The sequence below is a fragment of the Oryctolagus cuniculus genome, chromosome 10 (genome assembly GCF_964237555.1).
Source record: "Oryctolagus cuniculus chromosome 10, mOryCun1.1, whole genome shotgun sequence".
NCBI classification, from domain to species: Eukaryota; Metazoa; Chordata; class Mammalia; order Lagomorpha; family Leporidae; genus Oryctolagus; species Oryctolagus cuniculus.
In genome coordinates this window covers 120530193-120601141 of record NC_091441.1, presented here as the reverse complement: position 1 = coordinate 120601141, position 70949 = coordinate 120530193, and positions in this window count along the sequence as shown.

Sequence of the window (70949 nt, the reverse complement as noted above, 5' to 3'; positions counted from 1 at the left end):
TGTTTTTCTGTGTTTCTGTCAGTTTTGCTGTTTTGCCTCCCAGCCTGTCCGAACTCTTCTGTAGGGCTGTGAGGGGCACCGCTGGGTGAGCTGTGCTGCTGGGCTGCGGAGGGGCATCGCAGGGGCCGGAGCAGGGCTGAGAGCAGAATCCAGACAGGCCGCTGGCGCAGTCGGGCCACAGGGTGCAGCCTTGGTGTCGGCAGGGTGCGGACTGAGCAGGATCCGCAGCTCCAAGAGCTTCTCCCGGAGTCCTGTGACGAGCTGAATCAGATTCAGAGAGTTCTCCTGGTCAGGGACAGAGCAGGCTTCGGATCCTAGGAGAAGCCTGAGCCTCCGGTGATGGACAAGCGGCCCCAGCGGGGGGAGGTCTGTGGAGCGAGGTGGGGTTGCAGCAGTCCTGACCGGGCTGGAAGAGGATGCTAGTGGTGGGGACCTCTCCGGTCCACACTGCAGGCTCACAGCAGCCTGTGAACTCAGGGTTTTTGGGTAAGGTCACGGTGTTGGGGGTCTCCAAGACCACCGGTTGGGGTGTTGGTCCAGTAGGACCCACAGGGCCCAGCATCAGGTTGTACTCACCACCAAGACTGACTGCAGTTGGAGGGGGGTCAGGCAGAACCAGCACAAGGAGCAGGCAGGGGGTGCGGTCTGTGCAGGACACGCCCCGCCCTTCCAGCAGGGGTGAGGGAGTCTGCAGAGCAGGCACTGGTCCCGGCGGCCTCAGCACGGGCAAGCAGGTTCTCGCTTTCAATGGCCATTAGCTTACGACTTCGCAGTTTAAACTCCTGCATGAATTCACGAGCCAAACTATGTTCAAACCATAGCATCCTGCCCCCAGCTCCCTGAAACAGCCGCTCTTGTCTCAGGCAACACAGAGTCATTCCATCTCCAGTGATTCCAGTCTTAGCACAGCTCAACATTAACCGAAAAGTCCAAAGTCCAGAATCTGAGCCCTGAGGCAAGCCTTCCAGCGGTGAGCCTGTGAGACCCCAGCTTACACAGCAAACATCTGCCATAGGGGTTGATTTGCTGCTCGGAATGCCCACATCCCTTATTGGAGTGCCCGGGTTCAAGTGCGGCTCTGCTGCTGACTCCATCTGTCCGCTCATGCTCACCCTGGGAGGCAGCAGGTGACGACTCGAGCAGTTGGGTGCCTTCCACCCATGTGGGAGACACAGACTGTGTTCCTAGATCCTGGCTTTGGCCTGGCCCAGCTGTGGCTGTTGGGACATCTGACGAATGAGTGAGATGATGGAGGCTCGTTCTCTCTCTCCCTCCCTCCCTCCCCCCCGCCCCCCACCTCTCAAAAAAAAAAAAAAAAAAAAAAAAAGAAATACATCAAGCTAAGTACTTCCAGGATGCAATAGTAGAGTAGGCACAGTGTACATTTCCATTTCAAAGGGAGTGAACAACCAAGTAGAAAGAATTAATTGGATCAAAGCAAGACTGAAACCCAGCAGGGCAAACATTAAGTCCTCAAGATGCATGCCTGCTAGCCTGGGCACATTTTGGTGGAGGAGGAGCCCCAGGGCTGGGGCTGCCTCCGTGCAAAGGCTGGTCATAGCCACACTTTGTTCTCAACAGCTGAAGTCTCTGCAGCTCCTAAAGGCACTGCCCTGGCGGGACCCTCTGTAGCAGCTCTGACCCATTTCCACTTGACATGACTCTGGTGGTGTTCTCAGCAGTGGCCCTGTGACGGGTTTCAGCCGAGGCCTCTGGGTTGTCTGAGACATGGTTTGAAACCTCAGTGGAGGCTCTGTTGGTCTCTGCCCACAGGGGTGTTCTCTGGGCTGCGCACAGTGTTGCAGCTTTCCTGGGCAGGCACGGCTTGTGGCTGGTCACTCTGCTCTCCCGGGGCCTGCACATCGGCTTCACTCACAGCTTCACTGGGCATCACTCCATCAGGAGTCCCTGCAGGGGCCCCAAGTCACAACTCTGCCTGGAATCTCAGGCTCTCCTCGAAATCTCGCTGGAAGCCACCTTGACCCCATAACCCTTGTATTCTGTGTACCTGCACAGCCGGTATCACATGGACAGTGCCCAGGTCTGCTCCACTGTGGGGGCTAGTTAAGTCTCTTCCTGGTCTGCTGGGTCTCACTAACCAACCCATGCCCAGGCAGCAGTCATGGGAGCAAGGAAACACTCTTGTGGCCGGGTGTGCTTTCAGAGATGGCAGTGTAGGTGCATTGCTTCCTACTCCACCTTTAATTTAGCACAGATAATGGAAGAACAGCCGGGAAACTCTCCCACTACCACAGCCGTGGCTGTCTACTAAGGACCCTTGCAATCAAAGACTATGAGTGTGACTTCAACTACAGCTTTAACTGTGACGGCATCTTGGTGGCTATGAGTACAGCTGCTATTGCCACTACTTACCAAGAACAGAATTAAGTGTTACTTTGGGGCTGCCCATCAAACATGTAGGCTCTAGGAGGAAAGTTTCTGCCCTGTGTTATATGTACAGTCCTGCATGCACAGTAGGTGCTGAATGATTAGAGGGGGCTCTTGGGGGTTTAATTGCTCTTCCAAATTTGCATGCGAATGTCTTAACCCCCAGTGTCTCAGAATGTGACTGTATTTAGAGACAGGCCCTTGAAGGAGGTAATCAAGGTAAGTGAAGTCACGTGTGTGGCCCTGAGGCAGTGTGGCAAGGAGACGGCCATCTGAGAGCCACCAGGAGTGCACCACAGGAAACCAACTGCTGACCTTGGCCTTGCCCCTCTGCCTTCCAGAACTGCAAGGAACCCACCTCCTGTTGTTTAAGCCACCTGGTCCGTGGTGGTTTATTTTGACAGCCCTGGAAAACTAATACAGGGAATAAGTAAAGAACGGTAGCTGGGTGTGGCATTTCTGAATTTGAAATTACACATTTGATATTCCTGTGGAAGGAAAGATGAACGTCAAAGGCGTATTTGCTCAGATGCCCTTGAGCAGTTACCGATTCAAGGTTATCTTGAATTTATTCTGTTCTGTGACACAGACTCTGATTTGTTTCTAATCTATAACCACCTCCTTCAGCCGGGTTCCCAAGCTTTTGTTGTTAAAATGCTTGGAAGTTTTTTGGGTTCCTTACTTTAATTTTTACAACGCACATGAAGATGGGAGAAACACAGGTGACAACAAAACTGTAAAAGCAGTTACCACCTCTGAGCACAGCCAGGAGGGACTGGCGGAGGTCTCTCCACGAATGTTGTGAATACGGAGGGTTTTGCTGCTGAGACTGTTTCTCTAAAGAAGCAGGTGCTTCCTTCTATACCCGTCCCTGAAATAAAGATAACACCATGTGTTCACCTTAAATTACAAAAATATGATTTATGATGGACGACACCAGCCTCTTAGCAAACCATCTGAGACGTGATGCTTGGAGACACAGACCTTGCTGCTTTCTGACAGGCATTTTGCTAGAACCAACACACCTGCTATTAGGGTTGAAAGAGGGTTTGGGGAGAAGGAGAAAGAAGGACGTGGGCCCCAGCAGTGCACACCCTGTCATAGACATAGTGCACACCCTGTCACAGACACAGTGCACACCCTGTCACAGACACAGTGCACACTCTGTCACAGACACAGTGCACACCCTGTCACAGACACAGTGCACACCCTGTCACAGACACAGTGCACACTCTGTCACAGACACAGTGCACACCCTGTCATAGACACGGTGCACACCCTGTCATAGACATGGTGCACACCCTGTCATAGACACAGCGTCTCACCTCACGCATCACCCGTTCCTTTTAATAAGCTGAGCACCCTGGAACCCTTGCAGTGTTAGGTGTGTGGCTCTGGAGTCAGGGACATCTGACCTAGGGTGGGTGCTGCAGTTTGTCCTCCAAATCTGATGCAGGAGTTTAGTCCCCAAAGTGTTAGGTTAACAGGGCTAGGAGGGTGTAGTCTTAATCCATGAGCCTTGGGCAGTGAATAGATTACAGTAGGTTGCTGGTGTGAAGCTTTATAACAAGAGAGAAAGCAATCGTAGATGTAGACAGACACACACAGGCTCCCTGTCTGTACTGCCTTGTGACTGCCAGCAAGGAGTCATCACCAGGGGCCTAATCAGTGGGTACATCCCCGTCTTGGACTGGCTCTCCAGAACTGTAAGCCAGGATAAGCCTCTTTTCTTTACAAAGTGAGTGTGCCTCATATGTTTTGTTATAGCAATGAACTAACTAATACAACACGTCACTTACGTGTTTGAAGACCCAAGTTCCTTTTCTGAAAAATAGGTATACTGATAGTCTACACTTCATAGTTCGTTTTAGGTGGGAGAGGGTCTGAAATAAATAAGATGAGCATAGCAGCAGGAAACCGAGAACTTAAGAAATGCCAGCTTCCACAGCTGTCAGGTAGCCATCAGTGCTCCAGTTTTTGCAGAGAGAGAGTGCTCAGTAGTTTGACTTCTCTTTTGGTTCAGGAAGAAATGAAAACAACCAGAAGCTAGATGACTCACTTGATGCTCAGATCCGTTATTTCCCATCTCGTCTCCTCTGACAAGTCACTTAATTTATCTGAGCCCCAGATAGTTCACTAGCAAAAAAAAATCTGGGGTTGCTGTGGGATGAGAGGAGAGAGTGTATGCAATGCATTGTCAGTGGTTACAAGCCGCGAATCTTTTGTTGCTGTTACCACCCCTGAGGCCTGTACAGAGAAGACTTTAGCTCTCTAACAGTTATTCCCAAGTTTGTTCAGATTTGGTCCTGGGAAGGCTTATAGCCTGTGAATATTAATGACCCCCAAGTGTGTTCTATGACACTGTGTTTCCTGTGCCAAGCTGGGGAAGAAGGACTTCTGGCAAACATGCTGAACTCCTTATCTCTGTAGGAGTTGACAAGGCCAGAAGCATAGCTGTCCCTCAGCCACTCCAGGACTCCTAAGACATCAAAATCCACAGATGCTCAAGTTCCTTATATAAAACAGTATGGTGTTTACATAGGACGCACACATCCTCCCATAGGCTTCTCCATTGTACGTTTTTGCAGGTTGCAGTGTGACATGGGCTTCATGATGTGTCTATAATGTGTGTGACCAAGCAGAGTGGTTGGTATTTCTGTTTCCTTAAACTTAAGGTACTTTTGATTCATGTGCAGCAATGACACTTGCCTCTGGGGGGTGCTGTGACACTTGAATATGGTCCTGATCAGTTTTGGGGCATCAACTCCACCCCCAAAGTAGCCCCATGGTGGAGCCTTTGAGCCGTTCCTTCCAGCCAATGGTAAACAACTTTACAGGTTAGTGTGAACTGGATCCCCCACTGTGCTGGAGTGTGCCAGGACTTGCTCCTTTGATCTAACTAGATGTCGAGGTACCTGTGATGCAGCTCCCTCCCAGACCCCTCCTGCTCTGCTTCCCACTAATATCAATCATGTTCTGTGTTCAGGCGGTCTTGTCTTTAGCTTCCACATACAACCGAGAACACATGGTAAGTGCCTTTCTGTGTTTGACTTCTTCTCCTAACATAATGACCTCCAATTCCATCCATCTCGCTGCAAACAATAAGATATCATTCTTTTTAATGGATAAATGATTCTTTATTCATTCACTATTTATGGTCAAATAATTTTCTTTATCCATTCATCCGTCGGTTGACATCTGAATTGATTCCCTATCCTAACTTGTGAACAGTGCAGCAGTAAACATGGGAGTACAGGTATCTCTTTGCACTGATTTCATTTCCTTTAGACATGATTCTGGAAGTGAAAGAGTAAATCTGTTCTTAGTTTTTTCAGGAAACTCCACACCCTTCCCTGTAAAGGCTGTACTATTTTGCATTCCCACCAACATTTCTCCACATCTTCACCAGCATGTGTTGTGATTTGTCTTTTTGATAATAGTCATTTTGACGGGTAAGATGAATGACATCTTGTGATTTTTGGCTTGCATTTCCCAGATGCCTAAATATTTTGAGTGTTTCTTCATAAAACATGTTGGTCACTTTAATTTCTTCTCATAAGAAGTGTCTGTTAAATCTTGTCACCATATTTAATTAGGCTGATTATTTTTTAAAATTATTGAGTTTAGATTCCTTATGTGTTCAGTATGTTAATCCCTTATCAGGTAAACAGTTTGCAAAATCTCTCTCCCATTCTCTAGGCTATTTACTCTGTTGATCCTTTCCTTTGCTGTGCAGAGGCTGCTTAGCTTGATAAAAATCCCATTTGTTTACTTTTGAATACATTGCTTATACTTTTGTGGTCTTTTAAAAAAGTCACTGCTTATAGTGATGTCTTGATGTGTTTTCCCAAGCTTTTCTTCTAGTAGTTTCAGTCTTGTATTTTGGTCTTTGGTTTTGAGCTAATTTTTGTATGGAGTAAGGGGCTGGATGGGGGTGGCAAGCCTCAGTCTTCTGCACATGGATATCCAGTTTTCCCAGAACCATCTGTTGAGGAGACCGTCCTTTCTCCAATGTATGCATTTGGTGCCTTTGTCAAGAATTAGTTGGCTGGAGATGCATGGATTCATTTCTTGGGTTTCTATGAAGGTCCACTGACCCATGTGTCTGCTTTATTCTAGTACCACGCTGTTTCAGTTAGAGAGCACTGGAGGATGTCTTGAGATCAGCTATTGTGATCTCTCCAGCTTTGTTCTTTTTGCTCCAGATTGTTTTGGACATTCAAGGCTTTTTGTGCTTCTGTGTGAACTTTTGGATTGCTTTTTCTAGTTTGGTCACTGCTGTTTTTCTAGGGGTTTCATTGAATCCATAAATCTCTTCGGGAATTTTGGACACTTTAACAATATTGTTTTTTTTTTTTCAACCCATGAACGCAGTAGGTCTTTCTATTGTGTCATTTTTCTTTCATCTGTGTTCTATAAATTTTATAGAAGAGGCCTTTCGCCTCCTTGGCTAAATTTATTCCTAGATACTTTATTTTCTTGCAGCTATTGTGAATGGATATTTTTCATGTTTTGTTTCTCAGCATGTTCATTATTGATTTATAAAAAAGCTACTGATTTTTATATGTTGCTTTTGTATCCTGCAACTTTACTGAATTAGTCTATCTGTTCTTTTCATGGAGTCTTTATGCTTTTCTCTATATAGAATAATGTCATCTGCAAACAGAAATAATCTCCTTAATAGTAAATAACCTCCAGGTAATTCAGGATGCCTAATACAAAGTCAGTGTTACATAAGTGATTATGCTGTATGATTTATAGCAAGAAAAGCTCTGTGCATTTTCAATGCAGATGCAGTTTTCTTTTCTAAGTGTTTCTGGAAGGTGTTGGTTGACTCTGTGGGTGTGGAGTGCGTGGATGGGGAGGGCTCACTATGTATTCTCAGTCCCCAGGCAGGTGTTTGGCCTAGCTGACAGCAGTTGAGGAGCCAGCATTCCACAGCAGAGCACCTGGGTTTGATCCGTGCTTCTGGATCCTGATTGCAGCTTCCTGCTAATGCAGATCCTGGGAGGTGGCAGGTGATGGCTCAAGTGGCTGTGTTCCTTTCACCTCTCTTGGGAGACCTGGATAGAGTTCCGGGCTTCTGGTCCTCAGGACCTCTGGCCATTCTGGATATTTTGGGAGTGAACCAGTGGATGGTAATTCTGTCTCTGTGCCTCTCTCTGTCTCTCAAATAAAAGAGGCTTTATCTCACCCACATTCCTCAAATGTGTGGCCTCAGAACCCTCTTCAGGGAACACCCCTCATGGTCTTACAGGGTGCCATGTTGGAAATGTGCCAACCTTTGCATACTGGAAGGGGCTGGGCGGTGTCCTGGCCACCTGTCCCCCTCGTGTAAGTGCCATTCAATTTCTTTCGCTGTGTTCCATGGCTTTGCGTCTCCAAGGCTCTTCCTAACATGTCTCTTGCTCCTCCCCTTGCCGTAGTCCGAACTGCACCTGAGCTCACAGCTGGGCGTGGCTCCACGATTAGACTAAGCAGGGACAGGCAAGCTCGGAGACGCCTGACTCTGTGGGACAAGGACTGTGGGAGCCGAGGAGGGTCACGTGGGCTATGACTGCTCGCAACGACAATCCCACGCAGCGTCATGGGCCTTGCTGTGGTGACCTCAAAAACGCGCGTATTCTGGCCAGGAAGCCACAGCGCTGTCCCCGCTGTGGATACTGACGGCCTCTAGAGGGCAGTGTGGTCCCAGGAAAGCAAGCGTGGCTCCCGGAGCTTCTGGGCGTGAAGCCCACCGGATGCTACTCAGAGGGAGCGCTGCACCCTTTCTCTTTATTTTTATTTCTTTATTTGTACCACATGCGTTCCGAAAAACTGGGAAAAAAAGAAAGTCCAACAGCCAGGACGGGCGGGGTGGGCCGGCGCACTTGCTAAGCTCCAGGTCGCGGCCTTCGGGGGGTGCACAGCCCCCGGAGAGTGTGGCACAGTGACATCCCCCGCGGTCCGCCATCGCGGTGGGAGGGCCGGGCCGAGGCTCTGCAGGGGCCTCTCACAGTCCTGCCCCTGCGGGGACTCGGCTGTCTGAGCCGCACAGGTCGGCGCTGCCTCAGCTGCCCAGGAGGCAGCCGTGCCCACCTTCAAGGAGGCCCTGAGGGCCAGCTCTCTGGACGCCCTGGCTTGCTCCTCCCAGCCCGTTAGAAATGCAGATTCCGCGGCCTCTCTCCTGCTGACTCCGCCCCTGCGTGTGCAGCCCCGGGCCGGGAGCGAGCCGACCCGGGGAGTCGGAGGCGGGTTGCCACATGCAGCCGATCAGTCACGGGTCACACATGTTCACACATGTTCACACATATTCACACATGCTCACACGTGCTCACACATGCTCACATGTGCTCCGAACCAGCGGTGCTGACCGGCAGGGCCCTGGTGCCCCCCTGCTGCTGCGAGTGAAGGCTCACAGTCTCTGCTGAAAAGACCCGGGCAGTCTTGTCGCAGGACCAAAGCGCTGAGCGTGTCATGGTTCATCAAGATGATTACTGACAGGATCAGAAGCTGAGATTCCGAGGCCAGTGGCCGCCATGGCCTCTTGGAGCTTCCGGTGGAGGTGGCTTCCGGCGGAAGTGGCTTCTGGGGCCAATAGCGGCGAAGAGGCGGGCGGAAGGGGCGGAGCATGCTGGTTGAGTGACACAGAAGCAGCTTTGGCTTTATGGGAGAATCAGGAAGTACTAGATGGCCGCCATCTTAGGCGATGTCTGAGAGTCTGTCGCAGGCCACGCGTTCGTTGCCACCAGAGATACGGACACTGCTCAGGGCAACACGTTCTTTAAGGGGCTGTGATCGGGGAACAGAATGTCCTCTGCCCCGCCCCCTCCTTCTCATCCTCACCATTCCACTCACCCTGTGCGTCCAGAGGCACAGAATTTGCAGCGCGCCAGACTCCATTCTGAGGACTTCTACAGGAACCAGCTTGCTTCATTCTGCTGCGGATCGATGTTGCAAATTATTGTCATCCCTCTCTTACACATGGAGAAGTTGGCTTACTCTCAAACTATGGTGCATAGAGGGAGTAAGTGTGCTGCCGAAAGACGTCCAAGGAGTTAGGTGGGTGGCTGGGACTCGAACCTACTTCTCTCTGATTCCAAGGGGATCTTGGTTAGGTGAGGGCTGGGTGGCTGGTGTGGCACAGCCAGGAGACTCGCCTGATGCTGTTGGTGGCATTTGCCTTTCCCAGCCCTCCCTGCAGCCAGGTGAGGCCGCACAGCTGCCTCAGGACAGGGTGATGTGAGCTGGAGAGACGCGCGTCACTGTAGACTCAGCTGCGTGAGATTCTCCAGCTGCTCTTTTGGTGCCGTGGGGACCCCTCCTGAGACCGCCAGGACTGCACAGGTCTGCGTCCCCTGGGGATTGTGTGCCCTCTCCGTGAGGACACCTCTGATGCGTATGTATGGAATCTCCAGTGGGAAGCACACTTGTGCCAAGTTTAATTGTTTCTGCACCATAGTTTGAGAGTAAGCCAACTAACAGCCTATCAAAGATAGTCAGTTATGTGGAATAGAGAGAATCCCGAATTTTTGCCTGTGCTTTTCTGAGGTTGTGTATAGGCTATGTGAGCCATTCAGTTTTTTTTTTGGGGGGGGGGCAATAAATGAAAAACTTTATGTCTGTTTAGAAACAAAGATAGATAGTGTTATATTTATAATGGGTGTTTATTTATTTTTAGCTAACCTGCTTTATTTTTTATTTGTTTGACAGAGTTATAGACAGAGAGAGAGAGACAGAGAGAAAGGTCTTCTTTCCGTTGGTTCACTCCACAAATGGCTCCTATGGCTGGCGCTACGCCGATCTGAAGCCAGGAGCCAGGTGCTTCTTCCTGGTCTCCCATGTGGGTGCAGGGGCCCAAGCACTTGGGTCATCTTCTACTTCTTTCCTGGGCCACAGCAGAGAACTGGACTGGAAGAGGGGTAACTGGGACTAGAACCTGGTGCCCATATGGGATGCTGGCGCTGCAGGTGGAGGATTAACCAAGTGAGCCACGGCGCCGGCCCCAGCTAACCCTGTTTTAAAATGTCCTTTTCAGCTACCTCCTTGAGTTGAAGCCATCCCAGGATTCTGGAAAATCCAACATTTTGAGTTTAATTCAAATTTTGCTGGCTTCTTCACATGCATAGATTTAATGTATACACACAGACATGTATATACACACACATTCCTGCACATGCACGTAGATCCATACATCCAAAACAATAGAAAAAGAAACATCCCCTTATATGCTTGTGTGTCCTAATTTTCAGACTGGGGAAGATGATTGTCTTAGACATATTCTGCTGGCTGCCCAGAGGGATGTCTTCAGATTTCAGTTCTGGGAGTGCACTTGGTCTTGAAGTCCACGTCCAGACCCCTCCCCCTGCCTAAACAGATGCAGAGTGACAGCTCCGTGCTTGGGCAGCCTGGCCACTGGCATGGATATGGTTGATCTCTTCAGGTTCCCCTCCCCAAAGAATGTGCTAGGAGCTCTTGTAGACCTTTCAGATTCCAGGCATGTGCTCGAATTGCAACTGAAGTGGGTAGGACTCCTGGACCTGCTGGGTTGTTCTTTATTTTTAATGTCAAATTATAACAAGAATCATGCAGGCCTCTAGGGAAACACAAAACACAGCACTGTGATGGCTCTTTCAGCCAGGTAAAAGTTCAAGAGCCAATTGACGTGAGAAGGAGATATTATTTAATGATCTCGATGTAGATATAAACATCTATTCATTTATATGAGAATCTTGAACCAGGAAAAATCATATTTAAGAAATGAGTATTTTCATAAAGAAATTCAAGGTGCAATTAATAAGAGTTGTTTTTACTTGTCGTGAAGAGGCAGAATGCTCAGAGGCATTTGTGTTATTAAACCACTGTGCTACGGGAAGTCTGAGGGAAGGCGGTCTCTTGTCCAGTGTGTGTAAATTCTCGGCCACACAGCAGCTGAGGCTAGGTGAGTTGGGGGCTGCATAGCAGAGGTATGACCTACAGTTATGGCAACAGATCGTACCTGTGTCACTGCACTTGAGTGGGCTTTGTTCTGTCATTGGAGAAATGAGGATTAGGTCATTTACTTAGCAAATGTCTCCATGTCTTGAGTTTTCTAAACTCAAGACTCAGTAGGGGAGTAAGGTGAGCTAGTTGTGCTCTCACACAAGCAAATAAAGAAACAAACGAGCCCATTTTTGTTAACTGGTGCTGCCATGAAGCCATGGAGAGGGGTGAAGAGGTTGGGTGTGATTGAGGGGGTAGGGAACTCATGTACATTGGACTTGAATAACAAGGGTAGGCTGCCACAACAAGTTCTTGGGGCAGAGGAAACAGCACCATGCAGTCCCCAAGTCAAAATGAACTGGGGCTGTGATGACCAGAAAGGAGCCCATGGACCCAGGATGGGCAGAGGCAGGAGATTTGGAGGCAGATGAGGCCAAATGCAGTGTAGTGAGCTCTTGGATTGCATTCAAGCATAATAGGAACCATGTTGAGGGCTTTGAGCAGGGGAGTGATGTGATCAGATCTGCATTAATTTTTTTTTTATTTATTTTTTTTTTATCTTTTATTTAATGAATATAAATTTCCAAAGTACGTCTCATGGGTTACAATGGCTTTCCCCCCCATACCGTCCCTCCCACCCACCACCCTCCCCTTTCCCACTCCCTCTCCCCTTCCATTCACATCAAGATTCATTTTCGATTATCTTAGTATACAGAAGATCAGCTTAGTATACCTTAAGTAAGGATTTCAACAGTTTGTTCCCACACAGAAACATAAAGTGAAAAATAATAGATGATTTTTTTTTAAATGATGATGAAATCAGATCAGACCTATTGTCATGTTTAATCCCAGTGAGAGTCAAGTTGGGAATTGATAGTTTCTTTTCTTTTTTTTTTTTTTTTAACAGAAGATCAGTTTAGTGTACATTAAGTAAAGATTTCAACAGTTTGCACCCCCATAGAAACACAAAGTGAAATATACTGTTTGAGTACTCGTTATAGCATTAAGCCTCAGTGTACAGCACATTAAGGACAGAGATCCTACATGAGGAGTAAGTGCACAGTGACTCCTGTTGTTGACTTTACAAATTGACACTCCTGTTTATGGCATCAGTAATCTCCCTATGCACCAGTCATGAGTTTCCAAGGCTATGGAAGCCCCTTGAGTTCTCCGACTCTTATCTTGTTTAGACAAGGTCATAGTCAAAGTGGAGGTTCTCTCCTCCCTTCAGAGAAAGGCACCTCCCTCTTTGAAGACCAACAACCCACTTAAGAGATGGGCCAAGGACTTCAATAGACATTTTTCAAAAGAGGAAATCCAAATGGCCAACAGGCACATGAAAAAATGTTCAAGGTCACTAGCAATCAGGGAAATGCAAATCAAAAGCACAATGAGGTTTCACCTCACCCCGGTTAGAATGGCTCACATACAGAAATCTACCAACAACAGATGCTGGCGAGGATGTGGGGAAAAAGGGACACTAACCCACTGTTGGTGGGAATGCAAACTGGTTAAGCCACTATGGAAATCAGTCTGGAGATTCCTCAGAAACCTGAATATAACCCTACCGTTCGACCCAGCCATCCCACTCCTTGGAATTTACCCAAAGGAGTTTAAATTGATAAAGAAAAAAGCGGTCTGCACCCTAATGTTTATTGCAGCACAATTCACAATAGCCAAGACCTGGAACCAACCTAAATGCCCATCAACGGTAGACTGGATAAAGAAATTATGGGATATGTATTCTTTAGAATACTATACCGCAGTAAGAAACAACGAAATCCAGTCATTTGCAACAAAATGGAGGAATCTGGAAAACATCATGCTGAGTGAATGAAGCCAGTCCCAAAGGGACAAATACCATATGTTCTCCCTGATCGGTGACAACTGACTGAACACCAAAAAGGAAACCTCCTGAAGTGAAATGGACACTATGAGAAATGGTGACTTGATCAGCATAGCCCTGACTGCTAATGGACAACTTAATACATTATCCCTCATAGTATTTTTTTTTTGTCTGTTCTACTTAATATGACTGGTTTAATTCTGTAATTGTCACACAGTTATTCTTAAGTGTTGAAAATTAACTGAAATGTGATCCCTGTTAAACATAAAAGTGGGAATAAGAGAGGGAAGAGATGTATAATTTGGGGCATGCTCGGGCTGACTTGCCCCAATTGGTAGAGTTGGAAACATACTAGGGGATTCCAATTCAATCCCATCAAGGTGGCATGTGCCAATGCCATCTCACTATTCCAAGTGATCAATTTCAGTTCACAATTGATCATAATGAAAGGACTAAGAGTCAAAGGAGCACATAAACAAGTCTAGTACCTGCTAACACTAACCGATAGAATAAATAAAGGGGAGAGTGATCCAACATGGGAAGTGAGATACTCAGCAGACTCATAGAATGGCAGATGTCCTAAATAGCACTCTGGCCTCAGAATCAGCCCTAAAGGCACTCGGATCTGGCTGAAAAGCCCATGAGAGTATTTCAGGCATGGAAAGCCAAGACACTCTGGCAAAAAGATCTCTGTGAGTGAGATCTGCATTAATTTTTTAAAAGATCATTTGAGAGGCAGACTTACAGATAGAGAGAGGGGTCTTCCATCCACTGGTTCACTCTCCAAATGGTTGCATTGGCTGAGGCGGAACTGACCTGAAGCCAGAAGTTCCTCCAGGAACTTCTTCCACTGCTTTCCCAGGCCATCAGCAGGGAGCTGGATCAGAATTAGTTGGGACTTGAACTGGTACCGATGGGATGCTGATGCTGCAGGTGCAGGCTTTATCTACGATTAAACAGAGTCTCATTCTGGCTGCTGTGTGGAAGACAGATTATTGAGGCTACAAAAGTGGAGAGACAATTGTGAGGCTCTTCTAGTCTCTTTCAAGAGTCAGTTTGGGTCGGGGGAGGCAAAAGGATTTTAGAATGATGCACCCTAGCATATGGTTAAAAATAAAGCCACAAACTTACCTTCTAATGTTAACCAAAAACTCACAAGGACCAAGAACATTTATTATTTGAGATGCTTTTTCCATGTTTTGAGTCAGAGACAAAATATAAGTTAAAGTCATGATTAGTAATTATGTGAACAATTATGGTGTGAAGAGTGATGATTCCTTTCCTTGGGGATTGACACTAGCCATGGTTTGGCAGGAGATAGAAATCACTTGAATGTTGAAGATAGAGGGAGTTTTATGGGGACAGTTGGATGCAAATGTGATAGGAGGACTAAGATTCCAAGCAGGAGAGAGTGAGGCAATCAGAGATCGAGGTAGTGGGGAGCCCGGGCCACTGCAAGGTTGGAGGGACAAGGGGAGGAGACTGAGCAGCCTTAGCCCAGGAGCTGGGGTCACCCGAGGAAGTGAGAGCCATGGCATTGCTTCTGACGTGAACGACAGGCCATCAGGGAATTGTAGTCAATGCCACAGATGCTTGAAAGAAACACCCTGGGTTCTCTCTCTCCCTGCTCTTTTAATCTCTTGCCAGCAAGAGCCGAACCCAGGAAAATGCAAGCAGGAGTACATACCTCAAAAGCACAGCCTGCAGGCCTCGCTGGGATGTATAGCAGAACAGGGGATGGGGAGGCGTGGACCTGGGGCAGATGGGCCCTTACCCTGCCTTCCTGCCTTCTGTCTTTGGGGACAAAAAGCAGGCAATGCCAGTGAGGGGTCAGAGAAGAATGGACAATGGAGGTGAGTTGGTGTTGGAAGAGAGTGGGACTTGTGGAGCATCGTTTCCTTTTGTGCATGCTTGCTATGGAGCCCACATGGGGTGTCTTTTGGGTTGGTGTTCCCTAGGTGGGTAGGTAGTCATGGCTCTGTAGCAGGGATTTCCAGCTGACCCTACAGTAAGGTTGATCACTACTCAGGTTTGGCATTTCTGCATGTGCTGGATGAATGTGGGGCAGCCCTTATGGAGGTGCTTTCTCAGGAATAACTTCACAGGAGAATGTTGATCTCAAAGAAAGAAGGTTGAAGCACTCTGGCCTCAGAATCAGCCCTTAAAACATTCGGATCTGGCTAAAAAGCCCATGAGAATTTCTCAGGCATGAAAGCCAAGGCACTGTGGCAAAAAATGACCTAAATGAAAGATCTCTGTGAGTGAGATCCCAGTGGAAAGAATGAGCCATCTAAGAAGGAGGTACCTTTCTCTGAAGGGAAGAGAGAACGTCCACTTTGACTATGGCCTTGTCTAAATAAGGTTGGAGTTTGTGAACTCAAAAGGCTTCCATAGTCTTGGCAGCTCATGACAAGAGCCTCAGGTGATTACTGATGTCATAAATAAGAGTGTCAATTGTTAAATCAACAACAGGAGTCACTGTGCACTTATTCCCCATGTAGGATCTCTGTCTTTAATGTGTTATACTATGTGAATTAATGGTAAAACTAGTATTCAAACAGTACTTTATATTTTGTGTGTCTGTGTGGATGCTCTCTTGAAATTTTTACTTAGTATATACTAAGTTGATCTTCCATATATAAAGATAATTAAAAATAAATCTTAAGAATGGGATGGGATCCCACTCCTTGGAATTTACCCAAAGGAATTTAAATTGGCAAACAAAAAAGCGGTCTGCACCCTAATGTTTATTGCAGCACAATTCACAATAGCCAAGACCTAGAACCAACCTAAATGCCCATCAACAGTAGACTGGATAAAGAAATGGGATATGTACTCTTTAGAATACTATACCGCAGTAAAAAACAATGAAATCCAGTCATTTGCAACAAAATGGAGGAATCTGGAACACATCATGCTGAGTGAAGTAAGCCAGTCCCAAAGGGACAAATATCATATGTTCTCCCTGATCGGTGACAACTGACTGAATACCAAAAGGAAACCTGTTGAAGTGAAATGGACACTATGAGAAATGGTGACTTGATCAGCATAGCCCTGACTGTTAATGAACAACTTAATACATTATCCCTCTTAGTATTTTTTTTGTCTGTTCTACTTAATACTACTGGTTTAATTCTGTAATTAATACACAGTTATTCTTAAGTGTTAAAATTTAACTGAAATGTGATCCCTGTTAAACATAAGAGTGGGAATAAGAGAGGGAAGAGATGTACAATTTGGGACATGCTCAAGCTGACTTGCCCCAAATGGTAGAGTTAGAAACATACCAGGGGATTCCAATTCAATCCCATCAAGGTGGCATGCACCAGTGCCATCTCACTAGTCCAAGTGATCAATTTCTGTTCACAATTGATCACAATGAAAGGACTAAGAGTCAAAGGGATCACATAAACAAGTCTAGTGCCTGCTAATACTAACTGATAAAATAAATAAAGGGGAGAGCGATCCAACATGGGAAGTGAGATACACAGCAGACTCATAGAATGGCAGATGTCCTAAACAGCACTCTGGCCTCAGAATCAGCCCTAAAGGCATGCGGATCTGGCTGAAAAGCCCATGAGAGTATTTCAGGCATGGAAAGCCAAGACACTCTGGCAAAAAACAAAAACAAAAACAAAAACAAAAAAACAAACAAACACCAAACCTAAATGAAAGATCTCTGTGAGTGAGATGCCAGTGGAAAGAACAGGTCTTCAAAGAAGGAGGTACCTTTCTCTGTTGGGAGGAGAGAACTTCCACTTTGACTATGACCTTGTCTAAATAAGATAAGAGTTGGAGAACTCAAAAGGCTTCCATAGCCTTGGAAACTCACGACTAAGAGCATAGGGAGATTACTGATGGCATAAACAGGAGTGTCAATTTGTAAAGTCAACAACAGGAGTCACTGTGCACTTACTCCTCATGTAGGACCTCTGTCCTTAATGTGCTGTACATTGAGATTTAATGCTATAACTAGTACTCAAACAGTATATTTCACTTTGTGTTTCTTTGTGGGTGCAAACTGTTGAAATCTTTACTTAATGTATACTAAACTGATCTTCTGTATATATAGAAAATTGAAAATTAATCTTGATATGAATGGAAGGGGAGAGAGAGCGGGAAAGGGGAGGGTTGCGGGTGGGAGGGAAGTCATCGGGGGCAGGGGGAAGCCAATGTAGTCCATAAGCTGTACTTTGGAAATCTATATTCATTAAATAAAAGTTAAAAAAAAAAAAGAATGGGATGGGAGAGGGAGTAGGAGATAGGATGGTTTGCAGGTGGGAGGGAGGTTACGGGGGCAAAAGCCACTATAATCCAAAAGTTGTACTTTAAAAATGTATATTTGTTAAATAAAAGTTAAAAAAAAGAAAATTAATGTTAAAAAAATGAAAGAAGGTTGATCTGGTAGAAAGAAAAACCTGGCCTTGTTTATTGGCAAGTGGGTTGAACCAAAATCCTTGGTTTTTAGGCTTGAGTCAGCTTCCTGGACCAGTGTCTCTTATTTTTTTTAAATTTTTTTTGGCTGCTGTGCTCTCTGACTTGATGGGGACTATTCCATTAACCTCTGATGTGGTCTCAGCTGTGTGCATCCCGCTTTACAACCCTGGAACAGGGCCTCCAGTGATGTAGAAAGGCAGTCTTCTGCCTGCCTGGGAAGCCACAGAGTCCTGGGCAGTGCCGGCGCTAGACATTGAAACAGTTTCTGCCTCAGGACTCCAGATAGCAGCAGCCGCCATGGTGGTGGCTTCAAGGATCCACGGAGACCAGCTGAGATGGGATTAGAGCCAGAAATCAGGAATAAGTTTTGAATGCCTTTAGGGACACTGCATACATTTCCAGATATCTTCAAATAATGTTGAAGCAAGAATCAAAAACACTAAGTTGACAAATAATCTCAGAATTTGAAGGGTCATGAAAATTTAATCCTTTCATGTGGTTCTCTATGTGTTTGATGTATTTTGATGAAAAAGTTATAAAATTTTATGTAGTCCACTTTCTGTTCACATATTATCCATCCTCCATCTATTCACCCATATATCCATCTACCTACTTATCTATCTACCTATTCACCCACCCAGTCACCTACCCATCCATCCATTCATCCTCTGCCACTCACACACCCATTCAAGCAGCTGTCCATCCGTCCCCCACCCATCCAGCTACCCATTCACTTACCCATTATCCATCCATCCATCCATCCACCCATTCTTACATCTATCATCAATTCATCCTCCTTGCTTCTATCCATCAACCCATCTGTCTACTATCCATCCCTCTATTTGTCCACCCACGTATCTGTCCAACCAACCACCCACCCATCTACCTGTCTACCCACCCATTCACACACTCATCCATCATCCATCCAACCAACTGTCCATCCAACCAACCAACCACCCATCTACCTGTCTACCCACCCATTCACACACTCATCCATCCATCATCCATCCAACCAACTGTCCATCCAACCAACCACCACCCATCTACCTGTCTACCCACCCATTCACACACTCATCCATCCATCATCCATCCAACCAACTGTCCATCCAACCAACCACCACCCATCTACCTGTCTACCCACCCATTCACACACTCATCCATCCATCATCCATCCAACCAACTGTCCATCCAACCACCACCCATCTACCTGTCTACCCACCCATTTACACACTCATCCATCCATTATCCATCCAACCAACCACCACCCATCTACCTGTCTACCCACCCATTCACACACTCATCCATCCATCATCCATCCAACCAACTGTCCATCCACCCAACCACCACCCATCTACCTGTCTACCCACCCATTTACACACTCATCCATCCATCATCCATCCAACCAACCACCACCCATCTACCTGTCTACCCACCCATTCACACACTCATCCATCCATCATCCATCCAACCAACTGTCCATCCACCCAACCACCACCCATCTACCTGTCTACCCACCCATTCACTGCTGATTCTGGGAATTCAGAAGTGAACAAGACATGATGGATGTTTCCTTGGAATTTCTGTGCTAATGTGTCCGTGTCTTTGTGTGTGTGGCAAACAATAAAAAATGCAAACCCAGGAGTGAAGACATACAGTGCTCTGAGAGACCCCAAATGGGGATTGGCCTGATGCAGATTATCAGAGGTCGGGATAATGAGGAAGAATTAACACTGTGCTGAGTGAGTGCCAGTAGCCTGTGGTGGGCCAGAGCAGCTAATGGAGGAAGGACCAAGGAAAGGCAGAGGGCTGCGTCAAGAGACAGAGGGCGTGCAACACCTGGATTCTGGAGAGGAAAGCACGTGGGGCCTTGCACGCCTGCTAAGGAGTTTTGTTTGCCCTAGCCACTAATGACCTATCATGACCTGGTCTCCAGTGTGTAGTGATTTGCGTGTAGCTGTTTGACTTTTGCTAGGAAGTGTTTCTTCCTGTTGGGCTGGAATCACTTTTCCTTCTTTGGGCTCTAGGTTGCATCCCCTGGAGCCCTACTGAGAGCACCTGCGGCTTACTCTGCTCCTTCCCCAGATCCTAGTCCCTCCCACTCCCTTGCTCTCTCCGTTTAACCATTCCTGCGGGACAGGTTCTAATATCCTTTCTCATCAGTGTTGTCTTCTTTGGGACGCACCCCAGTTTGTCAGCATCTGTGCTCGGGGGCAGTGCTGGGACCCACACACTTGAGGTTGGTCCAAGGACGAGGAACCCCCACAGTCCCCTTGTTTAGGAGGCTTTACTCCCATTGGTATGTCTCCAAGATCAAATTCCTTTTTTGAATGCCCCCTCTCTCTGCTGATTCAAAATAAACTTGCAGTCAACTAAAACCTATAAGTCTGCTTCTTGCAAGCTGCTATCAAACCAGGTGGTTCTCATCCAATATGTATGTAGGCATTTATTTTTAATTTGTACCTTGTCTGCTTCTAAAATTGACTGCAAGCTTGGAAACAACACAAGTACACATCTATCCAGTTAAGATGAAGATCTAAGCTACAGCAGCAGCATTACATTTTTACAGTAGATTTCCTGAGTGTGAGGAGGTCTGTGTCTCTACCCCTCTTTGATTCCATGTTATTGATTCATGGCTGTCAGTGCTAAGTTTTTCCAAGTCTTCGTCTTGTCTGAGTTGTCAGCCTTTCTCAGCAGTGTGTCCGCTGCCCATTTGCTGCCAATCACCATTACATAGTTTGTGATTCTCTAGGCCGGAGATCTCAGCTCCACACTGCACGAGCTGTGCAACATTTTGCAAGTTGATTCACCTGCCTGTTTGCTGTTCTCATTTCTTTAACAGTGCCTCCCTCTCAGAGGTGCGGTGTGGGCTCACTGAATGAAGTCATGCTGTAAAGTCCTTTGAATAGTGCTGGTACATGGGAAGCTATGTAGATGTTTACTTATGTATTTAACTGCTATTACTTTGTCCATGTTTATATAGTGCAGTGTGATAAGTTTGATACATGTGTTCGGTGTGTGCTGATCAAATTATTTTCTTTATCAATGTAAACATTTGCTGAGAATTTACTCACTGCACAATGTGATGGGAACTTAAACACAATGCTGTATCTTATGTTCATGTTAATAGCAGCCGAGTCGTTAATGATAGCCCTTGCCATTCCAGGGTGGGTGAGTCTGGAGTTGGCAAGCAGCCATACCTGGAGGGCACTGGAAGTGGTGGGAGTGGTGGACGCCAATGGCTGGGTGCATGGTGAGTGCCTGCTGTCCAAGACACCAGGCCAGGGAAGGAGGGGGCTGCATCGCACCTCCCTTCTGCTTCCTGGAGTCCTTACCTGTCCCCTGGCCCTGGCCCTTCTTCTTCAGAGAGATGGCCTGCTCTGCCTTGCATATTGGTTCCTGGTGGGACACACCGCAGTTGAAGGCACGCTGCCCGTTGGATGCAGCTGGTGATTACGCTTCAGTCGAGGGAAAGGGACTGTGAGTCCTTCTCCTAGGGCCACTTAGTGCTGAGAGAAAATCGTCAAGGCAGTGAGACCAGCGCTGCCTGCGGGAGTCCTCGGCTGTGCTGGCCTGGGGCGTCAGTCCTTGCTTGTGAAGGGTCTCTGGCTTAAAGCCAGGCTGCCAGCCACGCCCTGTAACCACAGCAACGCTTCCGCGGCAGCACGTGGCTGGGGCATGTGCACATGTACTGAATTTCCAGTTCAGCCCTGATGCTGATCAGTTGAGCTGGATCATCCCATAGGAAACGAACACAGAAGGCGTGGGGCTGTCCTGGAATCTGACGTTATTAAGCAAAAAATGAGTTTTGGGGAAAAGTTTTGGCCTTTCCCAGTCCCCTCGTGATTTTACATTTACAATTTTCCGCATTACCTGACGCGCACAGCACTTCCCAAGAACAAACAGTCGCCTGCATCTACAGCCTTGAAGACACAACACGTCCTGTGCGGAGATCTCCAGCATAATGCTGCTCTTTCCTGTGTCTTCCTGCCTGCCAGGGACTCGCAAGCTTCACGACGGGTGAGGGGTGGGGGGAGAGCGCGCGAGAGATCTCGAGAAGGCACTCCCATGCACTGTTGCTTTCTGCACATGCCTGCAATAGCTGGGGCTGGGCCAGGCTGGGCCAGGAGCCGGGAACGCAATCCAGGTCTCCCATGTGGATGGTAGGAGCCCAACTACTACATCACCACTGTCTCCCAGGGGTCTGCATTTGTAGGGAGCTGGAGTCAGAAGCTGGAGCCAGGAATTGAACCCAGGTCCTCTGATGTGGGATGTGTGTATCTTGTTTTTTTTTTTTTTCTTTCGTTGATTTCTTTATTTGAAAGCCGGATTTATAGAGAGGCAGAGGCAGAAGCAGAGAGAGATCTTCCATCCAATAGTTCACTCCCCAAATGGCCATAATGGCTGGAGCTGGGCCAGTCCGAAGCCAGGAGCGAGGAGCTTCCTCTAGGTCTCCCTCGTGGGTGCAGGGGCCCAAGGACTTGGGCCATCTTCCACTGCTTTGCCAGGGCATAGTAGAGAGCTGGATCAGAAGTGGAGCAGCTGGGACTTGAACCAGTGCCTATATGGGATGCCAGCACTGCAGGTGTTGGCCTTAACCCACTACGCCACAGCACTGGCCCCAGGATGTGTGCATCTTAACCTGGGTGTTAACCTGGAGGCCTGTGGGTGGGTTAACCTAGTGGTTAACACCCACCTCACAAGCTTCCATTTTAACATGCTTCAAGAATAGATTCCATGTTTACTAAGATTTCTGAATATTCCTTAAGAAAAGTTACATCAGCCGATTTTTATTGCAGTAAAATCATTTGGAATAGCTCTTATTAAAAGCGAACTCTGTTCTACCCTCTCTGTTTTGTTAGGACCAGTGGGGGGCCTTAAACTCTGGAGAAGATTATGGTAATCCTTGCTTTAATTGCTATGTATGATTCCAAGTAAGTACAGCACTGGATTTTAAAACAACAAAGTGATTTCAGGTGGCCGAGGGATGGGGAGGAGGCCTCAGGCACCTGCTGCGGTCTGAAGCCAGCCCTGCGGCCTGTGTTCATTCCTGTGGGAATTCAGTAATTTTCCACATCACTTTCCTGCCACTTTCCTTTATTTTCCATGAATATGGGAATATTTCCGTCTGTGCACTGCTCTATCCCCAGTATCCAGTGTAGAGCCAGAGCCTGGGACACATCATGCAGCCAGTCCATCAAGAATAACAGTGAAAGGATCAGTAAGAGTGGACACAAATAATGAAAACATCACCAGTAACATTTTCTGGTTGTGTCAGAGGCACATTTGGTGTTGCTGCGTGGCCTGCAGCACGCGGCTGCAAGCTCCCCTCGGGCTCAACAGTGCAGGAGTTTCACCAGCTTTGAAATGGCCTCGGGCTGCTTGGGATCCCCTCTTGCCAGGCCTCTGTCAGGAGGGTGACAGCCCTGAGGCGCTGGTGGCTGATGGGACGGTGCTAGCCCTTGCTGACATGGGCACAGACGCTGCTGGTGCCCACTGCTTGAGGAACACTGGGCCTCCAGCTTTTTTTTATTTATTTATTTTTTTTATTTTTTATTTTTTTGACAGGCAGAGTGGATAGTGGGAGAGCGAGACAGAGAGAAAGGTCTTCCTTTTTGCCGTTGGTTCACCCTCCAGTGGTCACCGTGGCTGCTGTGCTGCGGCCAGTGCACTGTGCTGATCCGAAGCCAGGAGCCAGGTGCTTCTCCTGGTCTCCCATGGGGTGCAGGGCCCAAGCACTTGGGCCATCCTCCACTGCACTCCCAGGCCACAGCAGAGAGCTGACCTGAAAGAGGGGCAACTGGGACAGAATCCGGCGCCCCGACCAGGACTAGAACCCGGTGTGCCGGCTACGCTAGGTGGAGGATTAGCCTATTGAGCTGTGGCGCCAGCCTCCAGCTTTTTTTTTTTTTTCTTCTTCAAAGTTGAAAATGTCCCAGTCATGGAGGAAAACTGTGGACTTTCCAGGCAGGCCCAGAAAAGCACAGGGAGAGACTGCTCGCAGCGGGACAGGAAGAACGGCGTGGAAGGAGCACTCCTGGAGGAGCACCAGGTTCCGTACGCAGACGTCTGAGTCTGAGACCCTGACGTGCCGCCTTTTCGCCGCAGCCACTGGCTTGTGAATTCCCATGTCCCTGGGGAGTCGGGGTCCCTAGGGGGTGAGGCCCCCCACGGCCTCATCTTCTTCTGTGTCCTCTGTTGCCGGTGTTTCTCCATTTCTCTGCTCTCAGGCAGGACTTCCTGTTGGAGTGCGCTGCGGGAACCGGCCTGCTCGGTGCTGTGCTGGGAGGCTGGTGTTGCCCCGACCTGCTTCCCATGAGGTCGGTGAGTTAGGCTCTTTCTGTGCCATGCTCTCGCGTTCGGTAGACCATGCCAGCTATAGGAAGCCAGCCCCTCATGTTACTCGTATTAGCTTTTTTCTTTTTTCCTCCTGCATTCCAGCCTGCTGCTCCCTGTCACTCAGCGGCTTTTATCCTTGGAGCGATTCGGGCCCTTCCAGCCCCGATGGCTCTGATTCTCTGTAGCCACCAAGCGGGGCAGAAAGCGTGGCCTCACCTTGGCGGTTTTGTAAGGCTTGTGTCCTCTGCAACTTCTCCCACCTTCCTCCCATGAGAAAGACCACCAGGTCGTACCTGGACACAAGCAGCCCTGGGCTGGGGGGACTCCCTCCCAGCAGCAAGTCCACAGCACAGGCAGGGCTGTGTGGGTTTTTGATTGACAGCTGTCAGTGTCTATCACTGACTTCCAGGAACCCCAACAAAGGCTCTGAAGAAAAGCAGTGAAGTCGCAGGGGCTGCGCTGGCTGCAGGTGCACCACAGGCAGTGGGGACTGAGCCCCTTCCAGAGACTCAGGGCTTCCCCTGGCACCGGGAATGGTGACAGCAGATGCCACCAAGAGCGAGACCAGCAGGAGTCCTGCAGGCTTGGTGTTCAGCTCCCTGGGGGAAGGGAGGGTGAGGACAGGGGAGGCGGGCACAGACTTCTCATCCCTCAGCTAATCTGAATAGCTGGGGCACTTGGCTCTAGGGCCCCTGGGGCGGGTGCACAGGGGCCCAGAGCAAGCATGAGAGTAGGCAGGGAGGGCGCTGGGGTGTGGACCTGACTGCTCCAGCAGAACTGACCGCCATCCCTCCTGCCTGGGGCCTCACAGCCGGGTGCCACTGTACCCAAGCACGGTCTCACGGACCCACAGGACCGCCCAGCCGCCAGCTCTGCCGTCTTCCATCTCCTGTGACTGTCCCGGTCCCCCGAGATCCTCCCCCCCTCAGAGCCCCTTCCTCTCTGTCTGTCTCCATCTCTTCCCCTCCCGCTCCCCAGTGGGCCTCCACTTCTCCCTCGGTGCTGCGACAGAAGATGCCATGGCTCCGCCACTCTGCTTGTCCCCACCTGAGTTCCTCCGAGTGGCGGTGTGGGGGCTGGGGTCTTCATGAGGCTCTCAGGCTGTGGGAGGGAGTCATGCATTTCTCACGGGACTGCGTCCTGCCATTGAGTCCACCCATGGGTGCCTGGTGCCTTCTGCATGCAGCCGGGGGCCCCTCCGTTTCTCACTGGGAGCCCAGTGGACGCCAGCACCATGCTTCCAGACCTCAGGAACAGTGAGGCGGAAAACCCTCTCCATGCGATCCCCAGCCTTGGTGTCTTGTTGTAGCAACAGAAAATGCTGGTGCATTCTGGCGAGCTCATTTCTTCGTGGTTCGCAAGTTAGCTCAGTTCTGGCTTCCTGTGGGTCTCTACCACACCTTACAGACACAGGCATTCATTTTGTTCAGATTCGGCATCTGCCTGGGGGCCTGCGGGTGGGTTACCTCGCTCCTCATGGCAAAAGCTTTGAGGGCCCAGCTGGTGTGAGAGACCGGGTGGCACACTCGCACGATGGCTGGGCAGGTCGGTTCTGCACCTGCCGGCTTTGGCCTCTGCACAGCGCGGTGACCATGTTCTGCCAAGGAACACAGAAGAGAAGCGGGGGTGGGGCGGGCAGCTGCGCTGACCTCAGATCTAGCGTTGGAAGTCCTGTGTGCCTGGGTGGAGAAGGAGGGAAGGCAGGCCTCATCTGCCCTTGGGGAAGGTGCTGAAGCCACTGCCAGGTGAGCAGGTGGGATGGGAGTTCTGCGGCAGCCAATTTTAGAACTTGAAGTCTGGCTCAGTCCTCGCCGCCCCCGGCCTGCTGAGGAACTAAAGCGGGGCGCTGGGGATGAGGCCTGCTGGGCGGACGCTGGGTTTCCTGCTGAGAATCCACCTCCGTGTCCGGCAGAGCTGCGGTGGGCGCTGCGGAGAAGACACTGTGTGTTGCGGGCCTGGTACCTACGTCATCACGTGTCAGGAAGGGGGCTCCGGCCTGGGGAATGGACCATGCTGGATCTCACGCACCTGCCACCTCCTGATCTCTGTCGGCTTGTGGGTCTGGGAGTGGCCATGCGATTTCCTTCTCCTCCGGGAGACAGAAGAGAAAGGGTTGGGAGGAATCATGGAAAAGACTGCGTGGGCAAATCCCAGCTCCCCTGGAGTGAAGGTGTTGTAGCTGGAGGGTGGCAGCCATCTTGAAATCATGGTGGTCCCTCCGTGGCGGTCTCAAGGATGATGACCGATCTTCCCCCTGCTGTTTAACCGCCAGGTTAGCGGCCCCTGGTCCTGCCTCTCCCAGCCTCGTGTAAGTGAGGCAGTTGGCTCCTGTTACTGCTGGCTGTTCTTCGTGGCTGGAAACTCTGCCCTGGAAAAGCGCAGCTCTAGTGTTTGTGGGATGGAACCGAATTCGCTCAACTCACTTGGCCGAGTCACACCGCCGTCTGCGCCGAGGGTTGCAGAGCTGATTCTGGGCGTGCCCCTGCCCTGCCTCTTCTCCGAACCCCAGGGATGGCACAGGCCAGGTGCCGGCTGTCTCCTGGCAGAGCTCCTGGCCCCCCAACATGCAGCTCATGAGCCACGTCTGCTTTGGTCCAAGCCTTTAAACCACAAAGGGCTCTGGGTGAGCCAGCTCTTGGCGTGCCCGTGGCTTGCGGCCGACACTTGGTGACTGATGACAGCCAGAGAGTGACAATGCCACTGATGGGGAGTGCAGCTGGGTGACACGGCAAGCTTCATGAAGACACCCATGGAATTGCCCAGGCTGCCCCAGGGGAGGCCTGAGCCGCTGCACGTGTGCGCGTCCTCCACAGTGGCTAGGGTTGGCCTTTAATGCAGACTCTACACAAGGCAGGGGAGTGGGGTGATGGCTGGAGAGTGGCGAGGAGGCCCCCGCCCCCTGGCCCTGGGCGGCTGCGTGGTCCTCGCCGCGGGAGACGGTTGGCGGCTGCTGGTGAGTTTGTTTCAGAGGCAGCCTGTGCTTGCCTGTGCGTCTCCTGTGACGCTTGCTCGCCCCTGTGCAGTGTCCTGCGAAGGCCCTGGCCACGTGTGGGTGCTGGGGTGCTGGGCTGCTCGTCCCGTCACATCAGCGTCTGTCATTCATCCGTGTCGCACTTACAGAAACAGGAAGTGGGCATCCAGGGAGGGCGTTTCCCACAGCCCCACCCCCACGTCTGTTCTCTTCCTTCTCTCTGCCCTACGTCAGTCATGTGGGAAGCTGGGGCCCTGCTGCCTTTGGCCAGCATGACTGGCCCAGGGTAGATCTGGGGTCCCAGGTCTTGCTGGGACTTGAGTCTCTGCCAGAGACTAAGTATGGCTTCTGGGAGACAGGGTGTCCCCAGTCCTGTGGCAAAGACGGTGGCAGCCTGGCCCTGCCACTGATGGCCTTTCTGGTACACGGAGAGAGCACTGCCGAGGAGAGCAGCGTGGCGTGGGGCTGGGGTGCCTGCTGGCTGTGCTGTGAGCAGGCGTGACTCGTCCTGGACCCAACTGCTTTTCTGCACTTGTCATCCTCACCTCGCCATTCTCAGCACTGTGCAATTCTTTCCTTTCCTTTCCTTTTCCTTTTCCTTTTCCTTTTCCTTTTCCTTTTCCTTTCCTTAAGATTTATTTATTTGAGAGGCCAAGTTACAGATAGAGGGAGAGCTAGAGAGAGAGAGATCTTCCATCCGCTGGTTCACTTCTCAAATGGCTGCAAAGGCTGGAACTGGGCTGATCCAAAGCCAGGAGCCAGGAACTTCCTTTGAGTCTCCCACGTGGGTGCAGGGGCCCAAGCACCTGGGTTATCTTCTGCTGCTTTCCCAGGTCATAGCAGAGAGCTGGATGGGAAGAGGAGCAGCCGGGACCTGAACCAGTGTCCATATGGGATGCTAGCGCAGGGTCTGCTTCGGGGGACCTGAAGGACTTGGCGGCAAGCAGTCTGGAGTTGAGATTCGCCTTTTCATCCGGCCCCGTGCTGGTGTTTTCTCGGTTGGAAATCTGTACACGTAAGTCATGTGCACATTTTATAGATGTTTATTTCCTTAAGCTTTTGTTAGCGCTGAAGGGTTTGAAAGCCTCCATCAGCTGTACTTGCAACGTTGGGTAAGTGCTGTCGCCGCCACTGATCTCCGAAGGTGGACCTGGGGCCCGCGGGGAAGGCGCGTGGCGGGTGGGTTTGCGGGGTGGGTCAGAGAGCACTCTGGATCTGAAGGGCCGACTCGCAGCTAGTGACAGTGAGAATGCTCACGTCTGCAGTGCAGAGCAGAGCAGAGGCGTCGGAGCGAAGAGCGTGCGTTTCAGCGAGAGAGGATTTTCCTTCTCTGTCAGTTTTCTCAGCTGTAAAATGGCCAGGACTTCACGTGAGGAAGAAGGAGGTGATGTGCCCTCCCCGTGTCCCTCACCCTGGACCCTAAATACTCACTAGAGGGCAGCTGGTCTACAGGTACCACGAGCAGAATCCTTACCAACCAGGAGGGCCCGCTCGCCAGAGCCGACTGTTAAACTTCTAGGAACTTCGTGACCTGTGTAACATGGAGCTGTCCTAGCGGTTGACTGTGCAGGGAGCTACAAATCAGGACATCCCTTCTCCCGGAGTTGCTGTGACGGGTGTGCCTGCACACCAGGAGGAGGCCAGGGCTGCGCAGGGCTGTGCCTCTGGGAGCAGTGCCCCTTTACATGGTTGCTCTGCAGGTCGGTGTGCATCAGCCTTGTGTCTGCCTTGAGCCCGCCTGTTGCCAGCTCCACAGCTGCACAGCAGGTGTCTCCTTCCTCAAGGCCCTGACCAAGCCTGCTTTCTTCCAGGGCTCCTTCCTGACCGAGCCTGCCCGCCCTCCTGCCCTCCGCCCCCAGCTCTGCACTCATCAGCACTTCCTGTATCAGCAGCCCCCTGGGTCAGCTCCGTCTCTTTAGAGATTCTTCACAGGACGTGCAGTGTGGACTCCCCGTGGAGTACCATTTAGCAGCAAAAAAGGAGGATGCCTTGCCATTTGTGGGGAAATGGATGGAAGTCGTTACGTGGAGCGAAGTGGGCCAAGCACAGAAGTGACGAATCTGCAGCCTCTCACTCACGTGTGGAAGGTGACAAGGTGAAGCAGAGACGCAGGAGGAAAACACTGGTTCCTGAGGCTGGGGGCTGGGGCCCGAGAGCAGGGTGGGCAGCGCTGCTCCGTGGATGTGTGATACAGCGAGGAGGAGTGTAGCACAAGACAGCTGTCAGTGGACAGTGAGGGTTCTTAGCACAAAAATGCAGACTCTGTGAGGAGATGCATTTGTCCGTGAGCGAGACTCAAGTGCACGTACTTCAAACCTCCTGCGGTGTGTGCAGTGTCCCTGCGGTGCTGTCTGTCCATTGAGCAACTTTAGAAAGCTCTTGGGTACAAGCCCCCCCCACTGAGTGGCAGCTGGCCCTTGAGGACCTCTGCCTATGGGGCTGAATCTAGTTGGAAACTGGAATTAAAAGACACATAATAAATAATAATAAATTTGGAAAGCCATGCATAGTTTCTCCCTTCTCTACATTTCCCATGATCCTTCTGAAGACCCCACAAATGTCAGTTTCCACAGACTTCACCTGGGTCCGTCCATTGCCTTATTTGTGTAATGAATGCCTGGGGCTATGGCAATTGGTGTATTTCTCTCTCTTTGTCAAGATTTATTTATTTATTTGAAAGGCACAGAGAGAGAAAGAAAGAGCAACAGAGAGAAATCTAATATCCGCTAATTCACTTCCCAAATGGCCACAATGGCTGGGGTTGGGGATGGCCGAATCCAGGAGCCTGGAGCTATGTCTGAGTCTCCTACATTGGTGCAGGGCCCTAAGCACTGGGCCATCTTCCACTGCTTTCTCAGGCCATTAGCAGGAAGCGGGATCAGAAGAGGAGCAGCGGGGTCTTGAACCGGTGCCCTTATGGCTTGCCGGCCCCAGCAGTTGGTTTCTGAGTTCCCTTCCACATGTCGTCCTCCTAAATCCCAGCTGAGCAGAACTGAATTTCCCTGCTGCACTTGGTGTAGTTGCCCTAAGAGGATCAGCAACAGCCAGTCCGTTCTCAACAAAGGCCTCCCTACCCTGGCAGGTGCGTGTCACGCGCAGGGAGCCGTTTCCACAGGGCGGTGTCTCCGTCAGTGACATCAGAAAATCCCACGCCCAGCCCACTTCTGCTTGCCTGGAGCTGCTGAGAGACTTCAACCTCTTTGAGCAACCTCCAGATGGCGTGGAGCGAGTCAGGTCTCCCCGGGGCCCAGCGCGTGCAGCCACAGTCAGAGCTGGCTGGTGAGTCACGGCCTTCGTGAGTGATGCCTCCCGGAAGGAAAAATACCCAGCACCCCCACCCGACCCCTGTGGGTCACGGCTCCCCCACCTGGCTGGCGATGTCCCCTGGGGACCGCAAGGACTGAGCCAGATGCTGGCTCCGTGGGGGCGTCTCCCTCCCTCTCTTCTGGGCTGGGAAGGCCTGGTCACCCTGGGGGCAGTGGCAGGTGCACCTTCTGCTCCCTCTGTGCTGCGAGAAGGTCCGCGTACAGTGAGGACCCTGCCGGGGACATGTTGACAGTCACCTCCAGCTGTTGCTGAAATTTTGAAAATACAGTTTTTGCAGGGGACACAACACATTGCTTTCCCTACACAGGAGGTGGCGCCAGGACATCCCCTCGTGGAGCAGCAGGGCCCTCTTGCAGGCGTAGCATTAGCCCACGCTTGCTGTGCCCTTAACCACCTCTCACCTCCTTGTTCAGCCCTTTCCTCCCAGGGCCCTGGAATGCAGACGCTGTGAGCAGCTTCTGGGTGCGCTCCTTCATGTCCTCCCTGCTGCACCTTTTCCCTCTCCTCCCTTTCCTTCTTGACCTGCACATGTAATTAACACCCTTCCCAGGTCTCCAGGGGCCCGTGTGTTCTGCTGTGACCTTGAATTAAAATTCCCTCCCCTCTGTATTTATCCGAAGCTCAAGGTCTAAGCCAACCACCATGGTAGCTGTTGATGTCTTTGCCGTGAGTCCACGGTTGGGTGCCTGCTCTGGGTCACCCCTGGAGGAACACAAGGCACTCATTCTCCTGGAGCTTTCCCTGCAGTAGAGGAGGAAGAAAGACAAGAACCGGAGAGAGCAGGTAGCTGCTAGTGTTTTGGCCTAGCAGGTTAAGCCGCTGGCTTTGATGCTGGCATCCCATGTGAGGCTGGTTAGTGTCCTGGCTGCCCTGATTCTGACCCAGCTCCCTGCTAATGCACCTGGGAAAGCAGCAGAAGACGGCCCAAGTGCTTAAGCCCTTGCCGCTCATAGAGGGGACCTGGATGGAGTTCCAGGCTCCTGGCTCTGGCCTGGCCCAACCTTGGCTGTTGTGGCCATTTGGGGAGTGAACCAGTGGATGAAAGAACTCGCTCTCTCTGTGTCTCCCCAACTCTATCTGTAAAACTGCCTCTCAAATAAATAAATATTTTTTTTTAAAAAAGCTAAGAAAACATCAGTAAGGGTGGTTCTGGAATGTGGCTCAATGGTAGAAAATTGGTTGTGAATTGGTTAGGAAAATCACTTCTTTAATCTGATTTTGCATGATAAGAGTTAATGTTAAAATGGGTAAGGCACTGCAGAGCCTGGGGTAGGAAGGAAAGAAGGAGTTTACTTTTATTGATGCAGAATTTATGTTTTGCAACGTGACTGTTATTAATGCCACTGAGCTTTAAGGTTAAAACAAACAGCTGAGGTGGTGAGGTTTGCAGTGTGAATTTTCCCCACAGTTAATAAAAGCATCCCCTCCCCCCATTTGCAAAGACTGAGGAGTTTACACAGGCTGACTTAAGTCCTAGGAAATACCCAGTCTGTGTCCAAATCCCCTGCTGTGTTGTCTGAGCCCCTCCACCACTGTCCAGAGTGTGGTCAACACCGTGAGAACCTGGGGCACGGGCGCAGTCAGCCGTGGCTGACCCAGGGGTGCCCTGCGGAGCCGTCCGGGTCCGTGTTCACCTGAGAGGGATTTCGGGAGGGAGTAGGGGAATCGCTCCGTGGGTGGGATGCCACAGCAGCGCCCAGGCCGGACACAAGAAGAGGCAGGACTGGCGCATGCACATTCTAGAAAGGGGCCTGGGTGGCTGAGGGAGGCCAGAGGAGGGGCGGGAGGCAGTAGATGGGGCTGGGGGCGGGCTGCACAGCCTTTCTGGAACGCAGCCACACAGGGAGGTGAGCAAGGTCGCTGCAGCCCCTGGGGTGTGACGTGTCTGAGGCTGAGCCCCGGGAGCTCGCTGGGGGTTAGAGTTCCGGCCACACTGAGCACAGGGTCTCTGCTCAGCTCCCCGATGGCTCCCCGAGTCAGAATGGGCGTGAGGAGGTGGAGGCGGAGGTGGCCAGAGCTCAAGGGGCCAGCCCCCGGCCCCCAGCGTGCCTCTGTGCTCCGCCTTCCTGGAGCAAAACCGGGTAAACCAGTGCGATGCGGGGGCATCCAAGAGGGGTGCATATGTGGGGCTATTTTTAAAGTGTTTTTGATTAAAAAAAAAGTGACCAGGAGTAAAGGTGACCTCCAAAAATCATTTCACCCCCCTTCTCCAACCCCTTGGAAAGCAACCTATCCATCAACAAGACACAGGTGATGGCGCCGGATGCTTGAGCACACAGGACTGTAGTAGCTGGAAATCTTGATTGATTTTTTTTTTTTTTTGAGTAGCTGTAGATTGTGCCAAGCAATGCAAGTAACAAAAGGAACTGTTTTCACCTGGTCTCCCTGCCAAGCTGGGCACCCCAAATGCTGGCAGTGCTGCAGAGACAGGCTGACGCCTCCCAAGGAGGAGTCCCCGGGAAGCTGAGGGCCCCAGTGGCCACCGTGTGCCCAGCCGGGACCTTTAAATGGGGTTTCCCAAGTGGCCATCCTGTGTGTCACAGAATAAAGGCACTGGGAGCTGTAAAGTGTTCAGTTCATACAGGGGACATTTAAAATGCTAACCAGAACTTAAGATGATCGCTGGAAGGAAAGAAGCCTCTGGTGGGAGCCCTCCCGCTTTCCGTGGAAGTCAGAGTGGGGCAGGTGCTCCTGGCTCGGCTGAGGTGGTTCCGGCTTCTCCAGAGCCAAGGATGTGGTGGTAGCCTGCACAGTGTTGCAACATTTTAATCTGTTTATCTGAAAGTCACATTTACAGAGAGAGAGGGAGAGACAGAGAGATCTTTGATCTGCTGGTTTACCCCCCCGAATGGCTGCAGAGGCCAGGAGGGGCCATACCGAAGCCAGGAGCCAGGAGTTTCATCCAGGTGTCTTACCCGGGTACAGGGGCCCAAGCACCTGGGCCAACTTCCACTGCTCTCCCGGGTCATAGCAGAGAGCTGGGTCGGAAGTGCAGCAGCTGGACTGGACCAAGATGCCAGCACTGCAGTGGAGCACCAGCCCCCAGCCCTCTTTTTTTTTTTTTTTTTTTTTTTTTTTTTAAGATTTATTTATCTGAACAGCAGAGTTATAAATGGGGAGGGAGGGTGGGAGGGGGAGAGAGGTCTTCCATCTGCTGGTTCACTCGCCCAGTAGCCGCAACATATGCTGCTTTCCCAGCATGGAGCTGGGTCAGGAATGGAGCAGCTGGGACATGGACTGGCACCCACGTGGGATGCCAGCATCACAGGCGGTGGTGTTACCCGCTATGCCCCAGCTCTGGCATTTAAAACATTTCTGTTTTAAAAAATAGATTAGCTGGTAGTTGCCAAGAAATTTAATATAAACCTTCATTGAAAGATGGACACTTGGGCCAGCGCCGCGGCTCACTAGGCTAATCCTCCGCCTAGCGGCGCCGGCACACCGGGTTCTAGTCCCGGTCGGGGCGCCGGATTCTATCCCGGTTGCCCCTCTTCCAGGCCAGCTCTCTGCTGTGGCCAGGGAGTGCAGTGGAGGATGGCCCAGGTGCTTGGGCCCTGCACCCCATGGGAGACCAGGAGAAGTACCTGGCTCCTGCCTTCGGATCAGCGCGGTGCGCCGGCTGCGGCGGCCATTGGAGGGTGAACCAACGGCAAAAAGGAGGACCTTTCTCTCTCTCTCTCTCTCTCTCACTGTCCACTCTGCCTGTCAAAAAAAAAAAAAAGATGGACACCAGAAATTTTTTTAAAAACTTTTGTGCAATGCGGGTGCCAGAGCCCCACCTTCCTGCAGGGCCACCCTGAGCAGGGCTGGGCAGCTGCCCACTCTCAGAGGAGGCCCACGCTCTCCAGCTCACTGCAGTCCCCGCTGCTCCCTGCGGTCCCCTCCTACCTGCTGCCCTCGTTTTCTTTGCCTGCCTGGCTGCTGTAGGCTTGGAGTGAGTGACCACTGAGGGGAACCCCTCAAACTAATCTTATGGCCATTCGGCCTCCCTAGCGAGTCTGTGTCCTCAGCTGCCGACCCTGTTGCTAAAGCCACTTCTCGTTGGCCAGGGAGGTGGTTTGTAAAATCCCTTTAAGTACCTCAGCTACGCCAGTTAGCTACATGTTTTCACACTGTTTCTATTAAAGATCATTCCCCCAGTTACTTAGCCACCTGCAGGCTGAGGTGAGAATGTTGGTCCTCACCTTGTGCTCAGCGTGTAGGGAACGCTCCGTGCTAGAGTGCCAGATCTCAGCGCCTCTTACCATCGGCCAGTCTTTTGTTAAGCTCTCGCCCAGTCCTTGCCTCTGCTGTGGTCTGGAAACAGTCCAGTGTGCAATCCTGGTTACTAAGGATGCGTTGCTAAGCAGGTGCATGACAAGGAGACCACGATGCTGCCTATGAGTCTCCGGCTTCTTGGTAAATCTTCGTTGCTGTCTCATAGGGCTTTGTTTTCTCGAAATGTGGAGATGAGTCTTGCCATGTGTCTCCCCCACTCTTCCTCTTTTTCATTGCATTGCCTGTGGATTTTGGAAGTTTAAATGTTAGGGTCCAGTGACATGCTGAGACTTAATAAGCTGTGTGACCACAGGCAGTGACTTAAACCTTTCTGAGCCATTGTCTCCGCATCTGTAAAATGGGCACAAGAGCAGTGACCACAGGGTCACTGTCAGGATGGATGCAAAGCTATCGGCCCAGGACTTGGCATGTGGCAAGCAATAGCCAAAAGAACCGGCATCACCAGGAGCCCATCAGAAGCGTGGCGCCCAGGCCCCTGGCAGGCCTGCTGAGTCTGTAGACTCAGGGCCCCTGGCCAGCCACGGGCAGGGGGCCCTGGAGAAGCTCTGGGCAGGCCTGAGTCACTGGTTCCTAAATTCCAGTGACCATGAGACATTCCCAGGAACTTGGTGGACATCTCAGCCCCTTCCTCCATCGACAGGTGGAGGTCCCACGCGCCTGACTCTCTCCTTAGGTGCTTCTGCCCCACACGGGCGTTGGAGGACCCTGGCTTCAATGATCAGGTGCTTAGCACAGGTGGAAGTGGCCGCTTCTCACCCGAGAGCCACGTGCAGCGCTGTGCGCTGGGTGAGGGCACAGGTGCAGCTTTATCTGCTGCGCTCAGCTTCCCAGGCCGGGCAGAAGCTGCCGCCTCAGCCCCTGTGGCCCAGTGGGTCCCCGCGCCAACAGCCACACCCACGCGTTTGTCCTGCCTGATGCAGCAGGTGCTGCAGGTGAGGATGAGTGGCTTGGGCCTCCTCTGCTCTCGGGGGACCCAGGGCTGGATTTGAGCCTCCTACATCTGGGGCAGAGGCCTTGGGGGTCGGGGCGGGTGGTAATGTGTGATGTTGTTACGGGGTGTGTGCCGGTGGGACCTGGGGCTGGAGCAGGTGCTGTGGCCACTGCACAGACATGGTGCTCTCGGGCTACGGCCGGTGCCCTGGCCGACCCTCACATCGGTTCTGGGCCACGGCTGTGATGGGCAGCGTCCTGTGCTTGGCCTTGCTGGCAGTGGGTGGGGGTCTCACCTCCCGTGGGCGGGTTCTCACTTCCCCGGTGGGCTTTCCCCAGCCCGGTAGAGCCCCCTGCTTGGAGCCTGAGGGGAGGTTAATGACTCAATCCCCAGACACTGCCTCAGGAGGCATTTCTGGAAGATTGTGCCGGTCTGGGGGAGGGGGTTGTGGGGTTGCAGGCATTTCTGGAATATTCTGTACTTCCTCAGGTTGGGGGGGTGAGGTTGGGTTCAGGGGGACCTCATCCCCTATGCCCGTAGCATCCTCAGCAGCACACCCTTCCACCGGCTTCTCCCGTCTGGCCTCCCTCTCCTCACCCTTCACCCCTGCTGCCCTGGTTTCCCTCCCCTACCAGCAGCCGTGGCCTGGGCCTCTGCTCCCAGGAGCCCCAGCTGGGACAGGAGCCAGCCCTGGCCTCTTGGCCTTTTTCTCTGGTCCTTCCCAGGTTTCTCAGTCTGCCCAGATTGTTCCATGTGGACCAAGTACGCTGAGTTTCTCACAAGCTTTGCTGGCCCCAGTGTGTTCTTGGTTTAATCTGTGCCTTGAAGACCCTCCAGGAGTGCAAGGCTCACTGCTCTGCCCCATTGGTCCCTGGTGCTGATTGGCGGGAGTGCTAGCCAATGTGCTGGAGCCTCCACCTGCTGCTTGTGGAGTCGGCCCCTGACCTTGGTTGTCAGCCTGGCGGCTTTGTGTTCTGGCAGCCCCCTCCCCCACAGCCCTTGCCCCATGAAGTCCTGGTACATGTCTCTGCATCTTGGCCCTGGCCTGGCACACAGAGCATCTTGTCCCCATCTCTCCTGTGCACTGCCCTGCCTCTTCCCTTGCCTGCTTCCTGCCAACTGTGTGGTGGGTGTTTGCTGGGGGTCTCCTGTGCAGGTTCTGCCTTTTTGGCCCCTGGGGTGCTGCCCCTCCCATGTGGTGTGTGTGTGTGTGTGTGAGATGCTGAAAGGCGCTAGGGAGATGTGTAGCTCTAGGTTTCTCGATTTTGACTTTGCTGCACCAGAAGCTAATGTTTTTAATGCTTCCTTAGGGCCAACCCCTGCCTGGGGGCAGCGATTCACTGACTTTTTGCATTCAGTTCTCAGAGCCACCTGGGGAAGGCAGAGGTCCCTGTCACTGTTAAGTCATTTCATAGACCACAGCGGGGAGGCTCATAGACACGACTTGCCAGGGCCCACGTGTTCACGGAGGGTTCGGTGGAGAAGCACAAGGAACTGTATAACGCTGTGTTTGTGGATGCATCCTGCGACTCCTGAGACCCGTGGCAAGTGTAATGTCCAGCAGCACACAGGGGACACTGAGGCAAGCGTCTGTGAGGCCTCCAGGATGGGAGCCCACAGGGGCTGAGCAGGTGCGCCTGCAGGGCCCAGGGCTGTGCAGTGTTGGTTGAGCTGTTGGCTGGCATCTGACCGCACAAGCCCTCAGGTCAGGTGCGAGGTGCAGGTTGCACCCCTCTTGGAGCCACTTCTCTGTCCTCTGCTCCTGAGGGCCTGGAAAGTGTATGACCAGCCGCGGTGAGCCTGTGCCGTGTCTCTGCTGCCTGCTGCTCCCCAGGAGGCCTCTCTGGGGTGCCATCCCCAGAAAAGGCTCCGTGCTGCTTTCGTGATCCCCTGTAAGCAGCCTCATTTGTGCAGACCTGGCTCCTGGCCCTGCTGTTCGGACTCTGAGCTGCGGGGTCAGGCATGCAGTTAGGAAGCTCCCAGAGGGAGGTTTGTCGTTGTCGTTGTTGTTGTTGTTGTTATTGGAGAGGCAGAAGGTGCATTCCCAGCTGCTGGTTCACTTAGTCCTCATCGGCCCTCGATGGCCTCTGTCTGGGCCAGCAGCCAGGAGCTAGGGACTGAATCCAGGTCCCCCATGTGGGTGGCAGGGACCCGACCGCCCCAGCCCTCGCTGCTGCCTCAGGGGTGAGCATTTGTGGGGTAATGATGTCAGGAGCCAGAGCCAGGGCTCTGATGTGGATGTGTGTCCCACCCAGTGGCTTGGTTGCTGGCCGGGTGTTACCTTAGAAGGGAGAGCCTTCTCGTGTAGCTTCCCAGCCTCTAGTGGCTTTGGGTCTGGGCTGTGCTGTTGACTGAAGGATCTCACACTGCTGGGTTCTAGTTATATTTGCCTGGGGAAGGGGTGTGTGTGTGTGTGTGTGTGAGAGAGAGAGAGAGAGAGAGAGAGAGAGGAGAGACTTTCTAGCAGACAGAAATTCTCAGGTTGTCTGAAGAAAAGATTTTATTCACGTGTTCATTACTTGTCTCAGATGTTGAATAGGTGCCTGCTGTCTGGGTGCTTGGGGTAAACAGGACAGGCAGACAGCTCATTGTGCCATGAGCCCTGCAGCCCGTAGATCTGCGAGGTTTTGGACACTCTGAGGTTGTGTGCAAGGTGCGTGGATGTGGATAATGGTCCCGCCTGGAGCATGTGCTTCGTTGAAGTACCTTGAAACTGAGTAAGAATCCCAGGGAGTGTCAACCTCATTTGTAGGGTGAAAGCTACTCTGATTCAACATCCCCCCTCCCCGCCCCTTTCGTATGTTGCATCCCCAGATACCGTGACTGGTTTAAAGCAAAGGAATGTGGCCAAGCCAGCCAATCAGAGTTCTTCCCTGGGATTTTTCATCCTGATTCAGGAGTCTGCCCCTCCCCCTCTGCCCCTCCTCTCTGTTCAACCTGACTCCTCTTCTCATTCTCTCTGATAATACAGCTGCAAGTGCATAATCCTGGAACTACATCTCTTGCTATGGGAAGAATTAATTCTGGGGGAATCAAAGCTGAGAGGCAGCGTGAGGGTGCAGAGGAGGGGGCAGAGGGTGAGGGTGCCCTGGAGCGTGCCCGGCACCACCTTGTGGGGTGGGGAGGGGGCAGCCTTGGGGAGGAGAGCTGGGTGCTGAGCGATGAGCAGGAGTCTCTTCTGCCGTCAGTTTTCTGGGTGAGGGGAGGGGTGTCCCAGGGCTATCAGGTGAGGGCTCCTGCTCTGCCTGGGGACCCCCGAGGAGTGCAGGGACTGTGGGCTGAGGAGGAGGCACAGCACCCTGGGGCTCTGCCTTCCCCGTTCTTCCCCCGGGGTTATCACGATCACTGGAGAGCGCCTCCTCGGGGGGGGGGGGTCACTCACACCTGAGCAGATTACCCACGCGGGGTGTAGTTGAGGTTCATTCTCGTCACTGCCTGGTGTCCATCTGATGAGTCCGTCCTCATTTGTTTGTCAGACCACTGTGATTGACCATTGGCTCCTGTTTGTCACTGCTGTGAGGTTTCCTGTTTCCCCTGGACTGACATCATAATCTAATCCCCCTGTTACCGCGCTGGGGTTCTCCAGGGAAACTGAGGCAGCAGAATGTGTGTGTGCATGTGTGTTCGCGTGTGTGTGGGTGTGTACGTCCATGCACATTGCTAAGGGATTAGCTCATGTGACTGTAGGGGTGCAAGTCCAAAATCCACAGGATACCCAGAGACTCAGGGGCCAGCTGGAGTTCAAGGTCAAATGTCAGCTGGCGGCAGAATTCCTCGTGCCTAGAGTGAGACGCACAGCTGATGGGCTGAGGCCCTGTTACATTGCAGAGGCTCCTCCGCTTTACTCAGACGGGAGCCTCTACTGTGATTCCAGCAGGGGGCGCAGTGCGATTACTTCAGTAGGCTTGGGGTCACAGGGTGAGAGAGCCTGGGAAAGGGGCAGGCTGGGGTGGACACTGGGTGGGCTGGTCTGCATCTGTTAAGCATGCTCACAGGGGGGCCCTTTGCTATCTCTGAGCTGGGGAGCAGCAAGGCCCTGGGTATCAGAGCAAGGCATGCAATCCAGCAAAGGTGGCGCAGAGTGTGGGAGTCTGAGGTTGGCGTAGGAGGAGCCTGGAGTTGGACTCTGGACCTGCGGTGCTCCCTTAATCCCTGGCTCTCGCCACATCTCAGGATACTGATGCCCACTTTGGTGAGGAACAAACTGAGGCTCACGCATGGGCCTTGGGCCGCTGGCAGAGAGGAGCAGAGCCAAGGCTGAACCTGAATCTGAGACCTTCTCCACCTTCCCCAGGATGGCTCACGCTGCGCCATTCTCACCTTTGTGTCGCCGCGGGGTTGTCAAGGGAGTGAGTTGATGCGTTGAAGTGGCCGGCGACGCCCTAGACGGGCAGGAGGCCGTGCTAACAGGAGCCCTGGAGGAGCAGGTCCTGCCCTCAAATAGGGGAGCTTCACTAGAGAACCCAGAGCTGGAGGGGTGTTGGCACCTGGAGGGTCCCCGTCTCTGATAGCAGAAACACGCTCCAAAGCGACTGGCGTTCAGGAGGCTGGCCAGCGGCTCCCTTGGCAGCTTTGGAGATGACCACAGCAAAGGGCAATGGGCCCGTGGGTGGGTAGTCATTTCCCAGTGATGCTACTCAGTGCAGCCAGCAGCCCCTGCTGAGCCAAGTCCTTTCTTCTTTTTTAAAGATTTATTTGGTTTACTCCCCCCAAAATTGCTGGGGCTGGGCCAGGCTGAAGCCAGAAGCTTAGAACTCCATCTCTGTCTCCCATGTGGGCAGCAGGGCCCCGAGCACTTGGGCCATCCTCTTCTGCCTTCCCAGGTGCATTAGCAGGGAGCTAGATAGGAAGTGGAACAGCCAGGACTCCCGAATGGGATGCCAGCAAGCGGCGGCTTAACCCACTGCACCACAGTGTCTGCCCCAAGCTAAGTCTTACTAACAAAGCTGGAGGATGCACCCGACTAACCTAGAAAATACATCTGGGATCTGCCTTGGTGGGCGTGATGCAGACTGCCCAGTCTGGTGCTGTTGGCAGAAGGGGCTCAGAATCCAGAGACGGCGATGGCAAGACCGAGGTGGAGGCAGGGACCCCTGTTGGTGCTGTTGAGCTGGAAACTGCTCGGTGGGCTTGGACGTCAAGCGGAGCATGGGGATGGTTTTGAGAGTCGTCACGAAACTGCAGGGTCGGGTTGCGTGATGCTCCCGCTGTCTCTGCGTGTGGTCTGGCCACATCCATCTTGGAGGATCTGGATAATTCCAGCTGGGCTGGAGGGGGCTGAGAAGTGGCTGGCAACCTGGTCGCCCGTGACACGGGCAGTTAATAAAGTGGGGAAGGATTTCCGCGAACAGCTGCACCCGTCTCTTACTCCCCTGCCAGCTGTCTGCTGACTCCACTGCCCTGGCTGGTGCTGGGTGGCTGTAAATTAGACTGACTGTGTCTTTCTGGGAGCAGTGCCGTCCAAGAGTAGGGGAGGGAGGTGGGGGCACATTGTGGGACACGCTCGTCAGTGGGGAGACACTGTGTCACCTGTTCTCTGCTTCCACGTGTCAGTTTGCACCTTGGCAGTTGTTTCCAGAATAACCAGAATCTGTCAGGGAAGCATGGTGCATGCCCTGGGCGTGTGCTGAGCCTCCGAGGTGGGTGGGGCAGGTGCCATACTTTCCTTCTCTACCAGGAGTGCTCCCTCACAATTGAACAGCCTGTTCCCAGGTAATTAGATCGCTGACCTCCACACATTTTTTTTTTTTTTTAAACAAGGAGGTGATTTTATCTGAAATTTAAGTGCCCACGAGTGTTACTGCCTGTTTGAGTAGTGTTATGTGTTGAGCCTTCCCGCCTGGGCTGGCCCATGCTGGGCAGATGGATGGTTTTCTGCGGCTCTGCGGCTTAATCAGACGTGGCGCTCGCTTGCAGGCACTCGATGTTTTGTTTTAATTGTCTAGTTAAAAAATGCGGAAGTCATCTCAGTGTCACCTTGTGTTTCTGCAGTGGAAGAAAAAAATGACACTCGCGCGCCACCCACAGCTGGCGTGCCGAGTTGGAGGAGTTAGTGGAGTTGGAACAGCTGTCTCATTAAAAGTGGAGCGGGAGTTGAGGTCTGTGTGCAGCTCACCCCGCCCCTTCCACCTTCAGCAAGACACATCAGGACTGAGCCTGTCGGGGCACCGCGGCTCGACTCCTAGCCGCCCATACTGAGAGCCACCTGGATTTGCCCACAGGTAGGGAGCAGAGGAGCAGAGATGTCCACTCTGCTTCCTCCACCCACGGAGACTCGGGCAAGAGCAGCGCTGAGGTCATTTAAATGAGTGTAGGACACCCCTGTGCTAATGAGGGGGTGCACTTAATCACCTCCCCATGGGGCACCTGCTGTGGACCAGGTGGTTCATTACTGAAACAGGGAATGGTGGAGTGAGAACCCCTGGACAGCAGGGCAGGGTGGTAATTGTCTGCCCGTTGCTTCCCGACATAGCCTGTCTTTGGGCTGCTGTAGCTTTGCAGGGACCCCGTGATGCCCGGCTTCAAGGATGCAGCCACGAGGCTTCTCCCCGCAGTCGGGGGTCTGGGTGTGCTCAGCCAGTGGTGCTCAGCTGATAGAGATGCCGGAGGTGGCGTTCATTGCCTTTCTAGTGACTTCCATATTCGTTGCACAGAATTTATGTTGTGGGGATTGTTTCTGTGCTGTGGTGCAGTGGCCTGCAGTGCTGGCATCCCATATAGGCATTGGTTCAAGTCCTGGCTGCTCTGCTTCCGATCCATCTCCCCCCTAATGTGCCTGGAAAAGCGATGGAAGATGGCTCAAGTCCCTGGGCCCCTGCACCCACTTGGGAGACCCAGGGGAAGCTTCTGGCTCTTGGAATCCAATTGGCCCAGCTCCAGCTGTTGTGGCCATTTAGGAAGTGAATCAGCAGATGGAAGATCTCTCTCTCTCTCTCTCTCTCTCTCTCTCTCTCTCTCCTGCCTTTCAGATAAATAGATGTATCTGAATAAAGAACTTCAGTGGCACAAACACAGGGTCACGTGTGTCCTGCAGCTGTGGTTTCCTGACCCTGGATACGGCTGGCAATAGACAGAGGTGAAAGCTACCATCTGTTGAGAGATGGCCACATTTTTATCTGTTTATTGTTAGCTCAAATAGCAGTTTCTATGAGCCAGAGTGTCCATGACATTCGACCAAGAAACTTATGTAAACGTTTTCCGCACAACCCCATGAGGTTGATCTATCCCCTTTTGCAGCATGGAGCCAATGCTGGCATCCTTTCCATCATCCAGGTGCGTAAGGTGCATCACCACGAGGTTCAGCAGCGAGGGACGGAGCTGGGAATTGAGCTGAGTCTAATGCCAGGGCTTGTGCCATCCTGGTCACTTCCCTTACAGAACGCTCAGATGTGGACTCACAGAAGTGCATGAAGGAGCCTTCCTCCCGGGCCTTGAGGCCTCCAGAGGCGTGCTGGTGCTGGCTGGGTGGCGGCAGGCTACGGGGTGCTGGCTGTGGCTTCTGGCTGGGGCAGTGCCTTGCAGCTGAGCTGTGGCTTGGCTTCGGTATCTAAACTGTGGGTCTTGGGAAGGGGCCGCGTCCTGTACCTGTTAGTGTCTCTGAACGTGAGTGAAGGGTCAGCGTGAGCCTTCACAGCATTCTGGGAGTGCACTCAGTTCTTCCCATCCCCAGGAAAGCCCTGGTGGTCATTTCCACCACCTCCGGGGAGGCTCAGCCAAACCGGAAGCTCGAGTCTCCTATGTCCAGGCTGAAGGTGGTGGAGTCGGGCTTCGAAGCTGGCTCCTGTTGCAGAGGTCTGCACACTTACCGTGGGAGCTAGGGTGGGGGCGTAAACACCGTGCCCTTGACCCTGTACTTGCTTCCCTCTGCTCCTGGGGAGGAGGGCAGGTGAGGGGGATGGGCTGGGTGGGCGTGGCTGGGGAGGGAGGCGCTGATTTCCTGCAGACATCCTCTCTGAGATGGACAGGGCTTCATAGGCAGTGCTGAGCCCACCCCGATCATTAAGACTCCTCAGAAATAATGGCTCAGCCCGGAGGTGTCATTACCTCAAACGGCAGCACAAATGTCTGTTCCAAACGGAGAATTTTTATGCCCTGTCGTAAATGATCGCTTAAGCAGCTTGAAATGCCATCAGGGTACGGTGCCCTCATGCTCGCGGGTCTCGGGCTCGGAAAGCTGCACTTACTCTTGGAGAAAAATGCCCGTCTGTACCCCAAACTTTCTGTTAACTCTCCTCATGTTTCAATACAGAAACCCGGGGGCTGGTGTTGTGGTGCAGTGTTTTAAGCTACTGCCTGCAAAGCTGGCATCCCATGTGGGTGCTGGTTCAAGTCCTGGCTGCCTCAGTTTGAATCGAGCTCCTTGCTAATGCCTGCACACACAGGGGAGACCTGGATGGAGCTTGGGCTCCTGGCTTCAGCCTGGCCTTTGTGGCCATCTGGGGAGGGAACCAGTGGGTGGAAGATAGCGCGCGCTCTCTCTTCTCTCTTCTCTCTTCTCTCTTCTCTCTTTCTCTCCCTCCCTCCCTCCCTCCCTCTCCTCTCTCTTCTCTCTCTCTTTCTCTCTCTCTCTCCTCTTTCTCTCTCAATATCGGTCCCTCTGTCTAACTCTGCCCCTCAAATAAAAAAAAAACTCTTTAAAAGAATAATAAAAAAAACTTGTCATTGTCTGAGTAGAGGTGGAGGAAGCTCTGAGGTTTTGTTTGTTTTGAAAGGCACAGGTACAGAATACAGGGAGGGGAGAGAGGGGAGAGAGGGGAGAGAGGGGAGAGGGGGGGGAGAGAGAGAGAGAGAGAGAGAGAGAGAGATATCTTCCACCTGCTGCTTCATTCCCCCAGATGGCTACAACAGCCAGAGCTGAGCCAATCTGAAGCCAGGAGCCAGGAGCTTCTTGTGGGTCTCCCATGTGGGTGCAGGGGCCCAAGGACTTGGGCCATCCTTGCCGCTTTGTCAGGCACATTAGCAGGGAGCTGAATCAACACTGGAGCAGCCAGGACACACACCGGGGCCCACATGAGATGCTGGCGCTGTAGGCTGGCTTGAACCTGCTGTGCCACAGTGCTGACCCAGCCCGGGAGGTTTTATGCTGAGTGAGGGGGTGCAGGGCAGTCTGCGGTGGCTCTGGAGACCCCCACTCAGGCTCTTGTGGGCTGTGTCCTCTGGTGACGTCCTCACGCTGATCCCCGTTTCTGGACTTTATTTGGAAACAGGATCATTGCAGGCAGACGTGTGTGAAGATGAGGTTGTCCTGGGGTCATGGGCGCCTTTGTGCCATGTGAGGCGTATCTGTGTGAGACAGAGACCCAGAGTGCAGGTGCCAGAGGCAGACACAGAATTCATGCAGCTACAAGCCAAGGGTGGGTGGCCACCCTCAGGGGCTGTCAGGGGTCCGAACCGATCCTCTGCTGCAGGCTTCATGGGAGAATGGCCTGCACACACCTGCTTGTCCACAGCCCCAGAGTCGTGAGATGGGAACCTCCCTAGCTGTCTGCCGCTGTTCCAGCGGCCCGGGGAAGGAGCATGGAGCCATGGTCCACGGAGAGAGAGCGAGGTGTGTGTTCAGCAAGGAAGGGGACTGCTAGCGAATCAGAGTGACTTGCAGGCGGAGTTTACTGCGGACACCTCTGTGCTGGGCTGGGTCCGACGCTCGCTAAGTCGTTACGGTATTCTAGGCCCTGTACCCTGAGCTGAGTAAGTGATGTCACCATTCAAAGGTGAGGAGACTGGGGCGCAGCAAAGGTGTCTCGGCCAGAGCCGAGTCGCTCAGTAGTGGTGTCCCTAAGCGTGTGGGGCCTCTGGTTCCCGAGATGCTGCCGTGAACCGCCGTGCAAGGCTCCGGCCTCTGCTTTCTTGCGGGATTCTGATGATTTTGCTCCAGAGGATTCAGGCCCTGCATGTGGAGAACGAGACGAAGATGCTTCTCTCAAAAACTCTATGGAAGCACCCAGCGGCGTGGGGAGCGGGACCTGCGGAGGCTTCTACAGGCTGCCCGGGAGCCTCCTCCTCCTGCGTCTCCATCTCTGCTTCTCGCCATCTTGCCTTTACACTGCAGCTTCTGCTAACCTCTTCCACCTTGTGCTTTTCTGCCTGCCCAGGAAAAAGTCAAGGTTTTTCATTTTTTAATGTGTTTTTCAAAGAACAGCAAAGCAAACAGCCTAGGAAAGTGTCAGTAGAAATCTCTGCAGTCGCTGGTCTTGGGCAGCAGACGAGGAATGATGCGATTTGTGCATCGGAATCCACGGAGCCCTGACTCTAGGCTTGGAACTGGGGTCAGGGTGACAAGCAAGCAGGGTTCTGTTTCTACTTGGAAGGAAGGGAAGAGGGGAGATGTGGAGTTAAAGGCCAACACTCAGGCAGAGCCAAGCTGAGTCCCAGTGTGCACGGAATCAGGTGAGTCGGTTGTTCTTGTCCAGCCCGAACGCGGAGTGAGCGGGCGGCTGGAGTGCGGAGCCTCCTGCAGTGTTAGTCTCCGTAATCTTGGGACAGAAAGTCAAAGGAGTAAGAGGGGTGGGCCCTGGACACACCAACAAGGCAGTTCAGTAAGGTTGTTGGTGGTCAGCAGATTGTTAGGGTCGTGAAGAACTGAGGAGCACAGAGGGACCCCTGCTGGGGTGTGGCGATGGACGCAGGCGGACTTCCGGGAGACGGGCGGAGAGGACAAGGTGCACGTCTCCAGTGTAGCTCCCGGGGACAGAAGCTGTTCACAAAAGCACCACTGGAAGGCAGCGTTGCAGGGTCCAGTGGCATTTGGAAACAGCTAAGCGATGGCACCTAGGTGGCTCTGGCCTCCCTGGAATGGAGATTTCTGTCTGCTGGGTGTGGGTTCTCATCCGTGAGCTCAACCGCCCATGGGTCAGAAATGCTCAAAGAAGGTGTCTGTCCTGACGTGGTTAGACTGCTCCTTAGCACTATTCCCTAGACAGCACAGTGTAACAAGTGTTTGCATTCTGTTTACGTTGTATCACGTGTCAGGACTCATGAAGACAGGGCTCCCAGTGTCGAGGTGGGGGGGGAGGGGGGGATGTGTGTAGCTTCTGTGTAAATTCCACCCACACCATTATGTAGATGGGACCTGGGCGTCCATGTGGGAGTTGCTGGAACTTGAAGCCCCCCGAACACTCAGGGACAGCTGCATATTTATTTTAAGAAATGTATTTTGAGAAGCAGAGAGGGAAAGATGATGCTTCCAGCCCCCCACCCCCTGGTTTGCTCTCCAAATGTTCCTAGTGGGCCCTGGCTAGGAAGCTGGGAACCAGGAGCGCAATACAGGTCTCCCAAGGGAGCCAGATCCAGCTACCCAAGCCGTCACCTGCTGTGTCCAGGTGCCTATGAGCAGGAAGCTGGAATTGTAAGCAGAACCAGGACTGGAGCTCAGGTACTCTGATGGGGAATGCTGGGGTCCCCACAGGTGACTGAGCTGCGACACCGAATGCCCACTCCTGACAGCATCTAAGAAGTGTTCCCTCGGTGCTTTTCCTGCTTTGTTTACCATAAAGGATCCGTCTGTCTATGAGAACGGGCACTTTCAGCCTTCTGCCCACAGTACCAGGGACAAGGACGTGGTCAGATTGTCTGCAGCTTGTGTGTTGGCTTGCTTCCTCCCCATTTCCTTCCTCCGGCTAAGTGTTTTCAGCTTTGCTATTAAGGAGTATGTTTGGAGAGCCGGTGGTGCTGTTGTCTCAACAGCTGCACAAACATCAGGGCACCCTGCATTGCCGTGGTGGCCTGGAGGCTTCTGCAGGGCTTCTGCCTCCGTGTCTCTGCCTGTCCTCACCCTGGCTGCACTGTTCCCTGTGTTCAGGGACAGAGGTTCATTCCCTGTCACAGGGAAGAAAAAAAAAATCAAAGAATGTAAGGTGGCGTCTCAACTGTTTGCACAGTGTGTGCAGGAAGCCTCGCAGTCCACGCAGCAAGTACAGAGAGCGGAAGGGTTGGTTTCACAGGAACAGCGAGCTCAGACGACCCGGTCTTCGGGGATTATTGCTCTCGGCGAGAAAGCTCCGAGTCCCGAGCCAGTGCCCAGACTCCCTTGTGCCTTTGCTGTGAAGTGAGCATCTGATCTTTTTATTTATTTATTTATTTATTTATTATTATTTTTGACAGGCAGAGTGGACAGTGAGAGAGAGAGACAGAGAGGTCTTCCTTTGCCGCTGGTTCACCCTCCAATGGCCGCCACGGCCTGCGAGCTGTGGCCAGCGCACCGGGCTGATCCGATGGCAGGAGCCAGGTGCTTCTCCTGGTCTCCCATGGGGTGTAGGGCCCAAGCACTTGGGCCATCCTCCACTGCACTCCTGGGCCACAGCAGAGAGCTGGACTGGAAGAGGGGCAATCGGGACAGAATCCGGCGCCCCAACCGGGACTAGAACCCGGTGTGCTGGCGCCGCTAGGCGGAGGATTAGCCTAGTGAGCCGTGGCGCCGGCCCTGATCTTTTTTATTCACTGGGTTAACTTTTTTTTTTTTGTTTACTTTCATTTTATTTGAAAGGCAGAGAGACAGAGCTATCCACTGGTTCACTCCCCAGAGGTGCACAACAGTTGATGCTGGGCCAGGCCAAAACTGGGAGCTGCGTACTTGATTGTTGTCTCCCACATGGGAGGCGGGGACCCCAGTATGTGAACTAGAACCTAGGAGCCGCCAGCGTGCTCATTAGCGGGAACTTGGAGTTGGAGATGGAGCTGGTGTTGAGTGCACACCCTCCAACGTGGGATGTGGGCATTGTCAGCAGGGTCTGCTGTGCCAAATGCCCTAATGGAGTCTGCACATCTTAGTGCAGCAAAACCAAGACTGCTTTGCAGGCTCTGGGCGCCTCTGGGCATCCCATGGCCCACTCTCTAGATGGACCCACACAGCTCCTCCTCCTCTGCCTTCCGCGTGCCTGGAACCAGCGTCCATGCTGCTGTGTGAGGCCCGTTTCCCCCAGCAGCTCTGGGGTCCTTTCTCTGGCTGATGCTTGCCAGCCTCTCCTCCACTGATTATTTCCTGCCAGCTGTCTTTTTTTTTTTTTTTTAAGATTTATTTAATTGAAGTCAGAGTTATATATAGAGAGAAGAGGTAGAGAGAGAGAGGGGTCTTCTATTTGTTGGTTCACTCTCCAATTGGCCACAATGGCCGGAGCTGCACTGATCCGAAGTCAGGAGCCAGGAGCTTCCTTTGGGTCTCCCATGTGATGTGGGTGCAGGGGCCCAAGGACTTAGTCCATCTTCTACTGCTTTCCCAGGCCACAGCAGAGAGCTGGATCAGAAGAGCAGCTGGGACTTGAACCAGCACCCATATGGGATGCCGGCACTGCAGGTGGTGGCTTTACGTGCTGTGCCTCAGCTGTCTTGTTGACAGTAGCACAGGAACGGGCTTGAAGTTGCTCTCAGAAATTGCCAGCCCTGCTTGGGGATGGAGCCAGCCACTGTCTGCTCTGTTTCTCTTCTCTCGCCAGCAGAAAATGTGCACAATGTCCACATTGAGGTTCCCGGTTCTTAGCTCCTGTCATCTCAGCCTCTTCCCACTGGGCTTCTGTGTGCGCCTGGCCTTGTCCTAAATGACCTCTAAACAGCCGTGACCAGTGGTCTTTTATGTCTCTTAGTGACTTCTCAGCGTCTTGGATCTGCCTCCTTCTCAGATCGCTCCCGTCTTACTTCTGCGTTCCTGTGCCATTCCTCCTCTTCTCCTGGACTTGGTGCCTGTCCCCCGAGCACTTAGGCTCCTCCCAGATGGTCCCCAGCTCTGTGTGGCTTCTGTGCTGTCTCTCTGTGTTCTCGGCTGGACCCAGGGGTGTAGGGAGATAGGAATGGTGATGACCCACATGTTGTGTATTTGCCCTGGTCCTCCTCCTTAGCTCTAGATTTTGTAAAAAAAAAATTATTCATTTATTTGGAAGGAAGCACTTTATATATTGAAAGGGGAAGACAGAGAGAGTGAGCAAGCAAGAGAGAGAGCTGTTTCCTATCTGCTGGTTCACTTCTCAAATGGATACAGTGGCCAAAGCTGGATCAGTCTAAAGCCAGGAGCCTGGAACTCCATCTGGACCTCCCATTTGGGTTCAGGGGCCCAAACACTTGGGCTAACCTCTGCTGCTTTCCCAGACATAAGCAGGGAACTGGATTGGAAGTGGAGCAGCCAGGACTTGAACCGGTGCTCATATGAGATGCTGCTGTAGCAGGCGGTGACTTAACCTGCTGCACTATAACGCCCGCTCTGAGCTCTAGATCTTTATACTGGATTTTCTTCAAGGCACTGCAACTTGAATGTTTTTAGGATTCTCCATTTTCTTCCTTCAAAACCTCCTTTTCCTTTGTGCCCCAGCCTAGTTTTTCAGACTGACACGGTAGGCTCCGGACCAGAACTGAATTTCTGCCTTTGTCTCGTCGACAGCATCGGATGTGAGTCAGCCGAGCTTATCTGCACTGAGCCTCACCTTCATAGTCAGCGTGCTTCATCCAGCCATTGTCCGGAGTCCTCCGCCAGGTCCAGGTGTCTCCTCTTGCAGCCAACGTGGTTGATAGGAACCCCGGCTACATCGGATTTCCCGACCGTCCCTCCCCTGCTCAGAGCTGCATGGTCCGTTCTCTGCGCGGCCAGGCAGGGAAACAGGCTTAGCGATGGTTAATGACTTTCCAAGGGCTGCATAGAGGAAGGAAACCGTTCAGTTTGGACGGATGATGCTGCCGGCATTGTTCTTCCTGAGCCATTTTCAGCATAGGTGGAGTTTGCAGGGAAGGAGTGGGGTGCCTGGAGACAGTCCCAGGCTTCAACCCCATCTCGGTGTTGTCACTCATCCAGGAACTTGGCTGAGTCATTTCGCATCTCCAAGCCTCAGCTTCTCAGCTGGAGGAGGGGAGCAGTAACAGCTCACTCAAGCCGTGTCGGGAGGAGCGAATCCAGTGACACAGCCACGGCCGAATGAATGAAGGAATGATGTGTTCATCATGTGTCTTGCACAGTTTCTGGCATGCCAATGACTATTTTTTTTTTAATGAAAAAGTTTTTAAATTTTTTTAGTAAATATAAATCTCCAAAGTGCAGCTTATGGATTATTTTTAAATTTATTTTTATACTTTGTAACTTTTAACAGAATCAATTGTAGATAACGTTCTAAGAACACATTGATATTATTGGGAGTAAGTCTTGATTTCTGCAGCAATCACCGGGGCACCCCGGAGAGCTCCTGTATGTTTCACCAGGTTTCCTTTGGTGTTTGGAGCTGTAACTGCGCTTCCCAGAGGAAAATCATCCTTCAGTTACCACGTATTTTTTTTGAGAACCTGCTATTGGCCGGGCCCTGTGCTAGACCCTAAGCATAGAACACCTAGTCAGAAGGACCTGCCTCTTCCACCACGAGGCTCAGAGTCTGGCTTCAGGGTTCCCAGGGTGGCCCCTGGGCTCTCACCATCAGCACCTGTTAGAAATGCGTGTTCTTGGGGCCAGGGCTCCACCTTCTGTAACTGTCCAGGCAGTTCTGGTGTGTGGATAAGGTTGAGGGCTAACAGCACAGAGGAGGAAGCACACAGGGGATGGCCAGTTGTAGCGTGGTGTGACTTCAGCTCCGAGGACAGAACTGCAGGGGCAGCCCATGGTCTGAGGCAGCTGAGCAGGGCTTGCCCCTGGGGAATGGAGGAAATGCGTTGCAGGCAAGCTCGCTGTCTACGGGCAGCTGAGAAAGCCTTGATGTAGAAATGTCACCCATCCAGCCACTGTAAAATTGTGAGTCAGAAGATTTGTTATAGTCCAAACACAACTCAACCAGAAAATCCAGTGAGCTAGCCTGTTCTGCTTTCTGAAGTTTTCAGTTCATACAGATTTTGAAAAATAAATTTGTGTTGGGGCTGGCACTGTGGTGTAGTAGTAGGCTAGTCCTCCGTCTGCAGGGCCACCATCCTATATGGGTGCCATTCTAGTCCCGGCTGCTCCTCTTCTGATCCAGCTCTCTGCTATGGCCTGGGAAAGCAGTAGAGAATGACCCAAGTCCTTGGGCCCCTGCACCCACATGGGAGACCCAGAAGAAGCTCCTGGCTTCAGATTTGCACAGCTCCAGTCCATGCAGCCATTTGGGGAGTGAACCATTGGATGGAAGACCTTTCTCTCTCTCTTCTCTCTGTCTGTAACTCTGCCTGTCAAATACATAAAACTATTTTTTAAAAAAAGCAAATCAATGTTGCATTCAGGGTATGCAGTGATAAGAAGGAAGGGATGAGAACTGAGAGTTAGAGACCCGTGCTGGCCCTGACTCTGCCCCTAGGAGTTCTTGCAGCCCCTTGGGGTCATTTGGCTTTGCTGCCTGGTTGTCCACACCTGAGACATGGGGAGGCTGGCCCTTCCACGTGTTTGCTTTATGGTTTGTCAGGCAGAACTGGCTGCAGAAGCCAGTGTGCCGCTGCTTTACTTTGTGAAAGTGCATCGATATTCATTTAGTTTGGTAGCTAATTCTGTACATTGCCTACCAGTGACTTACACAAAGCCTTTCTATTCTTCTCTCTGAAATTACTGCCATACGTTTATCCCACAAGGATGTATTATTTGCTCTAATGATCTGGTAATTATCAGGTAATGAAATGGCCGAGCGTAAGAGCAGTTGCCGTGCGGAGTATTTTTATCATGCAATTAGAAATGTTACTTATATTTCAGTAGTGCGTAAGCCGTTCCGTGCTGAGCAGAATGGAAACGGAGCAGTATCCTTCCCTCTGCTGCTGAGCTGAGTCTTAAACCCCACGCACAAGGGCCACGCGGCCTGGCCCTGCGGGCTGGAGTTTGGAGCAGCGCTTGGTGTCTGCAGGCTCGGTGTCCCCGTGTTCTGGACGTCAGCGTGTGACCCGTAGGCTTCGTGCGTCGGTGCTGGGAAGAACTGTGAGCTTTGTGCAGACACTCGTGGTGATCCATTTGCCTTCTGAGACTTTAACCTTGGATTTTGGCAGGGCCCTGACTGGCGTTAACCTGCTTTTCATACGATGTGTCTCAGAAATGTCTGACATGACAAATGAGAAGCTGCTAGGCAGTCCCTTTTTTTATTCATGAGAGACAGAGAAAGAGAGAAGGAGAGTGCATCCATCCACTGGTCCATTCCTCAAATGCTGTGATGACTGGGGCTGGGCCAGGCCAAACCCAGGAGCTGGGAACTCAGTGCAGGTGCCCACGTGCATGGCAGGACCCGTTACCTGAGCCGTCACCTCCTGCTGCCCAGAGTATCCATCAGAAGGCAGCTGGAATGGGGAGTGGGCCAAGGATTTATGGCAGGACCCAAGTAGCTGAGCCATCACCGGCTGCCCCCCAGGGTGCCCGTTAGCAGGAAGCTGGGTTGGAAGTGGACTGGAACTGGATGTAGTCACTTCTATGAGGGATGCAGGATCCCAGGCAGTAACTCGTCAGCTGTGCCAGATGCGAGCCAGGCCTCCTGCTGATCGACAGTGAATTGAGACCATTCCACGACCCCCACATGCACGTGACACCTGCTCACTCACCCCCTTTCTGCTCCTGATAGAAGGCCCTTGCTGCGTCCTCTCTGACTAGCCCAGGTAGAACTCCTCCTCTCTGTAGCCCATCAGGGGTTGGTGCTAGCTGATGTTCTGAGTACGCTTCCATCAACATGTTCATACCCAGCCCCAGGCCTTCCAGAGAGCGGTTTTCATTCAGGCAGGAAGATTCCAGGCCCTGATTCCCTCCTGGCTCTGGGTGTCTGGGCTGCTCCTGCTCCTCCACGTAGCTCAGTGACAGCCATGTGATGCTTCATGTCATTGCTCCACCTGTCTGCACTGTTGGAGCCTGAGCCGACAGAGGAACCATGGAGGCAAGTCCTGTTACCCTCTTAATGGTGACACTGGTCACACAGATTAACTGTCCCGGCGTATCTCCCAGTAAGTTCCCCGTGTCTGTTTTCCAGCTGTGTGAGCTTGTGGAGGTTGCTTAACCCCTCTGTGCTTCCTTTCCTTACCTTCACTTCCTAGATAACATTCCTGGCAGGGTCATCGTGGAGGTCACTTAGGGACTTAACGGTGCAGAAAGCAGCAACCACATTAACAAATGTCCGATATTGTCTGTTCTTCTTCTTTTTTTTTTTTTCAATTCAGGCTCAATTCACGCTTCTTCAGCACAGCTTCCTGGTGGTTACTCCTTCAATGAAGTGACAGTCATGTCACAAAGTGGATTCTATTACAGATTTGGGCTGGACATTAACTCCTGGAAACAGCTTTTGGGATGTATGAAGGTAAAGTCGATGGCATGGTGTGACTGTAGAACGTGTTTTGGTCTCTCACAATAAATTGGGGTATTTCAGACGCTGTAGTTGGCTATCATCACACGTAGAAGCAAAGAGTTGGATCTGTAACATAAGTGGTATTAAAAAAGCTTTTTTTGCACATCATTTCAATTAGCTTCCTCTCTAAGCAAGTGGGAGAGACAGATGCCTCGAGACACGTTGTCAAGGGTGGGATTCTGTTCTTGTCCCCGGGGAAGGTCTGTCCAGAGGCATTTTCCCCATTAGGAGGGAATTTCAGCTGCTGGTTTGCTGGAGGGTGAGCCGCCTTCCCTTACCCTCGTTGTTGACGTCTGATTTTTCAGTTTCAGGAACTTGAGTTCAAACAATAGCGATGCCAGTAGTATTAGTGGGAGCAGAGAGGAAAGTGCATTTGATGGTCTGGGCTCTCTGGGCACGTAACGTTTCTGAGCACTGCACTCAGAAATAATTTTAAAAATCCATATTTTTTTAAAAGCTAAAGAGGAGAAGAAAAGACATTTAAAAATTTTATCCCTCCCTTTAAACTTAGAAAATAATATACCCCACGTAGTTGGTAAAAGACTTGGATGGATGAACAGCACTCCACTGCAATGGATGAAAGAGGATTTTTAATACAAATAACTACTTGTCACTTCTGAAACACAGTTAATCTCAAGATTAAAGACTGGGGCTATTCAGATTACTAATGACTTTTTTTTTTTTAATAAAAGGGGTGTCTGATTTCAATCCGGATAAAAGCAGCTCATTGCTTTGCTTCAGCAGTGACAGGCTTGGATGCACCTCTGTCAAAAGTGAGGTAACCGCAGCACTGGCTCTCGCCTGGCGGCTGGGATCGCCCACCCACAGCCTTTTCTGTTCCCTCTTTGGAGTTTGCTTGGAATCCAGTGTTCAGGGGCCCAGGCTCTCCCAGTGGCTGCGAGGATGACAGGTTTATCATCAATGAACCAGAACTCTTAGGTGGCATGAAGCTAAATTGAGATCCATGAATGTTTTTTTTTGTAACATGTGTTTTTCATGAAACTTTGGAAGACCCATTGTACACAGGATTTAAAAAAATTTTTCATTCCCAAATTTATTCTCTTCTATTAAAAACATTTATTTATTTGACATGCAGAGAGACAGTGAGAAACTGCTCTTCCAACTACTGTTTCATTCTCCAAAGGGCTGCAACAGGCTGAAACCTGGAGCCCAGAGCTCCATCTGGGTCTCCCACATCTGTGACAGGGGCCTCAGTACTTGGGGCCTCCTTTCCTGCTTTCCCAGGCACATTAGCAGGGAGCTGGATCAAAAAAAGAGCAGCTAAGGGTCAATGGTGTGGTGTATGTAGTAGGCTAAGCCTCTGCCTATGGCATTGCAAGTGGGCACCTATTGTGTCCTGGCTGCTCCCCTTCCAAGCCAGCTCTCTGCTAATGACCTGGCAATGCAGTGGAAGATGGTCCAAGTGTTTGGGCCCCCGTGTCTGTGTAGGAGACCAAGAAGAAGCTCCGGGCTCCTGACTTCAGATCAGCTTAGGTCTGGCGGTTGTGGCCATTTGACGAGTGAACCAGTGGATGGAATACCATTCTCTCTGTCTCTCCTTGTCTCTGTAACTCTACCTCTCAAATAAATAAATAAATAAATCTTAAACAAACAATCCCCCAGTGCCCCCACCCCCCAGAAAAAAACAAACAAAAAAAACCCGCCAAAAAACAAACCCAGAGCAGCTGGAACGTGAGCCGGTACTCTGGTATGGGATGGTGGCATTGTAAGCTGTGATTTAACTGGCTGTGCCACAATGCCAGCTCCCACATTTATCTTGTAATTCCATTTCCTAGGCACTTTTTGAAGTCTCTTCATGTTCTGGTTCCTGTTCTCATCTTCTGAGGAAGCATCTGGAATATTTACTCACACTAAGCTAGTAGTGGCTAAGGTTATTGTTCCCAATGGATAAACACATGTTTTAAAAGTGGGCCTAGCAAAAGAATACATCTCTGTATAAAAGAATTAACCATGCAACAGTGGAATTCAGATGTCGGGTTGGGAGTTACCTTGGTACTTGCTGTGTGTTGAGGGCATTCCTGTACCCGCTTTGTTGAACACTGGAAGGCAGATTGTGCCTGTAAATGAAGCCAGTCCTGTGTGTGCGAGAAAAATGCCTCTGGAGTCTCAGAGGGCAACCGTGGGACACGCGCCACCCCAGGTTGAGGCTATGTAGGAACAAACGATTCTTGAAGACCTCCTCCAACTATTTTCCTGCCTATCTTACCCTTATGAGGACTGCATTTTTTTTTTTTTTTGACAGGCAGAGTGGACAGTGAGAGAGAAAGACAGAGAGAAAGGTCTTCCTTTGCCGTTGGTTCACCCTCCAATGGCTGCTGCAGCCGGTGCACCGCGCTGATCCAAACGCAGGAGCCAGGTACTTATCCTGGTCTCCCATGGGGTGCAGGGCCCAAGCACTTGGGCCATCCTCCACTGCACTCCCGGGCCACAGCAGAGAGCTGGCCTGGAAGAGGGGCAACCGGGACAGAATCCGGTGCCCCGACCGGGACTAGAACCCGGGGTGCTGGCGCCGCAAGGCGGAGGATTAGCCTAGTGAGCCGTGGCGCCGGCCAAGGACCGCATTTTTATAACCATAAATAAAAGTGCAGCCAAAACCATGTTGAGACTTGTGTATGTTTACAGAGAGGTCTTGTAAAGGTGTTGCAGTTTGATCACTTCTAGGCACATGTTGGAGGAAATGGTCTTGCTGAGAAAAGCGTCTCCGAAAACCTGGACCTGTGCTGTCTGTGGGCGGGCAGCGGTGCTCAAGTCTCTGGCTTAGAAGTTGAGAAAGTGGTGCTCTCTGTTCTGAAAACCATTTTTTGTTCAAAAAATACAATTTATTTTGAAAGGCAGAGAGGGGAGAGGAGAGAGGAGAGAGCGCTTCAGTCTCATGGTTCACTCTCTAAATATTCACTACAGCTGGGTGGACCAGACCCAAGCTAGGACCCTGGAACGAAGTCCAGTTTTCTCACATGGGTGGCCGGGGCCCAAGTACTTGAGCCACCACCTGCTATCTCCAGTAAACTGGACCTGAAGCTAGCCAGTCCTGCCTTGAACTCCAGACTCTGGTATGACTTGTAGGCGTCCCCGGCAGCCCGTTAGCCGCTGTTCCACACACCTGCCCTGGAAACCACGTGGCTGGGGACCGGTTTATATGGAAAGACTGTGTTTAGCTGCTGTGTTCACACAACTTTGAGTTTCGGGCAAAGACACTCAAGAGACCCTCACCTCCATCATGGCCGAGACCTCCTCCTTAGCTCCCAAAGATTCCCTCGTGCCTTTAATTATTTCATGCATATCAATTTGTGGTAAGAGCGCTTGCCGAAAGATCCACCCTTTAGAGCCTTTTGCGCATATGGAACACCAGTGTTCGCTGCAGGGGCCAGGCTGCCCGCTGGGTCTACAGAGCCCTCTCATCTGTGTAACCGAAACTCCGGGTCTGCTGGCATTGCTGGCTCTGACGAGTGTGGCCACACCGATGTCCCTTTAGGATGGTGGTCTTATTGGCTTTACTTTTATTTCAATTCTGCTTTAAATTCCATGTATACGTACCTGGAAATGAAACGGCGGGGTCCCATGCTGGTTCCATTTCTAAGTTTGGGGGCTCCTCTCTGCTGTTCTGCATGAAGACGGTGCGGGCTTCTGTGCTCAGCAGTGGTGTGCAAAGACTGCCTGGCCTGGCCGCTGGCCTCTCTGAGCTCAGGTTTTCTCTTGTGTCCGGTGGAGACAGTAATGGAACCGTCCCGGGGTGAGTGTGCGGGAGGCGGAACAGTATGAGGAGGGCCGGCTAATCGTGCAGACAAAGAAGCACTCGACACAGGGTGCTTATTCTGATAATGGACTAATTACAGTGCGGCTGCTGTTAGGATTCAAGAAGGAACATTGCTTAGAGGGGATCTTTTGTGTCAGAGGGAAGGAGTCAAAATGAGATAGCGGCAACAAGGATGGGCAGAAATGAGACGGGTAAATTCCAGAGCTGTTCCTCTGGCGAGCTGCACAGAACAGGGAATGCGAGGTGAGAAACGTGGGGGCCGACCTCGAGCGTGGGGGTCAGGGGAGGGCATAGCGAGAGCATGAGCCCGTGGAGCTGGAGCTTCTGTAGAACTAAGAGGACACCAGACGAGGAACTCATAACTGGAGGTAGCGTTTAATTAGCTCCACCTGCGGCCCAGGTCGCCAGTTGCTAATGCAAAACCGAGAATGAGCTCCACAGGACAACCATTTGAGTGACAAATAAAGGTTGTGTTGTCACCAAGCCCTGGACACTGCTGACTCCAGGTACTCAGAGCGCCAGCGTCTGTTGCATCTGGTCCTCCTCATTGGGTTCTTGCTATAGGGGCCACGCAGGAGGAGGGAAGGTGAACACGTGGGCCCTTGGTGCTTTCCGGGAGGTTAGCAGTGTTCAGGGGAACCTCAGAGCCATGCCTTACCATGTCCTCTCTCCCCTTCACTGACTTGGAGTGAAGAATAAGCTGGGGGCAACCGTCGTTCTGCACGTGTGCACACACACGCATGCACACACATACACACGCTCGTTGTACATGTGCTCACACATGCATGAATACGCACACATACACACACACTCTTGCCCATGCATGGCATGTTGTGGTCTTTGGAAGGTGCTGTGTGGGGTAGCACGGCCCTTGGGCTCAGTGCTAGGATTGGTTTGGAGAAAGGGAACACATACGAGGCCCTGTCTGTGCTGGAGGGAGGACTGGGTTAAAAGCTGCAGCCCTGGGCCTCCTGCCCTGGTCCGGGAGTGCAGCCTGGGCACAGGAGGGTGGCACTTGGGAGTGCTGAGTGCCCCCGCCCACTGTGAGCTGCTGCAGACGGACTCAGAGTAGCCTCGTTGGGTCTCTGCCCTTTCTGGGGTGGAAACATCTGATTCCTGCGTTGTCTGTCTCTGCTGTCCCATCTCTCAGACACCGACACCTCCTCCCCATTGCCTGCTGTCCCCTTGGGTTGTTCCTGGAGCACAGATGTGTGTTCGTATTCCTAGTCCTGCCTTTTGTCTCCCAGGGACTTGGCAGTGTCATTGATACAGAGCTGTAGCTGTGACGTGACAGCAGCCAGGTGCCAGTTGTCCTAGCTCCCACTTGAGATTTTCTTGGCCCATTCTAGGGTTTGGATTTCAAGCCGTTTGGTGGTGGACCAGTCACCTCGCTTAGGTCAGGAACAGTGGCCTTTTGGTGTTAAAGTGGGATAGCCACAGTTTGGGGCACTCAGCGCCACCTTCCTGCTGGGAGGATTTTGTTTTTCTGCCCTTCCCCAGCTCACTCCCTCTGTCGTCCTCTGCTGGACTCTCCGGGGGCCTCAGAGTGGCATCATCTGGAAGCAGGACAGAGGGTGGTAGAGGGGAGCTTGCCCGAGCCCCGTGTGGCCTGTGTTAGGAAGCACTGGCGATGCAGGAGGAGGTCCGAGAAACGTCTGCAAGCTTCGCCCTGTGCTGTGTCGCACCTTGGAGAGCTCCAGTGCGCTCTGCGGACCTGAATCCAAGAGGCAAGGCTGCGAACGGCCCTGCGTGGGTTGTGAAGAGGGAGTAGGGGGTGTGTCAAGTCTGGGGGACCTGTACGGCGGGCACAGAGTCTCGTCGCCGTGCCTAGTGCTGTTGCTTTGCCACTGCTACCTGTCGAGGTGTTGAGGCAGTGAGGGGTACTTCCGGAGCTGACCTGGATGCTGGGAAATTGCCTTCTCCTTTTCTCCTGGGTCAGCCTCCCGGAGAAGAGTTCAATGGGGGAGGAGTCATCCCTCAATTCTAGTAGCAGGTGTATCTCAGTGTCGTTTATTTGAAGAAACAACTCCTGATTGCAAGGAGACCACATCTAGGAGACAGCTGAACGTGTAGGAGACCACCAGTACTCCTCTCTCCCTGTGCAACACCCCGAGTCAGTCCCCTCCGGGCTTCCGTACCCAAACGACAGAGCTGTGCTAGACTTGCTCTGTCATTTCATAGACTTTTTATGTCATTTCACGGCTGTTATGTCGTAGGTGGAATGGTAGTTGCATATCTCTATTCTGCCTTTGGTCTAATCTCCATCTAAACTTAGAGATGTGGTTTTGATTGCTGGAATGATTTGGCTATATCGCACTGTTCCTTACATGATGTCTGGTGATGGAATTCAGTAAGATTTGCTGATGGGTGGTGAAGCGTTAAACGAAGGCTTGAATGAGTCTTCTGAGCTCAGCTGTGTTCTTTTTCTAAGACAGCATAACCCTCCTAAGTTTTCTGTAGATTACTAACTTGTCCAGGTTGGATGTAGCATTCATTGGGAGGTGGTTATCGAACACTTAAGAGCACGGTTCTAAACAACTGTGAATTAGCATGGACTGGCGATTACGTAGTCTAAAACCATTTGCTGGGCCCTGGAGAAATTAGCCTGCAGATGAGTAAGTTTGTTAATAAAAATCAATAATGCAGTCGGGCGCTCACGAATAACTCTTCATCATCTGTCTTTTTTCTCTGGCACTTTGAACCTGAAGATGATGCTAATCACGTCTGCCTTCCGTTACTAAGCTGTTTGAACCTGTAAATAAAGCTAATGAGCCAGAGGCACGGTTTTGATGTTAAATCAACCGAGGGAAATGCATGCATTTGGAACGATTAGGGGTTCTCTGTAGACTTGAGCTAAACCTCAGTAACCTGTGATTGATGGTCTCCTTCATTCACTCTGCAAATGTTTCTTGAATGCATAGTGCTCTCGTGTTCCAGGGTTGTGTGCCTGGCATCCTGGGAGTATGGCACTGAACAAAACAGGCATGGCCCTCAGAGGGCTGTCACTTTCACATACGAGGGAGACGGACCCTGGGGTGGTGACCACACAGTCACACATTTGTGTGCCATCTTGTTGAGTGGTGTGAAAGCTGAGTTGCATATGTTCCAAGCTCGGTCTCTTTCTGCAGTAGAGAGCTGGTCAGCAGGGCTGCAGGGAGAGCTGGGAGTTGGGCTGCAGGGAGAGCTGGGAGTTGGGCTGCAGGGAGAGCTGGGAGTTGGGCTGCAGGGAGCGCTGGGAGTTGGGCTGCAGGGAGAGCTGGTCAGCAGGGCTGCAGGGAGAGCTGGGAGTTGGGCTGCAGGGAGAGCTGGTCAGCAGGGCTGCAGGGAGCGCTGGGAGTTGGGCTGCAGGGAGCGCTGGGAGTTGGGCTGCAGGGAGAGCTGGGAGTTGGGCTGCAGGGAGCGCTGGGAGTTGGGCTGCAGGGAGAGCTGGTCAGCAGGGCTGCAGGGAGAGCTGGGAGTTGGGCTGCAGGGAGAGCTGGTCAGCAGGGCTGCAGGGAGCGCTGGGAGTTGGGCTGCAGGGAGAGCTGGTCAGCAGGGCTGCAGGGAGAGCTGGGAGTTGGGCTGCAGGGAGCGCTGGGAGTTGGGCTGCAGGGAGAGCTGGGAGTTGGGCTGCATGCTTTGCAAGAGGAACACGCCGCCTGCCCCTCCCAGCGGTGTGGGGGAGAACGCATCCCTCCGTGTGCAGGCGTGAAGCTGAGGTGCTCTCCTTGTGGCGTTTGCTCTCTGACAAGGGGGACCAGTGTTCAGAGAACAGTGGGTGACAGGAGCTCAGCACGCAGGCAGGGGCGTCCGTGCTGTTGAGGCCTCGGTCCTCCCTCTGTCCCAAGGGTGGGTTTTTCTCATGCAGCCTAACTGGTCATCTGTCCCAGGTTTGATTTATTTGGCCTTGGACCTCATCATAGGTGGAATGACTTATGTGGGAATAACTTTAAAATCTGTGTCTGCACCTTCCAGATAAAATTAGAATTGCAGTATGTAAAGTGCATGCTGAATGGAAATCTTTCCAATTAGATCTTCCTGTGGGTTTAAATGAGGAAAGTAGGTGCTATTTCTTGTCCTCTTAAGTTTCTGTTTTAAACTTAAATTTAGAAGAGTTTGATTTGCAGAATTGCAGGATACAGAGAGCTCCTGTGTGCCCTCTCCAGCCTCCTGCTGCAACTTCTTATCTTGATTTGGCGCATTTGTTAATGGACTCATTCTGTCTCAGATCTCCTTGTTTTTTCCTTAAAGATTTATTTACTGGGCCGGCGCCGTGGCTCAATAGGCTAATCCTCCACCTTGCGGCGCCGGCACACCGGGTTCTAGTCCCGGTCAGGGCGCCGGATTCTGTCCCGGTTGCCCCTCTTCCAGGCCAGCTCTCTGCTATGGCCAGGGAGTGCAGTGGAGGATGGCCCAGGTGCTTGGGCCCTGCACCCCATGGGAGACCAGGAAAAGCACCTGGATCCTGGCTCCTGCCATCGGATCAGCGCGGTGCGCCGGCTGCAGCGGCGGCCATTGGAGGGTGAACCAACGGCAAAAGGAAGACCTTTCTCTCTCTGTCTCTCTATCTCACTGTCCACTCTGCCTGTCAAAAATAAAAAAAAAAAAAAAAAAAAAAAAAGATTTATTTACTATTTATTTGAAACTCAGAGTTACACACAGAGAGAAGGAGAGACAGAGACAGAGAGAGGGGTCTTCCATCCACGGGTTCACTCCCCAGTTGGCTGCAATGGCCAGAGCTGTACTGATCCAAAGCCAGGAGCTTCTTCCAGGTCTTGGGCCATCTTCTACTGCTTTCCTAGGCCCTAGCAGAGAGCTGGTTTGGAAGTGGAGCGGCTGGGTCTTGAACCAGCGCTCATATGGGATGCCAACATTGCGGGAGGCAGCTTTATGTGCTACACAGCAATGGCCTGTTTTTTTTTTTTTTTTTAAACCTATAGCCTCTCTTGTGCTCCAGAGTCCTGATCCCCGGGGGCTGTCAGGTCAGTTTTGGTTTTGCTGGACCATGGTGGATTCTCGACCCTCACTAGTGTTCGGCCCTCGTGGTGCTCAGGAGTTGAGTGCGGTGCTTCACAGGTCCTGACCAGCCTGGGCCTGTGGATTTTGGGGCGGAAGATCACGGACATGGAGTGCTCTTTCCATCTCGTCCTTGTTAGGGTTTGTGCTGTCAGCATGACTCATCACCACTGACCTTGATCTTGGTGTTGCAGTTGGAGTGGTTGACGGGATTTCTCCAGTAACTGTGAAACTGCTCCTGGGCCCCCAGCCTTCCTCTTGGGGAGGAAGTCACTGCATGGCCTGCATGTGAGGCGTGGGCACTAAGCTGCCTTCCTGGAAGGTGGGTGCCTTGCATGCATCATTTGGAATTCTCTCCAGAGATTTTCTCATCTCCCTGTCTTTTTTTTTCTTTTTTGATATCACTATGAACTTACAGATCTTTATATTTTGGGTTGTAATACAATTTCTTTGTTTTGTTGTTGGAATTGTTCCAGCTTCAGATGCTGGGAGCTCTGTCAGTTGGTGTATGCAGTGCACCCCCATTGTTGGATGTCTGGAACATTTTCTGTAGTTCCTGGAGTTGTAAAATGCTCTGGGCTTATCTGGTTATTCCCTGCCATGGATTTAGGTATTTTTCTTTTTTTAAAAGATTGATTTTATTTATTTGAAAAGCAGAATTATGGAGAGAGATAGAGCCAGAGAGAGAGTAAGAGGTCTTGTATCTGTTGGTTTACTCCCTGAATGACTGCAATGGCCAGTGCTAAGCTGATCCAATGCCAGGAGCCAGGAGCTTCTTCCAGATCTCTCACATGGGTGCAGGGGCCCAAGGACTTGGGCTATCTTCTACTGCTTTCCCAGGTCATAGCAGAGAGCTAGATTAGACGTGGAGCAGGTGGGACTTGAACTGGTGCCCATACGGGATGCTGGCACTGTAGACCAGGCCTTTAACCCACTGTGCCACAGCGCCACCTCCCCCCCCCCTTTTAAAGATTTTATGTATTTATTTGAGAGGCAGAGTTACAGACAGAGGGAGGGAGAGACAGAGAGAGAGAGAGGTCTTCCATCTGCTGCTTCATTCCTCAGATGGCTACGATGGCTGGAACTGGGCTGATGCGAAGCCAGGAGCCAGGAGCTTCTTCAGGGTCTCCCACGTGAGTGCAGTGGCCCAAGCTATCTTCTACTGCTTTCCCAGGGTTGGCTGAACCCCCAGGCTCGCCTATTGAGTTTCCTGGGTTGCCGTTGGCATTGACCTTTGGAGACGGCGAGCCTTGTGGTGTTGGCCTCCTGAGCCCGAGCGCCTTGTTCTGCCTGAGCCTCTCCACCTGATTGCTCTCGCCGGGAGGGTTGGGTTTTGCTGGGAGAGGGAGGTCTTTCTGCTGCTGTTGGTTGTTGCTGAGCTCCTGGGGGGCAGAACACTGGCTGAGAGAGGAAGAGGAGGCAGTTGTGGCCGTGTGGCCTTCACCTTGAGAGAGAATGTGAGTTTCTGGGGATCCCCAGACTCACTGCCTTGGGGCCCCCGCCCAGGACTGGACGCTCATCAAGTGCCCCTCCCAGGTTTGAGCAGCACGGCAGTAGAGGCTGTGTGAGAAGAGAACGGGGTGCAGACAGCTCCCTGCCTGAGATCAGAGACCAGTCTTCAGGACCGCTGCTGCAGGCCTGGCCCACGGGAGCTGCAATGGGTTTGTCTGATCACCGCCATCTTTCCCCTTTCTCAACTATCTGTCAGCAGAGGGAGGTAAAATGGTCATCGTTGGGTGGGGAGAGCATATTCCGGGGTGGGATTTCATGGAGGCTTCGAAGGGTGGCAGGTAAGGTGACTGGGGCCTAGGTGACTGTGATGGAGTGGGAGCCCAGGGAGAGGAGGCAGGTGCAGGAGAGGCAGAAGGGAAGTGAGTGTGGGGCTGTGCAGGGGAAGGTGTGCTCGGCCGTTTAGCCTGAAATGGGGTGCATGTGGCCAGGGACTGAGCCATCCCGAGGGAAGTCTTCTAATAGGATTGAGAAGGAGGTCAGGCAGTCACTGCGGGCTTTGTTTGAGGCATGCATTGGTTTAGGAGTCAGTGTTTGCCTAGATTTTGTTTTCCTGTGTTTCTCTCCAAGCTGTTGTTTTGAGGTGGGAAGTTCAGATGCCGTTGGGTAGCACAGATTTCCCGAGACCCTCGTTTTCCTTCTGGACAGTAGACACTGTTCAGACCATTCACGTCCAGCAGAATCTGTTACGTGGTCATGGGTGCCTCGTCCGTGCATGCGCTGTGTGGGGTTCTCTTGGTGACACCAGAGTGTGACTCCTCCTGTTGCAGGAGCTGCTGCTCTTAGTGGGCCCTCGTAGCATGCGGGAAGGGAGCTGGCCTTGTTCTACTGTGAGTAGCTCAGAGGGGTGGCTTCCGGGATGAGGATGAGTGTGGTGAAGTCAGGAGAAGGGGAATGAGTGTTTGAGATGGGCGTGCAGTGGAAACAGGCCTGGCCGTTCTGAGCGAGCAGGCTGCACTGCCTGCGTGGCCCTGTGGTTTCATCCAGGAGCTACAGGAGACCACGGGAAGCCTCAGCTTAAGAAGTCAGACTGCATGTGAGAGGCCTTGCAGAGTTCGTGGAAGGTGTGTATTATGAATGAACTTGCACCGATTTCAGATTTTTTTGTGCTGAGTAAGCTTATCTCTCTCTCTCTCTCTCTCTCTCTCTCTCTCTCTCTCTCTCTTTTTAAAGATTTATTTATTTATTTGAAAGACAGAATTACAGAGAGGCAGAGGTAGAGGAAGAGAGACACAGAGAAAGAGACACAGAGAGAGGTCTTCCATCCTCTGGTTCACTCCCTAGATGGCCGTAATGGCTGGAGCTGGGCCAATCTGAAGCCAGGAGCTTCTTCTGGGCCTCCCATATGGGTGGAGGGGCTCAAGGATTTGGGCCATTTTCCACTGCTTTAGCAGGCCATAGCAGAGAGCTGGATCAGAAGTGGAGCAGCTGGAACTCAAATCGGCGCCTGTATGGGATGCCAGCATCACAGGCGGCAGGTTTACCTGCTATGCCATGGTGTGAGCCCCAAGCTCATGTTTTAATTCAAGTTTTTTCTTTCCATGAACTTTGTGAAGTCCTCCTGGACTCCACTGCAGGTGTTAGAGATCTGTGGGATTTTGAACAGAGGACGATATGGCGAAGCTTGATGGTGGGAACACTTGCAGTTATGTTTTGCTGGGAGGATTGGGGGTGGCACTCAGCAAAGGGAGTGAGATGGGTTACAGGGTCTTTTGGTGGGGGGAGGCAGAAGCTGAGATGGCCATCGGCAGTGGGGGTGTGAGGGGGGAAGAGCGAAGACCGAGACAGGGAGTCCCTGCACTTGCCGGGGCTCTGTGTGTTTTCCCTGTTGGGTCCAGGCAGCAGCTCCAGGAGTGGGAGTTCTCAGCCCTGTTCTGCAGGTGCAGAAACTGCCATGCAGAGACGTCGTTGCAGCCCCAGAGGCCGGTGAGCAGGGAGTCAGGGCAGCCCCCACCCCTGGGGCTGTTGAAGTTCAATGAAAATCAAGTGTTTAGAAATCAGACCCTCTGATGTCTGTCACACGTCAGTTCAGCAGCCGCATGTGGTTGCTAGAGTAGACAGCGAACTTTGCATTGATGAGGTTTGATTGTAGACGTCCTGACCCCTGAACCTGCATTGGTCAACAGGGCACCAACTCTGGTTAGTGAGCGGTAGCTAGCCGAGTGGAGTGGCAGACTGGAGTAGTGAAGCATTTAAAGTTTTTAAACATTACTGTGAATATCATTATTGTTTTTATTTGATCAATAGAAAGAGACAGACCGACCTACGGGTTGGGGTGGTGGTGGGAAGGGGAGGAAGGAAGAAAGGAGGGAGGGAGGGAGGAGGGATGGAGGAGGAAGGAAGAGCATTCCCATCTGCTGGTTCATTCTCTAAATGTCCTCAACATCTGGGACCAGGCTGGGGCCACAGTCGGGAGCCAGGAACTCAGTCTGGGGTCTCCATGTGGGTGGTAGGCACCTGAGGGTTCCAGTCATTTGGGTCTTCACTGTTGCCCCCAGAGTCTGCATTGGCAGGACGCTGGAGTCAGGCCCTGGAGCTGGAATGGAACCCAGGCACTCTGACGTGGGACGCGTGCATCTTAACTACTAGGCTAAACTGCCCACTCCTTTAATGGTTTCTTGATCAATACGTGTGGTCTTCAAACAGTTCATGGAGAATATGTATTATGAGAAAAGTATGTGAGGATTTAAAGTTTTTTGCACCCTAATCATCTCTACTTAAGTTTAATTTTCCACGTGTTTTCAGGAGCTCCCTTGTGTATTAATGAGATGTGTGAAAAGCCCAGCATTTCAGGCTCTGCTCAGGGAGCTATGTTAGTCTCCCTTGTACCAGGAAGGGAGCAAGTCAGCGTTAAATGAGGACGGCGCACCTCTCTCACAACAGCACCATCAGGTTAGAGCCCCGGGAGGAGCAGATTACAATTTATTTGTTGGTGGGGCCTCAGCTCCACTTCACAGATTGCATTTGGCGAGTGGGAGGCTGCTAAGAAGGCGTAATCATGGTTATAAGTCCTGCCGCCTCTCGCGTTTCTCCGTGAGAGCCTCTTTAGCTCAATCCTCTGCTTTTAAATGGGCTACAGAAGTACACGGAAGACAGATGGCTCCCTTCTCAGAGCACAGGACGGCTAAGGCAGTGCCGCCAATTATATTGCTGAGAGATTCGGGGTCACGTTCAACTACGGGGTCACTGCTGAGAGATATGGGGTCGGGGTCACGTTCAACTGTGGGGATCACTGCTGAGAGATATGGGGTCAGGGGTCATGTTCAACTGCGGGCAACACTGCTGGGAGATATGGGGTCAGGGATCATGTTCAACTGTGGGGTCATTGCTGAGAGATATGGGGTCAGGGGTCATGTTCAACTGTGGGGTCATTGCTGAGAGATACAAGGTCAGGGTTCATGTTCAACTGCAGGGGTCATTGCTGAGAGATATGGGGTCGGCAGTCATGTTCAACTGCGGGCAACACTGCTGAGAGATATGGGGTCATCAGTCATGTTCAACTGCGGGCAATACTGCTGAGAGATATGGGGTCAGGGGTCATGTTCAACTGTGGGGTCATTTCTGAGAGATAACAGGGTCAGGGGTCATGTTCAATTGCAGGGTCACTGCTGAGAGATATGGGTTTGGGGGTCATGTTCATCTGCAGGGGTCATTCTGAGAGAATACAGGGTCGGGGGTCATGTTCAACTGCAGGGGTCATTACTGAGAGATACGGGGTCAGGGGTCATGTTCAATTGTGGGGTCATTACTGAGAGATATGAGGTCGGGTCATGTTCAACTGCGGGGATGTTTTTTGCCTTCATTTCCAGTGAAAATGGAGAACCTCATTGCTATTAGGGGGAGCTGGTGTATCATTCTTCCACTATTAGTGGAGTGACCTTACTTTTCCTGTATCCAACTCCCTAACAGAACTTCAGTGAGCTGTTAAGGACCCTGTTCCCAAATACAGACATAATAGCAGTGAGGACTTCGGTGTATGGATGGGGTGGAGCCCAATTCTGTCCCTGACTGTGATTTGGGGGTTGAATGAGATGATGTGTGTGAATGCCTCACATACGGTGAGCTCTCAACAAATGCAGACTCCACTGCGTGCCTGCCATGTGCCGGGTCCTGAGGCATACCCTAGCGAACAGAACAGATCCCGTCTTGTCAGGGACCTCGCGTTCTGGTGGACATAGACTTGGTTATCCCTAAGAAAAACTCAAGCCTTGCTCCGTGGTTGTCTAGAACATTCTACAGAGGTCTGGTTGGTACAGTATCGTCGGTTTACTATAGCAGGAGGTTGGACTGAAGGGGGGGTGGTTTGGAGTCTCTTGTGGCTGTGGCTTTAGGGGTGAAATTGACAATTTCATAAACCTTGTGTGACCTTTTATTTTTTGAGCTTCTCCCTTTGTGATGGGAGTCTGGGTGTGACCTGGACAGTGGTCATCCCTACTCTGCAGAAATCTGGACAGTGGTCATCCCTACTCTGCAGAAATCTGGACAGTGGTCATCCCTACTCTGCAGAATTCTGTAGAAGTTCTTAGAAGATTCACTTTCCAGGCTGCACCCAAACTGGGCTTCATGTTTCTGAAGGCAGTTACAGAAAAGCGCAGATCCATGAAGATTTTTCTTGTATGAAAAAGCTTCAGTTCCTCTGAGTTTTAAATTCATATGTAGTGTGGGGAACATAAATCTCCTCTGACAGATGTGTGCTCAGAATGGGGAAAAAATCAAATTCACACTTTGGGTATCCGAAGGCATTATTTTAAAATTCAGCGCTGTGTTATCGAATTGATTGTGTGTTGTGAAGATACTGATGAGCAAATGTAGCTCTCAAAAAGAGATTTTGTAGAAATCCAAAAACAAAATGTGTGCAGGGTGCCCAAATCCTTCTAACTTTGGCAGACTTGGGTAGGTCCTCTATTAGAGAAAATTTCTTCTGCATTGGTTTCCATGTAACATCAGTTTATACCCCATCTTCTCGCATCTTAAGCCATTTGGGTGGTCTTTTATAACTGACACAAATCATTTTTATAAATGCCTTCTGTGTACTCCAAATTCAAAAACAAATAATGAAGCCAAGAATCTCTAAGGATTTATAACTAGTTTAGGCTTTTTTTTTTTAGGATTTATTTATTTGAAAGAGTTACACAGAGAGAGGAGAGGCAGAGGGCAGAGGGCAGAGAGAGAGAGAGAGAGAGCGGGGTCTTCCATCCGCTGGTTCACTCCCCAGCTGGCTGCAATGGCTGGAGTTTTGCCAATCTGAAGCCAGGAGCCAGGAGCTTCCTCCAGGTCTCCCATGCAGGTGCAGGGGCCCAAGCACGTGGGCCATCTTCTGCTGTCCCAGGCCACAGCGGAGAGCTCAATCAGAAGTGGAGCAATCAGGTCTCGAACCAGTGCCTATATGGGATGCTGGTGCTTCAGGCCAGGGCTTTAACCCGCTGTGCCACAGCGCCGGCCTCTAGTTTAGACTTGTAAAAGAAGATCTATTTATTTACTTGAAGGACAGAGTGACGAGAGCGAGAGAGCAAGGTGGGAAAGAGACAGGGAGATCTTCTATCTACTGATCCTCTTCCAGAATGGTTGGAATGGCCAAGGCTTTGCCAGGCCGAAGCCAGGAGCCCAGAACTCCATCTTGGTCTTGGGCCATCCTCTGCTGCTTTCCCAGGCGCATTAGCAGAGAGCTGGATCGGAAGCAGAGTAGCTTGAACTTGAACCAGTGGTCTGATTGGGACACCAGTGTCACAGGTGGCGGCTTAACACACTGCACCATGACAGCAGCCCCTACTTTAGACTTTAAATGCCAGCAGATCTGCAGGTTTGTAGGCAAATTCCGTCTGCAAGCCAGTGTTTATTCCGTCTATCAGTGTTTATTTTATTGCTGTTTGATCTTCCTTAACTGCTAGCAGAGAGTGTGGCGTGGGCCCTCAGCAGCATGACGGGACGATAATTACATCTTACTCGCTCTTTGTGTGTTTCCACCTCAGCATCTTATTTTCTCATCTCTGTTTCTGAATAGGATGATATCCACCAATTCCAGAAATTAAAGGTTTCCTATCGAGTTTCTCTACTTGAAGGAGTTTCCTCATTCCTGGGTTTGAATATGTGATCATGTGACTTAAAAATCCAGCGCCTTCAAGGGCGTGTGTCCTGTGCCAGACTTGAGGCTGAGCTCGGAGAGGAACGAGAGACAGCCCCTGCTCTCTGACGGATGCCTAAGCGGAGCTGAGACAGAAACCGACCCCGTGTGCTTTGCTAAGAAGGGCACTGGGTTGCAGAGGTCCTTGGAGGCAAGCTGGGAAGGGCGCGGGAAGGTTCCCAGGCCAGTGGCTATTCCATACACACGGGAAGAAGTGTCAGACCTGCAGCTGCCCGGGCTGGTGGGCAGGGGCTCCTGGTGACTCTGCGGACTTGGTCACGGTTCCAGGTAACTCCCGGGAGCCCGGCGCCTGCTTGGTCTCGGTGAGCAGTGCGCTCGGTCCGTGTCCTGTGGATAATGAACGGAAGTCTGTTTGGCTTGTACGATTCTGCAGGTTGGGAAATCCGGGGGCTGCGTCATTCCACAGCAGAAGGCCCCAGGGAGTGGGTGGGAAAGACAAAGGGAGCGAGTGCGGGTGGACCTTGACCTTCCAGCAGGCCTGTTCCTGTCTTGAGGTCAACTCATCGTGATGGCAGGGTCCTCAGGACCAAGTGGGTTCTTCAAGGCCCCCCTGGCCCCGCTCTTAACAGCTGCTAGGTGGCAGTTAACTTCTCTCGGGCATTTTGGAGGGGATCACACACAGTTCCATGGCGGGTGTGAGTCTGTGTGGCGGCAGAGGGAACGCTGGCCGGGTGGGCTGCTCCTGGCCTCTTCCTTCCCACCTCTCCTTTGCATCGCGTCTTCGGGGAGACAGGGCTGAACACCACAGGGAGGGGTTTGGGTGGAGGCGGCACAGAGAAGGCAGACGCCTGCATCCCTGGGAGCCTCTGTGCCTTCCTGC